General features: G+C 39.2%; 3 protein-coding genes across 4 annotated transcripts; 1 reads left to right on the top strand and 2 right to left on the bottom strand.

Moving 5' to 3' along the window:
- Nucleotides 1-11,859: 11,859 nt before the first annotated feature.
- On the top strand, nt 11,860-32,741 carry CLOCK (clock circadian regulator; the record flags this gene model as incomplete). 2 transcript variants are annotated; one of them, XM_079534629.1, is made up of 21 exons in its annotated part: nt 11,860-11,906; nt 13,592-13,651; nt 14,018-14,166; nt 16,371-16,462; nt 17,377-17,466; nt 17,922-18,042; nt 18,605-18,718; nt 20,413-20,531; nt 21,069-21,151; nt 21,378-21,484; nt 22,098-22,245; nt 22,468-22,543; nt 23,479-23,620; nt 24,041-24,141; nt 25,050-25,139; nt 25,595-25,753; nt 25,860-25,916; nt 27,593-27,799; nt 29,048-29,256; nt 29,534-29,813; nt 32,568-32,741. In XM_079534629.1, 21 exons carry the CDS (start codon nt 11,860-11,862, stop codon nt 32,739-32,741), a joined length of 2,625 nt encoding a protein of 874 aa, XP_079390755.1. The 2 variants fall into 2 exon arrangements, with proteins under 2 accessions (XP_079390755.1, XP_079390756.1); XM_079534630.1 differs by lacking the exon at nt 25,860-25,916 and having other exon boundaries at nt 25,607-25,753.
- Nucleotides 32,742-43,505: 10,764 nt separating this feature from the next.
- TMEM165 (transmembrane protein 165) lies at nt 43,506-53,413 on the bottom strand (the record flags this gene model as incomplete). The annotated part of the gene is made up of 6 exons (XM_079534133.1): nt 43,506-43,582; nt 44,437-44,542; nt 47,321-47,503; nt 48,198-48,373; nt 50,506-50,731; nt 53,213-53,413. The coding sequence occupies 6 exons, from the start codon at nt 53,411-53,413 to the stop codon at nt 43,506-43,508; spliced, it is 969 nt and encodes a 322-aa protein (XP_079390259.1).
- Nucleotides 53,414-54,730: 1,317 nt separating this feature from the next.
- On the bottom strand, nt 54,731-59,945 carry SRD5A3 (steroid 5 alpha-reductase 3; the record flags this gene model as incomplete). The annotated part of the gene is made up of 5 exons (XM_079534515.1): nt 54,731-54,990; nt 55,502-55,624; nt 56,833-57,027; nt 57,456-57,607; nt 59,743-59,945. The coding sequence occupies 5 exons, from the start codon at nt 59,943-59,945 to the stop codon at nt 54,731-54,733; spliced, it is 933 nt and encodes a 310-aa protein (XP_079390641.1).
- Between the last annotated feature and the right edge of the window lie 12,144 nt (nt 59,946-72,089).

Below are 72,089 nucleotides of genomic sequence, written 5' to 3' on the forward strand. Positions count from 1 at the left end.
TCAATAGGAGCCTAGCAAGATCCTAGGAATCTCTAAGGCTTTTATAAATACTTTCTTCATGTTACTTCTCAGGTCTTCAATACTCAGTCTGAATCAGATTCTGTTAAAAAGTGGAAAAAGAGCCTAAATGGAATGTTCTACCTCATTTGCTACGATTTCAGCTATTAGCTGTAGGACACATCTAGTGCAACTTGATTTTTAACTAGATCCTCCTTGCTATTTGAGATGGCAGTCTTTTAAGCATTGCTAATTTTAGTATCCTCAGGAATGACCTGGAAGGAAAGGTTGTAAGTGTTTGTGAGTAAATCACAGTGATGCTAATTTGGGAGCTGTTGAGAACTTGAGAGAGCAGAGAAGACTTTGAGGGGGCAAGAAGTAAGCAAGCTGAATTGGGTTTAGGTAAATAGTAGTTCACCTTATTGTTCTGTAAAATAAAAGCTGGAAAAGTTGCAAAAGAAAAAAAGCTAATGGAAGCCTAAAAAGGGCTTAAAGAATCATGCTGAGATAGTGTGTGTGGTACCAAATAGCTGATATCATTTCATGTTGAATATTATAGGCAGTGCAAAAGAGTAATGGTTCTAATGTAAATAACTTGGAGCACTCATACAAAGCTCTTAAAAGCGTATAGAGAAGTATCAGGATAGAATCTGAATTTCTGAAAATACAAAAGGAGTTTAATTTGAAAAATTACTTTTTTCCCCAAACCGTTTTGAAAGTTCTTATTTGAGCAGCAAAGTTTAAAAACACTAGCCTTAAAAAAAATCTATGGTTGTATTATATTTTATGACTTTCAGTAAGTATTAACGATTTTAAAAATATTTTTGAAAGTGCTTGCAGAGTGGAAAATGGTTGCGTCTAGTTCTGCTGCAAGTGCTGAATTACTCTGCAAGCTCCAGAAAATGTTCATTAAAAAAATAACTGATGTTTGAAGAGGAATTCTGTCGTCATAATCAAACTAATTTGCAATTAAGTAGACCAGGCTCAAGGCTTTGGTTGTAATTGTAGTTAATGGGAACAAGGAATTTGTTGGTGTGCTTTGTTGAGCCCCTGAAGGTGAGAGAGTGGAATTTTTGAACTCCACTTACTGAACACAAGTTCTGAAGGTTTCTGTTTATGTCAGTAGTCATAGAGCCATAAAGAAGGAGTGCGTGCTGCTGCTACTCAGAAGCATGAAGAGAGAAGTTGAACAAACATGACATTTGCATAAACTGATAGGATATCAGAAGATAAATGGCTAAAGACAGTTGTTTAGAAGTTGCAGTGCTTCTTCAAATTACAGTGGTATTCCTTTTAATAGCATTAATTGAACATTCAGAAATTCAGTTGTGCTCATTACTCTAATATTTGAATATTTAAGCAGAGACTTATTACCATGTATGTAAGGAATGATTGCAGTAAAATTACGTTACATTTAGAGTTTATACACTGTTGCTGTATTGTGTTTCTGCATGCTTTGTGCAGTACCATCCTTTAAAATACACCATTCTTCCTGCCTGAGCAAGTCATGCTACTTGCTGAATGTTGTGATGTTCCATTTCCTTTTGGTCTTTGTTTATAGCATTTGAAGTGGCTAAAGGATACCTCAAACTTTATCCCCAGTGTGGCTACAGATTGTTCTGCAGGGGTTTCTAGGAAATATCTTTCGTCTTGGATTTGTCCATTTTTTTATCTAAGACAACAGTTAGGATATTTCATCTGAGCAGCGATTGTAAAGCTTTTTTTAATTTATTTTGCCTTTTTATTTTCCCCTATCCAGTTAAGGTATTTCTTGCTATTGTAATGAAGCATGTGTCCTGTGTCTCAGGTTTTGCAATCACTGTAATTCCAGTTGAGCCTGGATCGTTGTGCTGACAGTTCTGACAAATGACAAACTCTAATGTTTTGTGTAATGAGATGAAGGAGAGCACAACAATGCAGGTGTTCAGAATTCTGTGACTGTAGTGTTGAGACTCTGTTCAATGCATAAACTTGCTCTTTCAGTAACAGGTAGTTGTACTGTGCAGAGGAAACACTGAAGGACTTAATGGCAGACGCCAGAGTTATAGAAAAGTCCTTGCTAAATCTCGTTAATCTTATGAATATAGCAGGAGCTGTGTGCTAATACAGATATGGGGGAAGAGAGGGAGCTGCAGGCAGGAGAAGCTCCTAGTTTGGTATTTTTGACTTGGACTTGAGTATTTGAACAAAAAGTGTTCCTTCTCTTTTTTTTTTATGGTAACATGAACATGAAGTTTTAGTTCCTCTTTCTTTTCCAAGACAGTTTCCAATGAAGTTTTCTGCCACTCCACAGGCAGTCGGTCTGCTCTTCCCAAATGCTTTACAGGATAATTTAGTTGTGCATGAGTCATGTGTGCTGGGAAATCTAAGCATCAGAAGCAGTTGCACAGCTGCACAGATTGAGGATTGTGCAATCAAATTAGGAAAAAAAGGCCCATCACTAAATATTTTTGAAGTGTTGTATTTATCCTTGCATTTCTGAATGAGATGAATAATTAAGGTTCAGATTAAATATTAGCTTTCTACAGCACCTGTCATTTATTTTTGAGTTGCTGTTTTCAACTATCCTTGTTTGTTTTTTATGTTTGTCCATTTGGTACTCTTGCACGACTTTAAGAATTGTGGTCTTAGTATAAGTCACTCTTTCACTTAAATTTCTGTAGCTACAGGTGAATAGAGTACGTAAGTATAATATATAGATACGTATGTGCTTTGCATTGTATGTGAGTTTCCTATTGAAAAAGCTGAGTTCTGGAATTCTTTCTATATCAAGAAACTAAGCTCTGCATTAGTCTGAAATAGTGCATGTATACAAACCTCATTTTGAAATTTAATTTGTTCCACATTGTCACATGCTGTACTGCAATTCATGAGAGAGTGCAAATGTTTGTTTCATCTAAAATATGGAGCAGACTTCTCAAATAGGAACTACAACACTGTCTTTTCTGAGCAGAAACTGAAATCTCATTCCTTCTAATTTTATTCTCTGGTTGTAATTTAACACATGGTGTAGATCATCATGAGCTGGCATTGTTGCCAGAATATGTCTAACCTGGTGATTGACTGCTTCCCCTTCCCCGGTGCCAACATCAGGCACGCTGTATGGTGAAGCGAATGTGGGTGATTTACCTGAATGAAACAATGTTTGGGTTGCCCTTAGGCTGGTCTGGCTTCAGGCTGTGTTGACTGTGTGATCACAGTTACTAATGCTAGCAGTAGAGAGGGAATTTAATACAGTTGTAGAAATGAGTGGCAAAAGTAATAATTTGTAAAAAGCTAACATTATCTTGGAAATGTTCAGCTTTACAAAGGAATTTGGTAAAAGTGATTAGAAATAGATACTTTCTCTGTGAAGTCACTTGTACCTGTAGCCATGTCCTTATCTTCAGCGCCTATGCGTACCCTGTCCCTGCTATCTTATGTGTGGTAATTTTCATGTATGCACTGATCTGAAGGAGTACTGAGTCTGTCTGTCCTTATTCTAGATGAGTGCCCTATGCAGGAATAAGTCTTTTGTCTCCTATAAAAAAAACCAAAAAACCAAACAAGCCAGCAACAACAAAATCCTTAAACTTTCACAGCATAAGTTCTTAGAGGCCTTCTTGGCCATCTTTTTGTCTGCAGTGATCTCTAAAGAGTTTTAGAATGCAGTAGTGGTAACAGAGCGAGAAATTTTGAACAAAGGTTTTTATTTGGGTGGTTTTTTTTTTTATTATTATTAGTTGGTCTGATTCTTCACATACAAACTATGGGAATTCTTTTGGATTATTTGAAGTATTAAATATTCTTCGGATTAAATTTCTTGATCTTGGATAGAATTTTGAGAAGGTTCATTTGTATGCATTTCATTAACTGCTTTAAACTACCTCTTTCATACTTACAGTACACACATGCACTGCTACTAAAAGTCTGGCAGGTAATGTGCTCACTTGACATGATTAATTGTAGTGCACTGACAAATGCTTTGTTTTTTGTTGCAGTAATAATAACTGTAAGGTCTCATTTTTTGCATTTAAACATGGGTTTCTATCAAAACAGAGCAGAATTGTTTTATGGAATGGAAGAAGAACCTAATCTACCCTACCTTGTTTTGAATGTGTAGTAATTACATCTGTTGAATTTGATAGTGGATGATTTCCAGGACAGTTTTTACTTGCTGTATCTAAACATTCTTCCCTGTTGTTTTTTGGGACAGAGAAAGAAGAATGCTTAACTTGTTGACTTGTCTCATTTCTCAGTGTAGTAACAGTGTTTTAATAAGTTTTGTCATTGCATTTTTATTAATCTTGAGAAATAAAGTGAAAAGAACATTTTTGTTTGTCTGGTAACTTTATTCTGTAGAAAATAATTATCTTGTACTAAACAGATAATTTTCTGCAGTAGGAATTTCAGTATTTGAGCACATTCATGGTACTGTTATGTCTTCGAGCTTCTGGAAAAAACACCTGACCTGTCAATTGCATGCATTCTCCTTTGTTTTTAAGAGAATAAAGGACTGAAGGTGGGATTTTCTTCTCTGTAAAGTAGACCCTTTAGTTTAGATCCCTCTTGTGAGAACAGCAGAATGTCAGGATTTTGCACAGTTTGCTGTACTTTCTGCTCAGCTAACTTCAGTTTCGAATCTGTTACTGAGCTGACTGTGGAAGCTATTTCTGCCCCAAGTCTCATTAAAGTAGAGATTTTCAGGGACATGAGGGTTTCTAGTGTTGAATTGTAGCATTAACGAGTTAGCTTGCCTTGATTAAAATTCATGCAGTGAAGTGCTCTTTTTAAATACTCAATAAGGACGTACTAGTTGTGTGTTTCAGATAGGCAAAGTTGGATTTCAAATGTGAGAAAACAGCACATACTCTGAAGACTTAACCCTTGGTTTCCTGTTAAAAACCCAGCAGCCACAGATTTACTTAATAGTTTCCTCCTTCTCAGCTATGCGAATTTTCAAAGGTACATAGAGCCACAGTTTTTAATAAGAACAAAATAATAAAGGTTGTATTTAAAACTGTGAGTGTGATTTGTGAGTTCTTTTTAAACACATTACTTCACAAATCTGCTTTCTGTGGCCAGAGCCAAAAGGATGCAAACCTCCAGTGAAAGTCCAATAAGAGTGGCGAGAGGTAGGGAGGAACCTTATAAAATAAAAACTGGTGCAAGAGGAATTGAAACCTGTAGCTGTAGCCTCCTCTTGTGCAAACTAGTTTCACAGGATTTACAGGCAGTGTTTGTGTCATGCTTGCATGGCTTTGTTATTGAGGGAAGAGAATCTCCCATAAGGAACTGTGAGTGCAAAGGAATGAGAAGATATTTTACATGAGAATATGGAAGAATATTGACCTGGTGGCCAAGTTGTTAAGCACTGCCCTTTGAATTTATTGTATAAATCTGCTTAGATTTATATTCTTTGATTATTGCCAGCAGGTTGAGGGATGTCCTTTCTCTCTCTACTCAGCATTGCTGAGATCATACCTGGATTGCTGGGTCTAGTTCTGGGCTCTCCAGTGCAAAAGAGACCTGGAACTGTTAGAGAGTCCGGCTAAAGGCTGTGAAGATGATGGGAAGGCATGGAGCAGCTCCTTTCTTATGAGAAGAGACAGCTGGGACTGTTCTGTCTGGAGAAGAGAAGGGTCAGGGAATTTCTGTAAAGAGTTGAAGGGAGAGTGCAAAAAGAGAAGGGAGTCAGTGGTGCCCAAGGACAGGTCAGTAGGCACAAACAAACATCAGGAAGCACTTCACTGTGAGGGTGACCCAGCACTGCCTGGAGGCTGTGGAGTTTCCTTTTTGGAGTTCTTCCAGAGCTGCATGGCCTTGGGTGCCCTGCTCTGGGTGTCACTGTTGGACCAGAGGCACCCAGAGACCCCTTCCAGCCTCAGCTATTTTGTGATCCTTTGACAAACTCTGAGAATCTGTATTGTAATTAGTTTATTCCAGTATCTTTGGTAATGATATGAAAGGGTGCATAAGCAACACATCAGATTATTTCTAGTTGTGGTTAATTTTAATTCATATCTGAGAAATTAAAGATAAAACAAGTAGCCTGGGGAGAGATGGAGGGGAGGAAAAGAAGACTGATATGCACTTGAATGCTAAAGAAGGCCTTCAGGTCTTCACTGCTGAAGATCAGCTGCGTATGAAGCTTTGCAGCTACTAGCTGAGTTCTTTCTAGCCACTGCAGGGAGCCAAAAGGACAGGCTGCTCATCAGAGCGTGTAATCAGGTTCAGGCAAGAGCCCAGATCATCAGGCTACTCTGTGATATGAAGTCAAGTCTAAGAACAAGCTGGGAAGTCTGACCTTGAGTCAGAGCCTGAACCCAGATGAGAAATCAGCATTGTGCTCCAGGCGAGTAATTTGATGCAGAACTCTTCAGAGGACAGGAATCTGTGTGCCAGGCTTCATGCTGAAGGTAGCAAAGGGGAAGTAGACTCCAGAGAAAAGTGGAAGATGATAGCAGATCAGCTGGTTGAGAAGAGATCAGTCCAACTGGTATGGAACAGGGAAGTGATGAACAGAAGTGCTTTCTGTATAACCGTGGAGAGATGGAAATCTGTTTAGAGAACAGGTCATGGCTCACCTATCTTAAGCTCTCTTGCCCTCTCCAGAAATCCATAGTTACTTAAAACTGAACAAAGCAAATTCTTTCTCTTCTTCTCTCTACTCCTTCCTCCAAAAAGATGAAGAGAAAAATGATTGGACTGAGGAAGGAAACAGGAAGGAAGGAATGAAGTGAAAGCATTGAGTGATAGTGGTGTAGTATTCTGGACATGAGATAACAGATGGATCTCTGTTGGCCTGTTGTGTTGGGATGTCTCTCTAGAGTAAAATCTGAAAAGTTTGTAGTGCAGACATAAGTGTTCCTTTGTTCTTGGAAAGTAGTATCAAGATGGTTTATAATTATCTTCAGGGTCTGTTTAATAAATAAGTTCTTGTTGCTCTGCTTGTGTTGGGAGTCAGGTATTGGTTTGACTGTTCACTCACAGTGTGACTTTTCTGCTCCTTGGCTTGCTTACTGTGCTCTGTAACCCAAGAGTATCCTGCTGTTCTGTGGCATCAGCTGCTGTGGAAGTGCAGACTGTTGTCCCGTGATTTTGATTCTTTAAACAAGATCTCTAAAGCTAATCCTCAGTGATTGTAATCACTAGTTTGTTCCCCTGGCAAAATAGGATTATGGCATAGAGATCAGGTTGTATTAACGATGCTAATCTGATTCAGTTTGCAGACACTGTATTGTTGGACAACTGAATTGTTTCCTGTATTTTTCATAAAATTTTTCCTGGTTGAAATTATTTGTATTACTAGTGCTTGTCATCTCCCAGTAATTCCATCTGAGAACTGCAATCTGGTGAAAGTGATGAAAACATTACTTATAAAATTAAGATGTATGTAGATACCTCTTTCTTATAGTACAAAGACCATATCGATTCTTTCTCAAAAATATTTAGCAGTGTTACTGTTGAAGTGTTGGAGGAGACATAAAAGCTTCAGTCACTGACTATATACAGAATTGGCTGTTGCCTCATCTGTCATACTTGTCATGAGCAAGATTGTGGTGTAATTTCCCAGTGTTCCCAGTTTTTGAACTTGTTTTTCTAAGATTTAATACTGTCAGTATGCAGACCAGTCAATGACAAAATCGGATTGAGGTTACTGAAATTCCTTCAGCCTGTAACATGGAACATTTTGTCAGATGGTGCAGATTTTTTTGTTGTTACCTGAGGTTGGATTGTGGCTTTTTACCCTAGGACTTATTCAGAACTGTGTTTCTTTGGCTGTGCACTAATTTGCTATCCAGTAACTGCATGTCACTCTCAGAATGATAAGTCAGCACAGCACAGAGGCTGCGGTATTGCTAGCTTTCCTGCTTTTGCTGCAGATTGAGCAATGTTGGGTATTAATAATTTGTACATCCATGGCAGCAGCTGAGGTTTTTGATTGAGGAACTTAGGTTTTCCTAAAAATAGTAAGTCGCTATTCTTCTTGATCAGACAGAAAAATTTGAAAGCATGCACTGAATGTGTACAGAAGATAGAAACAACAACAAAAGAATTGATCATATTAAAAATAATTTTCAGAAACAACAGCAAAAAAAACCCCAGCACTCATGATTTATAGAGACAGACTCCTGACCTTTGAACACTTGTGGCTGAAAGAGCTGGTGTGTAGGCGTCCAGACCTCTCTGCTTGCTTTCACATGCATGCCATTTCTACTGAGTTAGAGATCTGTGTGGTTTTGGTTACAAAAGCTTTTCCACTGTGATTAGCTTTCCTTTTGGTCTGGTTTAAGCTTGCCTATGTTCTTTTATAACATAAACATATTCTTGTCCTCTTCATCTTGAAATCCCATTTTGAAATATTCTTAAAAACTTTGGTTGTTTTTTTTTTTGCTTTGTTTTAGACATTGATGTGTATGGTTCTGTGCTTAAGCTCTGTATTGTTAATGGTGATCAAAAGCAAAAAACGCCCAAACTTCTGCATGTTGCAGAGATGAAGTCTAAAATTTTCCTCTGCTAGGAGCTGGGTGAGAGTTGGCAGAGTTCTTCAACTCCAAGCAGTTTAAAAACATGGGTTTCATGTTGCAGTCTCTGTAACGTAGCCTACATGGGACTCCTTGTCACTGTTAATGTTTGCACTTGTCAAAGGGAACAAAACAGGAGAGGAGAGGAGGCTGTAAGCACCTAAAAAAGTAGGTCAATGGGGCAGCAGGTTATTTGGCCAGAAAAGAGTGAGTGGCTTCATTGAATCATGCCGTAATTGTTTTTCCTCTTTTTGGCAGATTGTTCTACTGTGTTTTAACTTCCTATGTTAATATCTGTGTCTGGTTTTTAACTACTTAAGAGCCTCTGCTAGGTGCAAGGGAAGGAGAAATTTAATTTTTCTAATCGAAAAAAGTGCAGAAATAATTCTGATGTTTTCAGTAGCATTGATGAATCTGAGAGTAGCATAAGCTTTGTTTTTAGATCACGACGTCCATTTTAGAATTTAATGCTTTTTATAATAAGATTTGTAGAAAGTTTTATGAACACGTTGTTCAGTGAATTCATTTTATTTTAAGAACAGAAAGCAAGGCAGAGAGAAATGAGATAAAGGCAGGAGGAAAAAAACAATTTCAAGTAACTTAGAAACGTAGGAAGTAGCATGGTGTGAGGGAAAGACTATAAAATGCATTCCAATGAAAAATAGTAGTATAGAGGAATCAGAAATTGAGGATCACTTAGACTGATTTTCTTAATGCAAATACTGCATTTGTGGGGTTAGTTTGGAATATGTTTTTGGAATGGATTTTGAACTGGGTATTGAAAGAAGAATTTAATGTCTGTCTGAGGCAGCAGCAGTAATGCAGCTGGATGACTTTTCTAGTCACTAGCGGCGTTCTATACATTCTGCAGTCCTGAGAGTAGCAATTCTGAGAGTTTGAAGAAGAAAACGCGTCAGTGAGAAAGACAGTGGAGGGCCAAGTAAGAGTTTTAGCAGAAGGGACGCTTAAATCATGGTGTGGAGAGCTGCTTTGCAGGTAGCAAATGAAAGCGAAGATGTAGGTGGTTGATACCACATTTAAAAGTAAAAATGATGTCAAGGTTAAAGATAGACATAAAGTGACAGCAGCTTGAAGCAGAGAAGAAATAGTTTTAGTATACACTGTTTAACAAGGAACAGAGCTTTTAAGCAAGGTGAATTCTGACAGTGAAAGCAGGCAGAATATGGCATTAATAAATCACATGAATACTTTTTTATTTAGAAAATATTAATTCTGTAATTAATTGACTTAAAAACTCTCCTTGTGATTTTTTTACAGTTCATAATTTAATGCTTTTCTGTAAAAGAGGATACTCCACATTGTTCTTGAGAAGAACCAGCGTTTCATCCCTAAACCATACACTTTAACAAGTCCCAAAGTATAAAAGGTAAAATAAAAGGTATTGTTTTAATTAATAAAATTCCTCTGGCTTTCTGTCATCAACACTAAAGGCAGTGGCAAAGTAGTGTTTTTTTTGCTGTAGAACATGACTGAATTTGATTTTTAGAAATAGACATAGTCCTTGATTTCTGTGCTGTTTGCATTAAAGTTGCCTGATTTCACTGTATGTGTCTCTGCAGTCTTTTCCACTGACACGTATCACTGATAGTTACAGTTTCTTGCTACTTAGGATGCAAAGGGTCAGACCTTGAAAAGAGAGAAAAAAAATTCACTACGTACGCATTTTAGATAGTTTTGAAGTTCCTTTAATTGTTCTGGATGCCAAATTGAATCGCCAGTTCTGATGGAAGATCTGTGTACTGTAGTAAGGGAAACTAGAGACTGAGCACTTTGTTGAAGTGAAAAATATTGACTCTTGAGCTCTGATTCTGCATGAAGAAGATGTCAGCTATGTCACAAGTTGTATTTAGTGACATATGCTTAGCTGTATATTTTTCTTTTGCATATTAATGGAACAGTGTATCATTTAGCCAATGGAATTACATGTTACTCTTGATCCCCATGAATTCCCAAATTGTTTAAAAACTGATGCAAGGTTAAAATTGTAACTACTGCATTCCTCTATCAGTATTGTATAATCTAAATGAATTCCAATCATCTTTAATTCTGTGCTAGTGATGGTAGATTGCTTTTACAGCTGAGCAGTGTAACCTCTGTGCTGTTGCTTACTTCTCACAAAAATTTGAGCAAAAACTTTCAAAATTTATTTTTCTCTTGCCATTTCTGCCTTGTTTTCAAATAATACAGCTTTGTTACTTTATAAACCTTGGTCAACAAATGTAGGGAATTAAGTTTGTAGGAACGGCCAATACAATTGCTATTTTGAAGTATTTGAATAGTAGAATGGTTTACTTCAAGTGCCTCTACAGGGCACTGGACTTTGGAGAATAAATGCAACACAAAGCTGAACCTTTTTACTTGAAGAAGTGGTTAAGAGGGCTCTTAGGCAAAATTGCATGCGCACTCTGTTATGTACCTTGAAGGAGACTGTGCTGCAGCCCAGCTTTCTCATTTATTTTTCCCATTGTGCTCAGTTCTGAAGTTTGGTTTGAACATAAGCTTTCTTCCTCAGTTTCCCTTTCTGTCAAAAAACTGAGATTAGCTCTTCCTGGAACATTTTGTTGACTGATTGGATCATGAAGTAGCAGCTGCCATATTTCTTGAGGCATTACCACTGTTCTGCTGGATTTGGCACTTTCAGAAACAAGTAAATCCTTCCTTCTCAGAAACTGTGAGTTACTGAAGTGACTAAAATGAGCTCCTTTGAAATAGATGTAATTCCTGTTTAATGTTAAGTTCATAGCATTTAAAAAACACCTGAAAATCTGCAACTGTAGCTCTTATATAAAACTTTTTGTTTCACACGGTTGTTCCTTAATCTCTTAAATTCCAGTCCTGCTGCTCCATAAGCAGCTTTTGACTACTCACTTTTTTTATGTCAAAGAGAGATTTTACTGCACTGTTTTATCTTTGGCATTCAATCTTTCTGTACACCTTTGTAGTTCTGTAATGTTTGGGTACCAGCAAGTAGATATTTGTTGAAATAAATACTTTAATTTTAAATCCCCAAATTTGGAGCCAGGGAAAGGCTTATATTGGCTTTGTCCAAATTTACTGATTATGACATTTAATGAAGCAGTGTTCTTTTAAACTCTGTCATGTAAAATAAAATATTAAAGTCCAGGTTATAATGGTAATGGAGACTAGATTAGAGAAGATGTCAGTACAGAGCAGGAGACTGAGAGGAGATTAAAAGCAGTTTAAAGAAAAAATAAAGACAAGTATTCTCTAGTGAAGTATGTGGTTATTCCTCCAGAATTACATTTTGGTTTTTTTTTCTTTTCCTACAGGCAAACGTACAAATGTCTACCACAAGACTAAAGTGTGCTATGTTATGTGTTTTACCATAAGCACCCATAAAATGAGCTCCATTGCAGACAGGTATGCTTATAGAAACTGAGTTTTAAGGGAATTACTGTTAAATATTTTCTTTACTGACTTTATTCTTACAGTTAATATACAGAGAATGATAATTTAAGCAAAAAAAAATAAGAGGGGTGAGGTTTTGGCAACTTTTGGCCACTATTTTGATTGTCCTTAAATGTATTGTGTTGTAATAATTGGAAATAGTTTATTTTGTTGCTTGAGATGAATCTTAAAATGTACGACTATTTTCAGACACGGAACAGCATCTGTGCAAGTTGAGTTGATTTTTAGTGCTTACTTGATTTTTTTTTTTTTTAAATACTTCACTATTTGATTAAGGAAAACAAATACATTTAAATGATTAGTGGTGCTACATGACAGTAAACTGACCTGGTAACCTATTTCAAAGGAAAAGTAATAGCTGGGGCATGGTTTCTACTTGAATCCTTGCCCTAGACTTTCTTAGCAGCTTGGGTGAACATCTGACCCTAATATACTGCTTGGTACCATTTTTCAGATTTCAGGAAATGAGACTTGCATAAAATTTACAGAAAGTTAAGCCCATTCTGAATAAAACCCAATAAATGTAAAGGATAAATGTTTTAAAGTACTTATGACTTTTTATTTTTTTAGTGAAGTTTTGCTGAATCTCTCTGAAACTTCAGCATTTTGAATATGTGAATTCTTTCTGAAAGTTTCATGCTAATGTAGTGACAGAAGATAATTATTTCCTAACATCTCTGATTATCATCATGTATGATTACTTGATGATTTATCGCTGTAAATCAGAGGGATGAAGTAAGCTTTTTGAATGGATAGTTACTTGCCTCAAGGCAAGGAAACAGGAGGTTAAAAAATTAAGGTTGGACATGCAGTAGCCAGTGGGTGGACAACACTAAATAAACTGAATACAGACAGAAGAAATGGGAGAAATAAAATATGAGTCAATTATACAGCAGTTCTGGAAAACAGAAGAGCAATTTCATCTTGACTTTTAAAAGGAAATCAAATAAAGTATTGTATAAAGTATACTGAGGCTTCTTAAAAGTAAAATGTTTTCATGTTAATATCTTAAAACCTCTTTAGCAATACATGCACAATTTTCAAGTTGAGTAAAAATTGTGATACTTGTTTAGGAACCAAATATAATGAATAATTAGTGCTACTGTTTAGAGTTAACAATATATGCATATATTTATATGCATAAAATTACTTGCATGGATGAAGTATAGCATGTTCCCGAGCTCTCTTCCATTACTGATGTATTTAAGGCAAAACAAGTACTTTCTTACTGGAAGTATTTCCAATATTGTAATAGATCCTATGAAAAAGTTGAAGCAACAAATTTCTTCTGTAACATTTTCAAAAGGATGGGGTAAATTCATTATTTAATTAAGAAGATGGAAAAATGAAATTAAATAATTCTTAACTAAATGTTTGTGTAGAATTTTGAGTTTGCATTGGAAATATCCTAAAACTAGTTTGGGCTGTGTCAGAAATGTAAGTCTTTATGCTCTCTGTTTACTAAACAGTCTACAAAAAGTTAGAGCAGTTTGTCTTTGGGTTATTGATGGTGGTCCTTGTGAGATGTTACAGTAACAAAACAGTGCTTCAGTTTCTTGATTTAAGGGAAATGATGTATAATGAGCTCTCTCTTTTGTGTGTTGTTTTTTTTTCCTCATTATTTTTGGTTCTTTCAGAAATGATGGAAGCATTTTTGATGGTCTGGTGGAAGAAGATGACAAAGATAAAGCAAAAAGGTAATTTTTCAGTTCACCTAATTCTAAGAATATCCTGTGCTTGTACCTTTGGACCAAGATTTCTCAGTGGAATAAAAAACATGAGTAAGTTGTAAGTTAAACATTGTAAGTAACCGCATTTTACAACATTATTCAAGCATTTCTGTTGCTGTTATTCTCTAGATTTGTGGTGTGTTTGTATTTTTGTCCAACCGGGGTCTACTGCGAAGACCCAAGTGCATCCTTCCTTGAGAAGGATGCCATTCTTTCAAAATGTTGCCTGTGGTTTGGAGTAAGTGTGACAGTTCTTCCAGCGGGGGTTTGTAGTGTGTATCTTATTGTAAGTTCTCATAATTGCTATAAAACATTTTCTGTTTTATTTGTCAGAGTGTCTAGAAACAAGTCTGAAAAGAAACGTCGAGATCAGTTTAATGTTCTTATCAAAGAGCTGGGTTCCATGCTTCCAGGTAATGCTCGGAAGATGGATAAATCCACTGTACTACAGAAGAGCATTGACTTTTTACGGAAGCACAAAGGTAACTAACAACAAAAATTATGTTTGTAAGTTACGATAGTATTTATGATATGCACTAAGTACATAAAACATTAACAGTTGTGCAGCTCCTTTAAGGGTATTGTCAAAAATCTGAAGAGCCTCTGAAGAAAGATATTCATGTGATCATAGTTTAGGTACCAGACATATTGCTATATTTTTGACAGTATTTTTCAAAATCAGTATATATATATATATATATATATATATTTTAATCCCATAGCTGTTGAACAAGTCTCATAAAGAGAAGCATTTATTTTCTAAATAACCTTGAAGTTGTTTGAGCTGGGCCAATGGAGACCTCTGTCATACAGTTGCTTCATAAGGTGCAAACTGTTAAAGTTATGCTTGTCAAGAGAGCTCTGCTGATCCATTTTAGTTAATGTATTTGTTGGAAGAACTTATTTTGATACTTAGATTCTGCTTTGAACAGTTGGTTTGTCTCTCCTGCTTCCATATGAAGCAAGATGAATTATTGAAAAAGCTAATCCAAGTGAATCTAAGCCCTCTCTCTGCTATATGACATATACATGGCTGTCAGCTTTAACTGGAATGACAGAGCGTTGTGTTCTACAGCAGGCTATTGGGCTAGTTTGTTTGATGAGAGAGAGTGGCGTGCCTTGAGAATTTAGGAATGCAGATCTGGAACCCAGGCATTTTCTTTTTACCTTCTAGCTGTAGCACAGAGGGGAAAAAAAGGCAGGAAATCTATAAATGCTTTCAGCTGAACTTTTTCATTTTCGAGACATATCCACTTATATATAAGCCAATGAGTGTATGTTTTGTGAACTTGAATGTGAAATGTCAAAACTAGAAATATCTTTGGACATCTTTGCTGTGCTTTTGTTTCTCTGTTTGCATCAGCTGATGGGGGGGGGAGTACATTAAGATGAACTATGTTGAAATTCATTACCGATTGTTTTCTTTTAGCCAAAAAAAAAAAAACAACCATCTTCTACCAAGCCTACACTATTTATGGCTGATATTTCTGTAAATGGCAAATCCCTATATGTGCTTGTACACTTGTTCTTAATATGGCACCTTGTGGTTCACACTGCCAAAAACAAGATTAAAATTGAAGAAACAAGCTCTTTCCCTAGTTAAGCCGTTTCCTTGAGTAGTTTCTTAGCTTGTATGCTAATTAGCAAGCTGTAGCAACAAAGGAAGCAGCTATTAGTTAGCTATAAAATAAAATAAGTAGGCTGTTAAGTGTGTGAATAAGTATTTGTTTATCCCACAGTGTATAAGTTCAAGGTATGTTAAGATATGGTAAATATTCCCTTAGAATTATTAACACAGTTCAAGCATCACCAGATGTGTTTTGCATAGTGCCATATAGAATAATGCCACATAGAATAAACTTAAACTTACTTTTTTTCCTGTTGCTGTTTTCATTCTATTGTTGTTTTTTTGTTTTTTTTTGAGTGTGTGTTTTTGGTTGTTTTTGGTTTTGAGAATAAAAGAAAAAATGTAGCTGTAGGAGTGGGTATGTTTTAAGGTCTTGGGCGTTTGTCCTTGACCTAATGGGACAGAATATTTGTGTGACTGCAGTTATCATATTAAGGTACCTAAAGCTCTGGCAGCCAGTGCCTACCAACATTGTTCTGCACAGGTTTACATTACAATATTTTGCACAAAATGTTGGCTAAGGTCAGACGCTTGCTTTGCCTCCTGAGGTCCTTGGATCTGTTCATTATATTACTCTAGCAGTGAATAAATTGTTCAGCAAAGATTGTCTGCTTTTCTGTTGAAAATCCTACTGTGTTCAGCCACCAGATTTAGATTAAGTATGTTGCTACTGGCTCTTTCTGGACCACTTCCACTTTGACTAATCTTGGTACTCTGGGAACAGGTCCAGATGAACTATCTGATTTGTTTATTGGCAAGAGTGGATTCTGCTTCTTATTGTAAACAAACAAACAAACAAAAAACTAGCAGGCTGAGCATACTGGAATTACTCTACTGAGAGCTTGTCACTTTGTAATGCTACTTTGAATGCCTTGAATTTGTAAACAAAAAAAATTTGAAAATGCTAGAATAGTGAAGAATTGATAAATGAGCAACATCCACATATAGAGGAGACTGGAGAAGCTTTTGTTATTTCCTGCTGATAATGTGTGACTTAGTGAAAAAGAAAGCGGCTTCTAGGAGTGTGAATCCTTATATTGTATTTTTGTTTTATTGTAGAAATTACTGCACAATCAGATGCCAGTGAGATTCGACAGGACTGGAAACCAACATTCCTTAGTAATGAAGAGTTCACACAGTTAATGTTAGAGGTACGTTATGTCTACTTTTCTGGAAGTAGAATACTACCTCCTAGGGAGCTGTGAGTCCATGGTGACATTTTTTTGTTTGGTGGCTTATCTTTCATGTGCATATTTTAATTCCATCTGTATGTTTTCTTGAAGGTAAACAGCTGAATTTTCTATGTACATTAAATGCATATGGTAGTGAAATAGTTGCTTCTGTTTTAAAAGATTTTGCTAGCTGTTTCTAGTATTTCTCAAGTGTTCTTACAAAGTATGTGTCCACAACTAGTGACTTACAGTTAGAAGAAAATGATGTAAGATTTTTGAATATATGACATTTAAAATTTCCTATTTAGAAATGCAATTCTGTTTGGTAATTTTCTACCAAAACTCAGTCATGTTTTTTCATCAGGAACATGTTTGAGTTAAGTAGAAGATAAAGCAATCAGAAGTGTGTTTCACAGTATTTAAGCTTAAGTAAGATCTTGCTACAAGTTTCTCTTATTGAAATTGGAGATATTGAGACTTTAAATATTGAAATGTGTTGATTTCAGCTCCTCTTTCATTTGTTCTTTTTATCGTTTCTCCTCGTTTTCTTTCTTTTGCTGCCGGCTCATTTTCCTGAGCTTTCTGGTGTTTAAAATGATGCTGCAATTAAAAATAACGAGCAGACAAGATGGCATGCCACAGAGCCAACTTAACAACGGCTAGATGCGTCAGGACCAAAATCTTGCCTGTGAAGTCATAGATTATTTGAGAACAAAGCAATATGGAAATTGCAGTGCTCACAGTGTAAAAGCAAGACCGAGAAGTTTTAATACAGAATTCTCACTGCAAATTCAGTTAAAATTAGTCTAAATTCTTTTCAATGTTGCATATAGCTTAGCATTTTTAATTATGCAGTTTCTTTTTATTTAACTGCCTATTATGTTTAATTTCAGGCTCTTGATGGTTTTTTTTTAGCAATTATGACAGATGGAAATATAATATATGTGTCTGAAAGTGTAACTCCTTTACTTGAACATTTGCCAGTAAGTATGAGTTGCTTTCAGTAATGTGCTGGTTTGTCTGTGGATAATATTTTACTATCAGTACTAATAATTTTTGTTCTTTTGGGCATTATAGTGCAGACCTGTACAGTATTCTCATACTTTTTCACAAATCCTTGCTCCTGGTTTGTGTCCTATATTAAACATCTCCTTTGAATATGCAGAATGCAGTCAGTGGTCTCTTATGCAAGATTAAGAAGTACCAAGCTAGCATCAGTTTGTGTTCCACATGGCTATAACAACAGATGTGACTGAAAATGGTGGATTGTTTTACTTGTAAAGTGTTTGCATGTAATCCAGCAAGTGACGTTAATGAGTTACTAATATTTTAGTGATATTTTTCTGATCTGTGGAATTGTTTTGCACTATAATAGTAACGTTTGTGATTTTCTATGTCTTGCATTATTTTAAAATGTATTAAATGTTTTTTCTTTCAGTCTGATCTTGTGGATCAGAGCGTATTTAATTTTATCCCAGAGGGGGAACATTCAGAAATTTATAAAATTCTGTCTTCTCATCTGCTGGAAAGTGATTCATTGACACCGGAATACTTAAAATGTAAGTAGTTGCATTAAGAACAATCCACTTCATATTGTATGTGATTAGTTCTTTTTTCCAGTGCTGTATAAGTGGAAATGTGTGGATGAGGCATGCAGAATGAAACATGCAACTTGAATGGAAGCACTTTCATGCTGCGCTGTTCCTCTTTTCCCTGAAGAGTAATTTTGTGTTGCATGGCATTTCACTCTATGACTTTGTTTACATGGCTTCTATTTAGACCATTCTAGCAGCTGACAAGAATGAAAACAGGCCATGGGTGTTGGAAGGACATAAAGTTATGTTTTGGGTAGATGCTTGTTTAAAATAGTTCTATTTTTTTCAAGGGATCTGTATGTCCCTGGCATTCAGTCCTTTCATACACACATGCCAAATGAGTTCTCCTTTTCTTTAGCTTAGCTAATATCACACTGGTTAAAAACAAAGGCTGTAGCTATTTGTAATCACCATATTTACAGTATCTTAGTAAAGTACGCAACTTAATTATTCCTGCTTTCCATTTCTAGTTGCCCATGTGTTTAATCAACCATGCAATCTTTTAATTTGTTTGTTCTTTTCTCAGCAAAAAATCAGCTAGAATTCTGTTGCCATATGCTGCGAGGAACAATAGACCCAAAAGAGCAACCTACATATGAATATGTAAAATTTATAGGAAATTTCAAGTGTTTGAATAATGGTAAGTAATTTCAGTCACATTAGAGTGGAATACTTTGGGACCTTCATACCTGAACAAGCTCAGGATCATTATGCAAAACATAAGGAAAAACTAAAATCAGTCTTTGAGAAGAAGAATGTGAAACAGAGTTACGTCAATTTTTTGTAATGAAAACAAAGACTGGCCATCATATATTATGTGTATTTGAAGGCAAAATATGAAGTCTTTCAGTTAAAGAAAGCTGCAAAACATATTTAAATAGTGTAAGAGAAATTTGACACTTTAAAGTAAGAGCCTGAATTAATTTAAGTATAATCCAAATTTAAGTGGGTGACTGAGTAACTTGAGGATACTAAGTATCCGCTGTTCTCATTATTCTTGCAGTGAGCTGACTAGTAAAAATGCATATTCTGCACTTCCCCCCCCATTTCTACTTTCAGTTGCAGGAGTTGCTGTTCAGATCAGTGGATGGACCGTTATAGAATTTCACTTTTCTGCACTGAATGACTTCTCTCATCCAATAAAGTTATTTTTATTCATTATTTCCACTTTGGTATACAGTATCTTAAGTTTGTTTGGGCAGCCTGTGCTGAGTAGCTGCTTGAGAGTCACATCTGTTTGGTTAGTCAGACAGGGGGATTGTGGGCTGTGCTCAGTAGATCACTTCTCAAAAAAAAAATATCAAAAGTTATCAAAAACTGTGTCTTGCAAATCAACTGACTTTTTTCATAGGATGAGGAGAGATTGAGTGTTAGAGCCGAAAGCAAGTATCTAATGCTGTAAAAAAGCTAGAAAAACAGGTCTGTAGAGATGAAATAAGGTGTTAGTCTCAGAAAGAGGAGCTGGAGAACTGTGGGCTTATAAGTTGCAGTTCAAGATTGGGAAATCATAGAATCATAGAGTCAAATACTCCCAAACAAATAGCTGAACTGACTGGGAGCTCAGGAAGCTAACAAGGAGTGGAATAGCAGCCATTATGGGTTTTTCAGATACAAACAGCATTCACATCCGTTCAGTTTTCTCTACCAGAGTAACACACTGTGTGGATAAGAAAAATAAACTGTATGCTTTAAGACAGCTTTTGACCATGATCATAGTATATATCCATGAACATGTAAGGGAGCACATGTTAATTGAAATTGTTCGGAGTAGCTGCAGGAACAGGTTGAAAAAGTTACCACAATTCACTGTCAAATGGAAGTTTTGATTTTTTTTCTGGGTTTCGTCAGTATTTTCATTTATATTATGAATAAGGAAACATAGTTTGCAGTCATACAGTGAAGCAAGAATGCTAAAAACATTCAAAATGCTGCAAGGATAGAAAATTAATTGGTTTTGGGGAGAAAAACAGGCACATTTGTTAAGAACAAATGCAAAATGCTGCATTCAGGGATAACCAAGTATATAGTGGAAAAAGGATTATAGACAGTTAAATAATAGTCCTTTAGAAAAAGTGCTTACTGTGGAAGGTAAATTGAACATGGCCAAAGTGCTGCGACCAGTCATCAGATTATGAAATTTTAGTGGTGAAAATTTCTCTATGGTTGTGTTCCTATTAATTCCTTTGTATATATGTGTATGTATTCTGTGTAGCAGTTTTCACACTGGTGACAAATTCAGAAGAAACTACATTAGATAAATACTGATCCATTTGTCTTGTGACGTGACATGCCTGTGTTGTAACCTCTGTTGAGCTCTTCTCTGTCTTCCCTCAGTTCCCAATTCAGCACACAATGGTTTTGAAGGAACCATTCAGCGATCGCACCGGCCTTCATATGAAGACAAAGTTTGCTTTATAGCCACAGTTAGATTAGCTACACCTCAATTTATCAAGGTATGCACATTTCTATCATATCACCTTTATATTATTTTAACCGTACTCTGAACAGGAAAACTTTAGAGAAAATGCATGTAGCACTTCAGATATTATTGATGAAAGTCATGAGGGATTCTGTCATATGAAACTGAAAATATCTGTGTTTCTTACTATGGGGTACTGTTGCAAGCTCCTGCAGTAGCTGAAGTAGAGATTTAGAGTACTCTATCCTGTTTGTAGAGCTGCAGTAAGGTGACCATCTTCCTAGTGGTACTTCTTACCCATTATAAACACGTACGGCTTGTATTACTGTGCTTGTAGATGCTGAGCATGAGTGTACTAGCTGCATTTAAATCAGCTGAGTTTCAGCCTACCATAGCTGACATTAGATTCTACCACAGTGCTGTGCATCTAGCCAAAAATCTCGGTGAAATTTACAAATCTTATACCTGTTGTGAAGTTATCCACTAACTCCAGGTAAGCCTGATTTTAAGGAGAGCTTGTGAATTAGAATAGAGCAGTTTTGAAAGAGATGATTTTTTTTTCACTTTTTAGGAAATGTGCACTGTTGAAGAACCCAATGAAGAGTTCACATCTAGACATAGCTTAGAATGGAAGTTCCTATTCTTGGATCACAGGTGCTGCAATTCTTTCTATATATAGCAGCAATAGTAGCTGAATCACTTTTAATGGCTATAATATGTAGAGTTCACTAATCAGTATTAATTAATCATAGCTTATGTTGGGTTTAATTTTTTTTTCTGAGAAAAATGAAAAATGCAAATGAAAAAAAATGCAAAAAATGTATATAATGATTTTTTTTCTTGTGAAAAGAAAATGACTGTAAATTTTGTATTAAATTAGGGCACCTCCAATAATAGGCTATCTTCCATTTGAAGTTTTGGGAACGTCAGGCTATGATTATTATCATGTGGATGATCTAGATAATCTGGCAAAATGTCATGAGCATTGTGAGTATGACCAAGTTGCTAAATTGAGTTAATTTGCTTTCTAGATGTTCAGTTTAAAGTTTGTTAAGTGAAGGTTTGAGTGAAGTTTTTTTGTATTTACGAGTGCAGTTTCCCTACTCCTATTCATTTGATGATATCATACTACTGATATTGATATTTTTCTTTTGGTACTGAACTGGAAAACAGATTCAACTTTTAATTTAGATTTTTTGTTGTGGTGAATGGGAGTGCACAGCACTCTGATTAATACTTCTCCCATTCTTCTAATAGCATTTAAAAGTCTCTGTGACATTTAATAAAAACAAAAACTGTCTAGGCATGTGATAGAATAAATTTTCTGTTTAGCTATGATTTTCTTCAATTTTTTGCACATGAGTATTTCACTGTATATAAAAGCTCTACAAAAATGGTAAATTGAATTTTGCATTTCTCAGACAAGTGCAGATTCTTTCTGGTAGAAAACTACAATTTTGATTCTCTTCTTAGCCTTAGTATCAGATTGAACATGAGCTCAGTTGGGAGTTGGGAAGAAGAGTTGGGAAATAATGCTCATTATATAATTTAAGTATTTATAGACTGGAAAGACAGTAAAATTTATTCCTCACTTTTACAGTAATGCAATATGGGAAAGGGAAGTCATGTTATTACAGATTCCTTACAAAGGGACAGCAATGGATTTGGCTGCAGACACATTACTATATCACATATCACCAGTGGAATTCCAGGCCAGAGTTTATTGTATGTACGCACACAGTTGTAAGGTAAGTTTTCCTTGCTAAATCCATGTTAGAGACATTTAGATTACATGGAAGCTGTGTTGCTAGTTAGTACTTTTTGAGATAGAAAACAATAAATAGTAAAGAATTACCAGAGAACTTCCTGTGGTACTTTGTAAGGAAGATACTTTGGAGGAGTTTGTTTTCTGAGATGTGTTTTTAAAATCATCTATGGATTGAGCAGTCGTATTTGGTTTGTTCTTCTAGTTATGCAGAAGTCAGAGCAGAAAGGCGGCGAGAGCTTGGTATTGAGGAGTCTCTTCCAGAGATAAAAGCAGATAAAGTGAGTAACAAACATTTTGTTTCACTTCATTTCATAGCAATAATAACATATAGTAAATACTTAGCAGCAAGAGTTATTTGTCCTTTTAAAGTAATTATTTCAATCGTTAAATAGTATGTCTATTTGAAGTTCATAATTTATAATAGTATGTATTATATAATAGTATAATGTTCATAGTTTATAATAGTATGTCTATTTGAAGTCATTAAGGAAGTTTAGGAAGGATATTTAACTGTTATTCCACTCCTCCTCTTCTCAGCAGTTTATATACCTGTAATTATAGCATGTCAGTTTCCCTAAGTCCCTACTACGATCTGATTTCTGCAGTTAGGTTCATACATAAATATTCTTCCTTCCTGGAAGGATCCGTAACTTAGAAGAACAAGGTCAGCACACAAAGGTGACATAAAGGAATTCACAAGAAAGTAGGAATTGTTTCCTTATGTGACTTTATTCTACTTCTTAGATGTATGCAGGATTCATTTTAATTGAACATCCCTGGAAGCTCAGCAAGTCTTAGTTGAGCCAGCTTGTACAGATACTCCGTGGTGTTTTTCCCTTGGCAGTTTAGAAAGTTTCATCTGGCAGTGCACCTTCTAGTGGAATTAACTTTTCTTTCTTCAAAAGAATAAGCAGTTCACTCCTAACACAGATGTTCAGTCTTAACTGAATTGCTAGAGAAGCAGGTCAGCTCAGCAGTCAATTTGTGACATGTCTGCATGCATTTTGTTTTCTAGACTTCTATGGCTTTGTTTTGTTATAAAAATTGTTATGAGAGAGTAGAAGTTACAGATGCAAAGCAGGACGCTACTTCTGTGCAGTTAGCGATGAAAGGGGTTGATGAGCTGCTGTGTGGCCTCAGATACTTTCTTCCTGAAATGTACAATGTGGGCTGAATCTGATAAAATAGCTGTTGTTTCTGTGTGTCTCTTCAGAGTCAAGACTCTGGATCTGATAATCACATAAACACAGTGAGCCTCAAAGAAGCTCTGGAAAGATTTGATACCAGCCCCACACCTTCCGCTTCCTCCAGGAGTTCAAGAAAATCTTCACATACTGCAGTATCAGATCATTCGTGTAAGCATCAACTATTGAATATATAATTTTCTTCTTAACGAAGACTTTCTCTGCTTTACTTAATGAAATCCATCTCTAGCAGTTAATCATCATTTTATTAAGAGTGTGCAGATGAGAATGTCCTTTATGATGGGTCACAGATATTCTAAGATTTCCCACTAAGATTTTCAGACACTGTGTAATGGTTTCTGCTTCTACAACTGCAGTAGCAGCCCCTATACTGCCCTGTTTCAGTCCATCAGATTGTATTATTGTTGGATGTGCAAGGAAAGAAAAAAAAAAAAAAAAAAAAAAAAAAAGAGTCCAAGTCCAAGCCTTAAGCTTTTTCTATTCTGGAAGATCTTCCTATGATTTGAATATTGCATTGCAGAATTGAGATTACTATTAATATGTTTCATCTTCTTGTAACAACTTTGTCAGCGACACCAACTAAAATGACAGTGGACACTAGCACTCCCCCGAGACAAAGCTTATCTGCTCATGAAAAGTCTACACAAAGAAGATCATCTCTGAGTAGTCAGGTAATTCTTTGAAGAAACATTTTTATACTTAAATCAGTGCATTTTTCCTTTAAAATGTGTTATTAAATTCATGTGACCTTCATTCTATTTCCTCTGAAAACACAACATTTAAACTGTAAGACTTTTACTTGGGATATTTGGCTGTCATTTCTATGCACCTTCAGTGCATAGAATACTGCATTTTAAGGGAATGCAATAATTGAGCATGTAGGTATTTATGTTTTGGGCTTCAGAATTCATAGGAATTGTATCTGAGTCTGTGCTTTCACTCACACATAACTTCTTTATGTGATTCTACATTTTATTTTTATCTGTGTGTGTATAAAACTATATAATAATTGCCAACATAATGCTGTGTGTCCCTATAGCCTATTCATATAGGCTTATACCTCTGAGAATATCAGCAAATTCTGTAATACGGTTTCTGAAATCTTAATAACATGACAAAATACAATGCTTCGTGTGCTTAGTGCTCATATTGCACTATATATATATGAACTAACACATTTACTACAAAAATAGAATGGTGTATCAAATTATGTATTCTGCTAATATGCCGAGTATTAGTTTAAGAACAGAAGTGTCAACTTCCAAACTTGTTGAAAAGTTTTTGCCCTTATTGTGAAAAAGAATTTTACAGCAGCCTTGTTTTTCCTGTTTTATACCTGCTGCTGCTTATATATTTTTATCAGGGAAGCAATTATATAGAGATTATGTATATTATAATATTTTTGTGTGTGTTCTTAATTCTTTAATATTTAGGCTTAGGCATTTCAAGAAATACACTTGTTTTTTTCATATATTCCCGTGATGCCATTTTGGAATTGAATTTGTGTAAGGAAATATTTCATGTCAAGGATGAAGTCCATTCTCTTCTAGTTATGGAACAATTTTTTTTTAAATCCTAGTCTTTAAGCTCCCAGTCTCTTGGACAACCAGTAACACAGCCAGCGATGTCTCAGCCTGCTACTTTACAGCTCCAGTCCAGCATGTCCCAGGTATGGATTAAGTTGGTTTGCTAAGTTGTTTTATTATTTCTTTAACAGTCTTGATCTGACTATAAAGTTAATTTCTCTTTCAAAAACTGAGTTCTTAGATGTCAAAGTTGCCTTCAGTGTTTTTCTCAAAATGAGCCCATTTCTGTTTGACAGAACAGTACCATGTGAATTACTAAAGTTTTTATAGGGTCTTAGTGATTTGAGTGCCAATCAATTTCTTTTGCTGTGGTTTGTTTTGTTTTGTTCTAAGCAGACTAATTCTGATGCGTCAGTTAAACGTGCAGACATGAAGTCTGTGACATCTTTGTACTGATGATTTTGTCCTTGGTTGATGACTACTAGCAGTTTAAAAATCAGTGCCTGATTTCTTCGCTAGTCTGGAGGAGTGTATTTACTACTTGTGAATTAAATGTGATTATTTTTGCTCAGCTTATAATTTATACATGGCACTACAGCCTGTCTTTCAGTTTTCAGCTCAATTAGGAGCTATGCAGCACCTAAAGGACCAGCTGGAGCAGAGAACACGCATGATAGAGGCAAATATTCATCGGCAGCAAGAAGAGTTGCGGAAAATTCAAGAACAGCTTCAGATTGTCCACGGTCAAGGACTTCAGGTGAGTAAGTGTAACTCATGCACATTTGATCTGTGGAGAATTTAGAGATCTAAAATGAGATTTAGACACTTCATTCCAAAATGGGATTCTCTGTACCCCTTGTCATCTGTCTTCTGGATTCTGTGTGCCTGAAATTCGTAGAACTAATGTTACTGTTCCTGAGGTATTTATAATTTTGCTTCTGAATGTATCTAGTTGTGCCCCTATGTATTCATTCAATGTTGAGTGACTTGTGCTACCTAAATGTAAATGAATGTGTTGTAGTGTTTATTACTTCTTGAATAGCTCTGCAGCCATTAGAATATTCATTCTAAATGTGGAAAATGAATATTTATTTCCCCTTTTAGCTCAGGGGTGTAAAAATCATGCCTCTTGGATGAATACATACCTCTTAGAAGATTGTCCCAACTATCAGGCTTACAGCCTCTAACAAACTCTTCTTGTGAGGTGGTTATACACTGTGTGGCATTCTGAAGTAGTTATTCAGCCACAAAGACAGGAAGTCTAGAGGACTGGAGGGAATGGCCTCAAATTGTGCCGGGGAAGATTCAGTCTGAAGGTTACACAATTTACACAATGCTACTTTTCTGAAAGAGTGGTCAGGCAGTGGAATGGGCTCTCCAGGGAGGTGGTGCAGTCACCAACCCCAGAGGTGTTCAAAGAATGCTTAGACATTGTCTTGAGGGACGTGGTTTAGTGAGAGCTGTTGGCGATAGGTGGGCAGTTGGACTGGATGATCTTGTAGGTCTTTTCCAGCCTCGGTGATTCCATGATTCTATGCATTACCCAGTCTAGCAGCTGAGAGTAACAAAGACCTCACTGCCTGACTTCTGTATTTTAACCAATATATGTATCTGATGGATTTTTAAATTTGTCATTCTGTTTTCAGCATCTATATTGGGAAGAAAAGAATGATTTGATATGATAAGAATGATATTGATTGGTCTTTTCTAGCTTAATTAAAAAGTGCCAAAGCAAACAAACAAAAAAACTAAACATCATAAGAAAGAATCTTAATATTTTCAGCGTGCACTGTGAATAAAGAGTAAAAAAATCTTTACTTCCTGGAAGTATTGAGTACGTTGCTTAAATTCTGTTGTGGAATAAGAATTTCTGGCACGTGCTTTTTTGTGTTTCACTGTGATCTCACGTAAGCCTTCCAGCGGTAGATTGCTTGGGAGGTGCTTGGAAGGAGAGATTCACAGCTATCATCCCATGCACTGCAAAGGGACCTTATTTAGGACTATGGAAAGTAGAATACAAAATTGAAGTGCTGCACATTCTACATTATTACACTGAATCATTGTAGTTTTTAGTCTAACATTTTGTAAAGACTCAAAATCCTTTCATGGTAAATTCAGTTTATTGAAATGAGGTAATATTGGAAAATGCAGTATAACCAGTATGGTTTTGTAATTGCCAAGGAAGCACTTTCTTGGTGCTATGTCTGTATCAACTGATACTGAGATTTTTAATTAGTTTCACTTCTGGAGGCTCGACAAGTGGAAGCAAGATCTCTAAAGAGTTTAATCTTTAGATATAGCCTACATTGTAAGTAATATTTACAAATATTGCTTCTAATTTAAAACCAGATACTAAGTGTCAGTGTTAAGGGCTTTAAAATTCAGGATTCTCATTCTTAGCTGTTAGAGTCTCTGAATACAGATCCTGCATGGGACTTAGCCCTTCGCTCTTGGTAATTGCAGTGCTGTTTGGACATCTAATAGCTGGAATGAAGCTTTATCTTGTATTAATATCATAAGAAATTAATTTTAGTTTTTGTATAAGATATTGAATAATAGAGTTTTCATAAGAACTAATTTTAGGATTTTTTTTAAGATGTTCTTGCAGCAGTCAGCTTCTGGACTAAACTTCAGTTCTGTGCAACTTACATCTGGAAATTCTTCAAGTGTTCAGCAACTTGCACCAGCAAACATGCAAGGTCAGGTTGTTCAAACTAATCAGACTCAAAGTGGGATGAACACAGGACATACAAGTACACCACATATGATCCAGCAACAGCCTTTGCAGAGCTCTGCATCACAGGTAAAATTCTCACTAGTGAGAAATGCAATAATAGCTTTCCTGACGTCTCCCCCTCCAAATTTTTTGTGACTGTCCTTCAAATCAAGTTTATTTCTTGTTCAAAGTTTTACAATTGAAATGTACTTATATTCTTGCTAATGCAATTTCACACCTTGCTTTAGTTTTAAAACTTAGAAATGTGAATAATTACAAGTATAAATAATTACAATTTACAAATGGAAATAATTCCAAATGCTTTTTGGAAAAACCAATATACAGAAAACAGCTTGCCTTTTTGTGCATTTTTATGAATTTTCTACTGACAGAACGTACAGCATGAGAACATTTGTACTAATTGAGGTTGAAATCCAGACACTGATCTCTACAGTAAATGCCTAGAAGAACGTAAGAACAGGAAAAGTATATATTGATGATTCTGAAGTTGACTTTTTTGCTCCTCAGCAATTTCAGTCAGATGCCATAACTGATACCTTTTGCATTTTAAATGCCTTTGATGGATTTTTCTTCTATGAGATTATCCAGTTTGTTTTGACTGCATCTAAACTTCTGAAATACAGAGTATCTTGCAGTGAGTTCTACAGCTTTAGCTGCTGTGAAATTTGTTGTTTGTTTTTTAAACCTGCCACCTAGCTTTTATACTGGGAAATACACTGAATAGTTACTTTTCATCTTCACCATGCATAATTTTGGAGTCTTCTGTTGTATGCATGTAAGTCTTTTTCTCAAGCTGAGGAGTTTTAATGTGCTTGACAGTTTTATACAGAGGCTGCTTATAATTGTGATCTCTGTGGTCATCCGCTTCTTTCCTTTTTTCCAAATCCCATACTACTTTTTAAAATCTGTGATGAGACAGAGTAATGGTGGACAGTTTGTCACTTTAGCATTAAGTTAGTTCCAGACTTTGAAGTATGAAATTGATTGAGGTAATGTGCGTGTTTTAATGTGGCACAGAGTTGCTAAAGGAATGGAAGACAGGATCTTGAACAAACAGTATGCAAGCAGATGAAATATTAAGGAAAAAGATATTCTGAAGAGGAGAAGAGATTAAGAGATTTTCAGATGCCCTAGAGCCAGTCACACCTCCAAATCCTCAATTGATAGGAAATACCTGTCTGCTTTAAAGTAAGAATTCATTTGTAATAGAAAAACATTAGCAGTTGTAAAGCATGGGTAATTACATTGAGGAAGATGACTGTAGTAGCTGGCTATTTTCAAGTGACTGATTCATTACCTATTCTTCCTTTACAGCATAATCAACAAAACGTACTTAGTGGGCACGGTCAACAATCTTCTCTTGCCAGTCAGTCACAGAACACAGTCTCAACACCTCTGTATAACACTATGGTGATTTCTCAGCCAACAACCGGCAATGTGGTTCAGGTTCCTTCTAGCTTACCGCACAACAATAACCAGAATGCTGCTGCAGTAACTACTTTTACACAAGATAGACAAATCAGGTAAGTTTTCAAGACCACATTGGGATGACTTGTAGCTATGTAACCACAGCATTTATGATATCATGTATGGAAAAGTAGCATAAAACCCATATTATTTGTTACTGTAATCACACAGCTGTTTAGGTAAACTTTACCCAAGACAGTGCATTCATAGGCTTATCATAATCAGTAGTGTTACAACAGGGTATGAGCCTGACAAAAGCTGCATTTGTCAAGAGCACCTAAGGCTTGATGCATCTTTCCTAAAGTGATGCCAAATGTCTTCTTCTGTTGACAGATTTTCTCAAGGTCAGCAGCTTGTAACAAAACTTGTCACAGCCCCAGTAGCATGTGGAGCGGTAATGGTACCAAGTACTATGTTTATGGGACAGGTGGTGACAGCTTATCCCACTTTTGCTGCCCAACAGCAGCAGCCACAGACTTTGCCAGTAACACAGCAACAGCAGCAGCAGCAGCAGCAGCAAAGTCAGCAAGACCAGCAGCAGCAGCAGCAGCTCACTGCAGTTCAACAACCAGCTCAGCCGCAGCTGACCCAGCACCCGCAACAGTTCCTACAGGTAGTGTAGCATTCTCTAAAAATTTGTCAGTCCTTTCAGCATGCTTATTTTAGGATTATCTTAAAATACTTAGGCTGCCATGAAAGTAATGTCTTGTATTTATTTCCATGGAAACTACAACTGATACAGAGAACAACACAATAACACTATTTGATTGAGCAAGCTGTCAGCTACAAAACAGTTTTTCGACATAGTCTGTACCATTAGCTATGCATTTTCACCAGCAATGGACAAGAGCCTGAATGCTATGATTGTAAAAGTCCGTACTGACAGAGATGACCCGCTGTTTCATAGCTGCTATAATGATATTGTTGCTAGAAAGATGTTGCCCACGCAGTCTATCTTTCATTGGTCCAAATAGATGGAAGTCAGAAGGTTGCAATCCAGACTATATGATGGTTGTGGTAGAACAGTCCAGTTAAGGCTGGCTGTGTGTTCCATGGTCTTTGAGCTGATGTGGGACCAGAGATTACTGTGTTGCAAGAGAAAGATTGTCTTCTTCTCTAGCCTTACTCTGCTGGTTTGGGTCTTCAGCTTAGTCAGCATTGTGTTACATCACTCAGAGTTGATGGTTTGTCCAACTTCCAGGAAATCCAGGATTGCACTGTTCTTATCCTAAAAGTTAGTGCACATCACTTTACCTGCTGAGGGCTGTGTCTGGAACTTCTTCTTCAGTGGGAAATTCATGCATCACCATTCTGTGGACTGTCATTTTAACTCCAGCTCATAGCAGTGACACCACGTCTTGTCACCACTTAATGGTGCAATCCAGTAAACTGTCACCTGCAGCATCATATTGGTTCAGTAGGTCCTGACAAGCTTGCATAAGATGCTCTTTCTGTTCCTATGTGAGCATCTGTGGGACACATCTGGTGCAAACCTTGCAATATTCTAGCATTGCCACCATCATTTCCAACGCAATGAAGCTGAACTTCAGCTCTGCACACAGTTCCCTGGTCATAATCTGCTGATTCTCGTGGTGAGCTGATCAAGATGCTCTTCATTTCATGGTGTGACAGCTAGTGGCCATCTAGAATGACCACTAAGGTCATTTAGTCTAGTGCCAAACCATCATCCCATACCCACTCTAACCATGCCCCTCATTGCCACATGGACATATTTCTTGAACACCCCTAGGGATAGTGACTCCACCACCTCCCTGAGCAGCTTGTTGAACAAACTTTTGTACTATGTGCAGTCTCCCTTTTTCAATAAAAGAGGTTTCTTGGATAAAGGTGGAATTTCTACAATGGAGTAAGTAGCTGGAAACTCAATCTAAGTTTATATGGACAAGGAATAGTTAAGATTCCATTTATGGATGAGTAAAATTTTCTTTACCTGGGCCAGTGGCAGAAAATAGTAGCTTGTTAAAAAGAAGGAAATGGAATTTCCATAAGAAATGGAATTTTCCATAAGAAAATGGAATTTCAGCCATTCATCAGCAAAGGCTTTTTAACTGCAAGCTGAAATCTCTGATCAAAAAGAGAACCGAAGAATACCTAGTTATTTGAATTTCAGCACTCATTCATGCTGTTTAGCAGGTAGGTAGTGCCTGTCCCTGCTTTTATGCAGTTTTGCCTTCATTCTTTTGAAAACAAGGTTTGTGAAAGATTAAAATCTTCAATGGTCTGTTCCTGTCCTGGCATTTCTTTCTAGGCAACAGTTTATGGTTTTTAATATAAACTGGTCAGCCCTCTCTCTCTGTTGAAGTGCTAGAATTTGAAGAAAAGCATGTGGTTTGTTGTTGTTTGCTTTTTTTTCCCTCTCTTTAAAGAAGAGAGAAAAGGAGGCTTTTCCTGCTTGTGTTCATAGAATAGAATAGAATAGAACAGAATAGAACAGTTTGGATTGGAAAGGACCTCAAAGATCATCAAGTTCCAAATCCCCTGCCACAGGCAGGACCACCAAACTTCCAGATCTGGTACTAGATCAGGGTGCCTAGAGCCTGATCCAGCCTGGTGTTAAACACCTCCAGGGACGGAGCATCCACAGCCTCTCTGGGCAGCCTCTTCCAGCAACTCACCACCCTCTCAGTAAAAAACTTCCCCAGTATCTAATCCAAATCTTCCCTCCTTTAGTTTAAAACTAGTCCCCTGTGTCCCGTCACTTCCTACCCATGTAAAAAGTTGATTTCCCTCATGTTTGTGATCTCTTTCTCACAGTCTGATTCTGCAGGTGAAACAGTGATGTAGTTGTTCTGGATTGAGATGTCCAATTCCTTTTGTACCCGTCCTTCACTGCTTTTTCTTCAGCACCATCATCTTTTGTTTCTAAGAAGAGCGACATTAAAAATAAGTGTTACTTGCAGTAATGATTAATCCCCTTCAAAGGAGATGGTTGGGTTTGCAAAAGCGGCAGCTTCCTTGGTTTTCTTCCTTAGATTTTTATCCAGGGATAAATTTGATCTGTGCCAAGTCATGCTTTGGTATGCCAAGACACTGCTTTGTATGTGACTGCAGTAACAGATGTGTATGGTTAAAATAGATTCCTTAAGCCCCATTATGCTCTTGTGTTCTGAAATGGGGACAAATTGCCATGTGCTGTACCCACTGTCACAGGAAATCGCGAAGACCAGCTGCTTTATCAAATGCTCTAAGTATCTCCACTAATGCCAACTAATCTTTGTGGTGTTGGTTCAGCTTCAGTGACCAAATCAGAAGTTTATTTTGACTGAATTCTTCCACAAAGTCAAAAAGCAGCCAGGCCTGCTCAGAGCAGCAGAAAACATGATTTTCTTCTGTTTGCATGTTTTAGACATCCAGGTTACTTCACGGGAATCAGTCAGCTCAGCTTATCCTCTCTGCTGCTTTCCCACTACAGCAAAGCACTTTTACTCAGTCCCACCACCAGCAGCACCAATCGCAGCAGCAGCTCTCACGGCACAGAACTGACAAGATGACGGATCCTTCCAAAGCGCAGCCGCAGTAGCTGGGGGCTCTGCCTCTCCTGGAAGTCAGCTACCAGGAGGGGGCTGCTCCATAACCACTCGCACTGAAGTTGCAGAGGTAGCAGTACAAAGCCTTTCTAACGCTGCGGTGTTGAGACCTACAGCTAACTTCTGGAATCTGTTGAGGAAAACCACCAGGTGATGGCAGGGACGTGGCCAACTTTGATCGTTGTCCCGGTTTCTGTGCTCTAAAAGGTTTGCTGCCATGTGTCTATTTGTCCAGGTGAAATCAAAAAATGTGACTGAAATGAGAGGGATGCTGAAAATATTGGTATTTTTTATCAGTTCTGTACATTTTTAAAGTATTAAAATGGACACAGAGCAATTGTTTGATTTAGCAGAAAAAATGCCAGGAATATAGTCCGACAAACATCTAATTTTTTCAGATGATTATGGGACAGTAAATATTTTGAAAATGTTGTGTGAAATCCAGTTCTCTGTTGTACAGATGCTGTAAAATATTGTGTATATGTCTGCATAAAAGGAGAAAGAGCAAAATATTTTATATGATGCATGAAATGTAATCTGTTATTTGTAGGTTTGAATATGTTCCCCTAAATTTTCACGCCATACTCAGACTGACGTTTTCCTTTGTTCTGCCCCTTTGTTTACAACATGCTGCATCATTACTTTCACCCTCAGTGTGGGCACAAGTCTCTCGTTTGTGCTTTGTGATGTCACAGTCTGCTCTGTGAGGTATGGTGTGTTGGTTCGTTGACTTCTCGAGGTTAAATTATTGATGAAGCCGTTTGAACTGGTGGTCGTGCATCAGGGTTCAGGGTGTTCAGATTCATGAGTATCATCCATCGTTTCATACCTAATTCATTTTATTTGAAAAAAAAAAAAAAACAAAATAGGAATTTGCACTGCTTCCTTGCGGATGGTTTGGAATTTTATTCCCCAAAGCTATCTTTTGATATAGTTCATAGTTGGAAATATTTATGTAAAATGTTAAAAAAAAAAAAAAGAAAAAAAAGAAAAAAAAAAAAAAGACGGTAATTTTCAAGAATGTTTCAGTTATAGGAGTAATTTGCACAAAAAATATATTTACATTTAATAACCTTTTGGGCACTTTTTAACCACTTTCTCTGTGGTGAGAATTGTAACTTGTTAAAATATGTTGGAATCTTTTTATTCTCATTCAAAAATTAGATCTTTCTTTAGTCAGAACTAATTCAGGGTCATTTTAACAACGACAGAAAAACCCATAGTGCCTTGATTTTAATTCAGGTGATAATGTTGAACATCTTGACTTGCAGTGTCTCGAATCTGTAACCATTCTCGATTTTGAAGTCTTAGTACATTGTCAGCCAAACTCGTGTATCTACTTCATAGCTGTTTCTGCATCGTGATCATCTCAATAACGATCTGAGTTGAGAACGTGAGCGTTTTTGAGTGCTGCTCCCCCTCAAACACTAAGTCAGAAACTGAGGAGTCTCTGCAATCTCAGACCTTTAAGGTATTGTTCTTGAAAATGTAAAAACAGAGAGTGCTCCTTCAGTGGGAGCAGGGAGGGTAACCTGATCTGAAATAAGAAGAGTCAGAAATCATTTTTGTAGTGTTTAGAGTATGTCTTGGGGGAGACCACGGTCGATTGAGGAGATATCACTGAACTAAGACTTCAGAAGGCAACTTCACTTTATAAAGAAAATAAAAAGTTCCAACAGATATGATGTGCTATTTTAGGTAGGGTTTTATGGTACTAGTTTGTGAAAACCACAACTTTAGAGGAAAATAAATAAACACAGATAGATCTGAGAATTAAAATAAAACAGCAAAAGCAGTTAAAATTAGTAGTAGGGAGAGAAAGCTGGATTAATCTTGAATACTGAGGAGGAGTTGAATGAATGTAACCAAATGGTGACGGACTGTTTTGTTCTCTGGAACAGTTTGATTGTATTACTGGGTGAGCCAAACCCACAGGAGGGTGGCACCAGTTCAGCGAGCGCCCCATGCCATCGATGGCATTTTGGGGCTGGCCTTTGCCTCTCCAGGTGTCCCACCATTGCATCTTTGTTGTTCCCCACTTACAAAGCAAGAGTTTGGTACCAAAAAGCACAGTTGTGAACAAGAAAGGAGTGTGAGAAATAGTTACCAAAGAGAGTTAGATTGCGCTCTGCTCCAGGAGGCCTCTCGCAGCAAGGAGCAGGTGCCAGTGCCAGACATTGCAAGGACAAATTCCACTTCTCTAAAAGGATTTCTGCCATTCTCTGAGCTGGGATAAGGGTCAGAAGCCCACTGCTGTAGAGCTCTGTGTAACAAAGTTTGCCTTGCTCTGCTCTGCTGCTGCATCATCCACCTGTTTCTAAAATAAGCTGTGTTACCAGAGGTCTGTGCTAGCAGCACTGCTGCTTAATGGAAGTAGGTTAGAGAAAAAATGTTACCCGTTTACGGTGATAACAGCACTAAAAAAGAAACCTGGGAGAGCTTTAATAGTGCTGTTAGAACTACGGAATAGTGGTAAAATAGGTTTATTAAGCTATTATACTGAGAATTACAAAAAATAGAGATAACAGTCAGCCAGTTAATGATGCAGCTTTTTATATGAAGCTCCATTTAAACTTCTCTTCCCATTCCCCCCCTCCCCGATACTCTCTTGTGCTGCTATAGGTCTGTTGGTAAAACGCTGAACTAGGTGAGAGAAAATAGATGACAGTGATAGCAGGGCTGCTGAAAGAGAATAAAGAAATGTACGCTTTGATGAAGAAGCTTTTTGTAACCTCGGAGAGAGCTCATTCAATTGTGGAGCTACCAGCCAGTAGACAAAGCATGGAAGGTGGGGAGATTCACAGAAACTGGAAAAACACAGCATCCATTGAAATATACTTACTGTGAATCAGGCAAACTTTATACAGAAGTACGTAGAACTCGTTCCGTGTTCTGTGCAAGGACGCAAATGCTTTGTTTCACAGCTGCTGACTCAAAGGTGTGTATTTCAGGTGTCTGCGGCTTCCCCCTTGCTGAATCAGTTGCTGAGCTGCTCTTGATTTTAGTGGGAAGAGGACCAGGCTGTCGCCTCTTTCTTAATCAGCCTTTTGCTTCTGACTGACTTATTTACTACAGTCATAGATTTTTTGCAACATCCTAATCAATAGCATGATGATGCTGCAGAGTCTGGGGTGCAGACGTCACAGAATGACTCTGACAGAAGGGAAGGAATCTGTTAAGGAGAGGGTTGTATTTGTGAAGGCGCAGTCTGGTGGTATGGAACGGCGTGAAACAGAGTTGCATGGAGTTTAGAAGACAGACATTGTTTGCCAGCGATGGGTGAGGATTGGAAGAAAAGCTTCTAGGAAAATTACAGAGAAAAAGAATATATAGCTATTTTTATATTATATTTAATATATATTTGTATATAAATATGAAAAGATTCTAGTAGGAGCTCTCCATATGCCTTCCATTTCATCTAGAAGATTTACCTTCTGCACTATGGTTCCGGTGTGTCGCCACTTGTGTGGGCATCCTGCCTGCTGCCAAACACCAAAATCAGTAACCCAGTATCCTTACAACAGGTAGGTTTCATTTCAGCTTTATGTAAAAAATTAATTAAAAGAAAGCTATATCAGACAGTTTTTCATGGAAAAAGAAATTCTCTTTAAGATTCAAATAGCACTTTCTATCTTTTATTTTATTTTTATTTTTTGGAGTAATAAGAAGCACTTTACTGAAAAGACTATTTGAAAACCAGTTTATTTCTTTAGTCAGTGAAACTGTTAAGGGGGGGGCATCAAGGAATGATGTGTAAAACTGTCAGAAACATTTCTGGAAAATGTTTCTTTAATACAGTGATCCTTTGAGGCTCAAAGTGCAAGATGAAAAAGGCTTCTAGAACTGATTGGCTTCATTGGTTTTACATGGCGTGGGGAAAGGTTGAACGATTATGGCTTCCTAGGGAGGAGACCTTTTACGTTGCACAATTGCCTATGAGAGACTCATGTTGGGGCCCACCTACCTGCTCAGTAATTCTAAGTGTCCCTTAGGATTATAACGTGTGTGACAGTGTACCGCAGGGTTAAAGATGTGGCCTTTGGCAGATGTTGAAATCAATTCAGAAACCACGCATACGTTCACAGAATTTAACCCGGGTATTGTGATGGGTTGTAGATGTCACGGCGTCAGGAGACGTCGGACGTCGCAGTCATGAATTTCTCTATTTGAAATCATTAAAATTAGATGTGCAGTCAGAGGACTGGAAAAAAATGGTTATTTTGATTAAAAGGAGAGAGACTAGTTTTAATAATTTTTATTTTTTTACTTATCCCTGGTGGAAAAAGTTGAAGAGTTAAATGAATTTGGATTTAAAAAGACGTATTTAAGCCAATTAGAGTAGGTGAGACAACTGTGAGCGAACATTTGAAATTGTGGTTGTCCTGAGACTGGATGGTTGCTTTTTCAATATCACGATTTGTAACACTACATTCCTTGTCTTTTTTTTTTTTAGCCAGGTGATTTAAGCTCTGTTATACTTCATGCTGCGTCATCTGCATGAATTGTGCCAGCATGATATGCTCTACTCAAAGAAATTGTACCTAAATAAAAAGGAGGGAAAAAAAAACAAAAACACAAAACAAAACACTGTGTCTGAACAAAATACTGTGTGGCCTATACAGAGACCCTAGCTATGACTGAGAGATGCTGCATTAACAGACAATCAATGGGTAAATTATTTATGAAACACTTTCGGGAATGGTCTTAAAGGTGTTACTGCTTTGAAAGCAGCTGGTGAGTCGTGTTTTCAAAGAAGGAAGGTAAAAACTATTTATTTTCAAATACATCGGATTGAATGTTGAGTTTTTAAGCAGTGTTGATTTCACAGTGTCTCGGGTTCCAGTTTTGTTCTGTATTTTTTGAACTGGCATTAGCTTTGTATTTGTTCACCAACAACCCCTAATGCCGCTCATATTGATGTCAGGAAATGTAGATACAGTTCCCTGGTGTTCGTGTGACCATTACTAACTGTCAATTTTTTTTTTTAATTGAATAAATGTAACGTTTAAAATTTTGCTTTTTGTAGCTTCTAAGGTTCTAGAATTATTTTTTTTTCCCGAGCTCCTTAATGTCACTTCGATAAGAGTTTCACAGTGAAGTGCTCTCATACCCGTTCCACAGATGTAACAAAGGCACTCTCTACCCCCCAACAATTGACGTGTGAGAAGTTGCTTGATGTCGATTTTACCTTCTCTCCCTCCCAAGAGAAATGACTTGTGAGACTTCAGTAAAAATGCATACTGTACTCCTTTCTTGTCTGCTCTCTGTATCTCTTCATAAACTGCTGGCCCATGCTGATGGCCGGAGACCTTCAGCTTGTGTGGTTACACTGCCGCTCTTATAGGCTGCTCTAATCCTGTCACTGAGCAAAGTGGGAATGCCAAGGGCAGAAATTTAATAATTTGAAGTTAACCAAATGTTTAAGGGAAGGTGAGAGAGAAGGAAATCCCACAGCTGAAGCTGAATAACTGGAGGAATTGATAAATGCTCTTTACAGTCTGCTGTTCTCTCTCTGTATCATCATCACAGCAGATGCTCATGGTAAAACTACTCATCCTTTGCCTTGGGGAATTAAAGCATCCTTGTGCAAGTTGTGTCCCATCTCCAGCCCCTGAGCAACTCCACATACCACAGGAAACAAAACAAGTTGCAGAAGCACCAGTTAAAAACTGCCAACACCCACCAATATTAAGGCTGATAGCATGCAGCACAAATTAGCACTTTTCTTAGATCTGAACTTTAGAAATATCAATATGTTTTTCCATAAACTTATCAAGAAGAGCTATAACTATAAATAACTACTGCGGCACCTGATCAATGCTGCTCAATGACACTTCACTGTTGCGCAAAGCTCTGCTTGCAGGAAAATGTTAGGTAACTGGGAAGATTAGCAATCCAAAGGTTAGCTACCTCAGCACCCCGGGCTCAGTGTCAGCGATACAAATTCCAGACCTCAGCAGTCAGAGGACAGTGGGTAGCAACCAAGAATTCCAGTCTTAAGCAGTCACGGTACCACACAGTCTCTTTCAAACACCTTTGGCAACTCTGTTTTTACATAGCAAGTATGTGTAAATCAGCCTGAGGGTACACCTGTGTAGCACATCACACAGATGGGTGCAGCCATTGCTTTGCACCTCAGCAGTAACATCAGCACAAGGTTGTAGTAGCAACCTGCCATGAGCGCTGGCTTCTGGGACACAGCAAGGTGAGCTGCAAGAAAATGCCATGTCAGCATAGCCTCCTACACAGCATCCAGTATCACAGAAATACTTCAGGATAACTGGGTAAATTTGGATGAAACTGCACAATCCATTCAAGAGCCCAGTTTGTTTGATGCAAAGGAAAGCTGTACAGCAGCAGGCAGCCTTTTGGAGAGCTCTGAGTACAGCCACTTATTAACCAGCAGATGTCCACAAGCAGCATCTGCCTATCGCACCTCCAAGCAGCAGCTCACGGGACCCAGGCCTTCCTGCAGTGCTCTGAGCACAGGCTGGTTTGTGAGCCGGACCTGTACTTTGGCGCACTGAATTTCTTCTGAAAAACTCTGTACTGAAGATTACAAGTTTACCTTAATCTCTGCTTAGCGCACTTTGCCACATGCAGTGTAATGAGGGCTGTGAATCAGTGAGGAACCTTGAAAAGAACAAGCACCAGTTTCCTCATTTCAAACAACTTGGACTGGCGGGAGGTTTTTCTTCCATCCCTGTAGAACTGACCGTACCATCTAATTCTGTTTCCAGTGTTCAAGCCTGGAAATGAGTAGTTGTAGGTGGTTTGCACTTTCAAGTTTCCACTGCGTTCACAGCCTGAGTTGCAAATTCTTGCTTTGGAAGCTGATGTGGAAATTCCCCTGGAACCAGCAGGGAAGTCTGCTGGAACTGAGAATGCATCCCACTTCAGTAGGGTTGGAAAGTCTGTGCTGGGTCATTGCTTATGTTCATATTGCTGGTATGGCGATTTGCAGAGCCTTATCTTCGCTGCTTAAGTATCCACTCATCACATTTAACATCCTCCAGCCACAAAAGGAAACAAAATAGCAGATAACCATCAAAAGTTCCAGCTAGTTTAGTCTGTTTCTCATTCTACTCTGCAAGGCAAAGTATTTAAAAGGAAGAGTACTATTTACATTGTATACGTCTCATTTCTGGAAAGCAGGGCCTTGACTGGCCAATGCAATAAGCAGCTCCTTCCCCCAGAATACCCTTTTCTTCTAAGCAGCAGTTACACCCCAGGACATAAGCATGTGTAAGCCCAGGCAGGCATGTCCCAGCAGCACGGCATCAAGCCCGCTCTGCCGCCTTGCAGCCAAGGTTTACAAGATTTTGTAATTCCCGATCCTGAAAACGGCTCCTTCTCCCCACCTGAGAGTTGCTGCAGAACTGAACTAGGCAAGCATTGCATTTCATCCTTGTGAGCAAGCTGACATGTCCAAAACCATTAAATCAGACCCATACCTGGCTCTTCTGGCTATTCTTCACGTTTTTATTCCCTGCTAATCGGCATTCTTGTTTACAAGGCAAAAGCAAATCATTCTGGACAACTTTAGAACTGATCATTAGTTACTGACTGCTTCCACGCAACTGAGAGAAAGCCAACTGGGATGCTGTCATAGTACTGTCAGGTGATTCATTACCCTACTTTTTCACCAACACTCCTCAAGTGCTTAGCTAGTTTCACAGCTTGTGCATCTCTTTCAACATTATATTTCAGGTCAGCCCCATCTGGTTACCCACCCCTCTGCTCTTCTCAGTGCTGTAACTTGCAGCCTGAACACTCCTACAAGTTGGTGAACAACTTCCTACATCTGCATGTCCAAAGAGCAATAGCGAGTTAGCTGCTGAAAAGACATCATTTTCCATTCTCCTATGCTCAACTCCACTGCTAAACACATTAAAACTCACTGAGTATGATGGAGGAAATTGGACCAAGGTGCAGTGAATGAACCACTCATTCAGACAGACCACCACACCGTTCTCCATCTCTTGGCTGAGGGAGAAGCAGAGAGGCAGTGGTTTATTTTTCTAATTAGAGATCAGTCACTTCTTCCAAATCTGAGGGCAGAGGGGAGGATGTGGAAATAGCCATGGGGAGCAGAAGGAATTACTGCTCACTCTCCCAGCACTGCAAGTATTAGCTTAGGATGCAGACTGCCCATAAGGGTAGGCCACCTTAGGTGTGATATCTATTCATCTATACACACATGGCAGTAACCTGCACCTCAAGTCTACAGGGATTTCAAGACTGAACAGTGCCACACCTCTCCGAAGGCAACGCATCAGTAGTATGAGAATGCAGTAAGGAAAGCTGCTAAAATCCCAGCCACTGAACCAGCCCATGTGCAGTTGTCTGAGCCAACAAAGCAGACAGCTAGAGGCTGGGCACTACAAGGATTTATGGGAGGACACTGTTTCTGCTAGAGGCAGGGCAGCATACAGTGCTGCTAAAAATACACTGGGAGTCTCCAACCACCTTGAGCAGGCTTCAGTTATACAATGACTGGACTACACCAGTCTTGGATCGGTGAAAAATTCCAACAGGCAACTCACAACATTAAATCTCTCCAGTTAGTACTATCTGCTATAGTGCCTTCTAAAACTTTTGCTAAAATCCGAGAACCCGCCTCATTTTATAATAGATTTCCAAGCGTAAGTTAACATTGGCTCTAAACAACCAAAAATAGTAGGAGCATTTTCTAACTCAATGAATATCTGCCTATGTATTGCCTATTTTTGACCAGGCAGTGGTCAAAAGCAGTAGTTTGCATCACATGAGTTTGCGACAGCAGAATGTAAATGTGAAAGTTGCATGGATTTGATCTGCAACTTCATATTTACCTCTTAAAAACAAAAAAAACAAAAAAAAAATATTAATGTCTTCATTTTTTTCTGTTGATCACAATTGTTTTAACACCAGAACAGTTTCAAGCAGTGCATAGGAAGTTCAGAAAGTTTCTACCCTAGGACACAGCCAACTGATTTGGCTTTTGATCAAGAATTTTCAGCAGGATGAAGGACAGGCAGCCTGCAGCACTGTGATTGCCCAGCACTACCTAGCACGTGTAAAACACTGTGCTGTAGCACCACACAACAAGCAGTTTCCCAGTGAGCAGTTAAAGTTCACTCTTCCCTGCTTTGGGTTCCCTGTTCTTTCTTTTTTAATGTGATCCAGGTAATGCATCTCCTGAGGATAAAAGGTTAAACAGACTACAGAGAGGGCATTTACAGGGTGTGGAAAGAAGAGGCTGCAGCAATTGGTTACAATGCTTGCTTCAAAACTGAACAAATCAGTGCATTACCCAGCAATTAACAACAGCACTGCCAGCAGCTCCTTCCTTCAGATCAGGACTTGAACATCTAGGCCTGGAGCTGTAATCTGTTTTCATACCACTCTGCATAAAAGGAATCAAGCGGCTGCAATCTTCGGGGTTTGAGAACCTCAGCATTAAGGGGTTTCTACTGGCAGCAAAATCCAAGAGGAGGCTTCCTACCCTCTGTTCTCAAGCAACAATTTGGACAATCTAATTTGTAGCACTTGATCTTACTTTAGCTTTAGGCTAAAGCAGTAGATAGATGCTATTAGAAACTCTATCTCCTGCTTTACAGAAGTTCTTAACATCTTATTTAAGCTATTAGCTCAGAATCTACTAGCTACCAAGCAGCAGAGAAAACCACGTGTTTCAGTATCCCATATCTTAAGCGACCAACATTTTCAAAGTTTTTATAACTGGTACTTATAACAAATATATGTCCAAAATAAATTGGACATATAAAAAATGTCCAAAATAAATTTAGTAAAGTTTAAATAAATCATCACTTTAACCTCTGTGGCAGGAATTATGGAACTGCCAAAAAACAATACTGAAAATGACTCAAATTGAGACACTATGTTTTATTAATACTCTTCCAGATTACATTTCTATTCCTAAAAAGAAAAATATGAACATATCTAAATCTAAAGATTCCATTATTGTTCAGTCCTGGGAATGAAACACCGTTAAGTTGGACCACTTTATTACTTTCCACGTACTTTATAAAGTTTAGAAAGTCAAAAAAGAAAAAAAAAAAAAAAAGGAAAAAAAAAAAATCAAATACTACTAGCTCCAGATTGCACATTGAACTTGGTAGGCTGTTAATCAGCACACAATTTCCTGATAAAAATCCCTGATTAAGAAGTTTGCCCTCTACATGAAATTCATAATATTTTCTGTTGGTGGCTCAGCAACTAAATGGTATAGGAACGGCTCCCCAGCTTTTTGTTGCTTACATTATCCAGCCTCAGGCACGTCCTGGAACCAAAGTCTTTGGAAATGGGAGTCAACTGTTATCTCTTTAATATTTTGTTCAACATTATGAAACAAAACACTCTGGTCTGCTTCAGAGAAGGCGTAAGAATTAGCTCTTGAAGCAACAGGAAAGGGAGCCATGTGTAACAGTGGGGGGAAAAAAAAAGAAAGCTCTAACATTTATGGACATAGATTCTCAAAACTCAGCTGAGCCAGGTTCAGCAAACAGGAAAATCACGCAAATCCTACCACAGTAGCAGGTGCCACAGAACATACAAACCAGACAGCAAACAGATTTCCACCGCAGAAGCTGTCTATAAATGTCTCAATCCCACCAATCGTTTGCTATAAAAAGTTCAGTGTCTCATCTTCGGTGCTTGTTTAAACTGTAATTCTGTACATTTATATACAAAACCACACAAGGATAGCTGCTAGATGCTTCCAATCCTTGTCCTTTCGTAGTGATGAAAAATATTTAAAAACCAGAGTCTGGACTTATAAATAGTGCAGAAAATGCAAAAGCTAAGAAGACAATGCCTCCTATGATTGTCACTGGAAAGGAAAAACAAACAAAAAATGAATTAGACATTGAGAAAGTTAAGTAAATTCATAATGTGTCATGGAAGATATTTATTTATTTGTTAAGAAGTCTGATTACTGAAAAATCTTTTTAAAACTTAATGCTGCAAACAGTGAAGCAGTAGATGCTATTTCTAGCTCAGTGTCAGGATGCCCATACACCATCCCATTGTTTAATCTTATCTACAAAGACATATTCTGGACCTTAGGAAGGACCATGTGTATTACTTCTATTACTTCAGCTAGCGCGAAGCTGAGGCTGATGCCTACTCTTGTGTGTTTGGCTACATGGAAAAAAAATAAGATACAATATTATCAGGCTAGAGCAAGTCATCAGTTAGGAGTGACACTGCAGATCAGCAATTCTAGCACAGTTCAGGTAACCATACTGAATGAGCCAGTATTAAAACCATTAACTGCTTGCAATGGCCAGCAGCTGCTAGAAGTTGGGGCAGTATCACTGCATGTGGCCCATCCTTCTCTAAACCAGCTAACAGGTTAGATGGATCTTTGACCTAACCTAAGGTTATTGCTATTGCCAGACATCCATGCTGGGCTTGTTGATAGCACATTAAATTATTGCTAGATTAGCAACTCATCATCTATGGCCTTAACAAACAAACAAGACAGAATACACATTTCACCTTTCCCATTGAAATTTACCCCTTCACCTCCTTTTCTGAAGCTGCAGAAAACACACACAGACCCAAACACTGAACTGATCTTAAAGAAGTCTCAAGAAACATTCTTCCTGAACACGCAACCACTGACATCACAGACATTACCAGCATTAACACATTTTTCAGTTGGAGTGAGTTTTCACTTACCAGTCCTAACAGAAATTTTTTGTGCTATCATTCTCCCTCCAATAACTGCTAAACCAGTGCATAGACAATGTCCCACCGTTCCTCCTACTGCCACACCATAAGGATCCTGAGGAGAAAACACAGAAGGAAAAGGAAACATCAGCACAATGGAAAGCCTGCTAGTTCTGGAACAACCTCCTACCATGATGGAACCATAGCCTGGCTCTTTGGTTACACAGAATCAAGCACGTGAACACTATCTAGTGTTTACTCTGCACCACCACCTATCACTGAAAGAACAGTAACAGAGCCTTCAGCTAGTAAGACAGCCTTAATGTAAATCTGATCAATACAGGAGTATTTGGGATGTTTCAACCAAAAAGCATTTTCAGGTGGTTAAATGTAGATGCAGAGATCACTCTGCTGCACTTAAACAATTAAGTAACACTTAATGGGAAGATGGCTGCTCTTGATGCACACCAGCAGGAAGAACATCAACTTAACTATAAAGGAAGAAAAAACATGTAAATAAACCTAAGAACTGCAAGTGAAAGCTTTCAGTAGCTAAAACATTCCAACTTTTTCATCCAGCTCAAGTTTATCAGCAAGTTTGTGCTTTATACTTTGGTGTCCCAATAGAAAAATTAGCCAAAGAGGGGACTATCGTAGAATTTAAGTCTAGAGGATAATAAACTACTTTCAAAATGTATTCTTACAAATACATTTGTAAGCTGTCAACAACAGCTTTCAACACTGCGTAATGTGCATCACCTCACTACAGTAACAAATCCACAACAAAAAGAAGTTCCCAAGACCCTGTCACAAATTACAGCATATGTATTAAGCACCTCATAAAACAGAACAGTTTAGCATTAGAAACAGAAAAAAAACACCTTTTAATGACAGATGAAGAAGGCAAGGTAAGAGCCTGATTTTCCACTGCACTAGGATGAACTAGGGAAGGTAGAGTTAAGTCCTGCAAACCTCTCTTTTAGGAAACAAAGACTTCCAGCTCATAGGAGAAAAAGCTACTGCCTTGCTTCATGAGGAATGCATGAAATCTCTAACATGAAACAAAAGAAACTGTCCAGGAAATGATTTGATATAAGGAAAACACAACACTGCCTGATCAAGACAACCAGTAGCACAAGCTACTGAGAGAAGCTAAAAGCAGTGGACAAAGAACAGACAGAAAACTACTAAGAAGGCCAGGAGGGAGGCAGAGCTGTGCAAGCAGAACACATTTGCTTCCACAATTGGGAACAGAATCCGGTATTCCTGGAACTCCTCATTTCCATGCTGACAGCAGCCCACTGGCAAAGGGTGGATCCTGCCCTCTGCTCCATTGGCAACTGCTGCCCCTTGGAGAGAATAATTTACAACTTCTTCCATGAGTTCAGTATCTTCAGCAGAAGTGCTCAGATACAGCCAAGAAAATCAGTCTAACATGATGTGATAGAATTTCAGCTCCCTTTCCAAATATTTAGGCAGATGAGTGTTTCTTACACACAGAAAACCGCTATGGTGTTAATTCTAGTTCTTAAGAATTGCTGTCAGGATTAGGTTCATTAAGACAGACCTAAATCTTTCTCCTGGTGTATGCTCTGAGACAGTGTACATTATACTTTTTTTTCCTCCACAGAAACCATGTTTCATTCATTGTGACAGGATGGATACTATTCACTTAATGAGCAGTCAGAGTACTTTCTTTTCACTCAAGTTCACAGTTGACTTAGCACACTACTGGCAATCTCTCACTATGTAAATTATTCTTTGTTAAATACTTATTTAGTAAGGTATCTGAATGTAAGTAGTATAAAATAATTCCACAGATAGAATGAGAAAAGATTATTTTTTGTAGTACTTTTGTAGCACTTATACGTTTCATATGTTAAAAGCTTAACATCCACAGTCTTCTTTTACAATCCTCAGTACTTCATGGACCGCACCGCAGAGTCTGATGGACATTTCTTAATGGGACACTCAGAAAAATGCAAAAGAGAAGTCAACCTGTGATAGGATGGGCATAAGCAACTTATCCAGCACCATACAAAATCTTTGGTGGAGGCAGTAGTAATAATTTCCAGTTTGCCAAGATGGCACGTCGCTAACTGAACAATGAGATCCTCCTCTCTAACCTGCTCCCTGCCTCTCTAGCTCTCAGTGCCTTCCCTACTCTGTAATAAAGGCAAAAGGTTCCTACAGATTATAGCCTCCTTCATTATGCAGCCTTGATTTATCCCTGGGGAAGGTCTGAGAGTGCACTGAAGGAAGCACGAGTCCCAGGAAAAAGATGTAAATGATCTCAATGAATGGAAACAACACAGGGCAACTACTGAAGGCTTATAGTCAGCCTTTTAATAAGCCTGATCTTCCTGTAAATGTGTAACAGTTACGTACGCTCTGATCATCATGCTGAGTATCATTTCATTTATGGTACTGCTTACTGCACAGCGGTTCAGAATTTTAGTTCCACATACTTTAACAAATTCTTCTAGATTTTTTAAAAAGCAGTATCTTATCAACAGTTTCAAATTTGCTAGGATTAAGGTCTCCTTTTAAAGCTGCTGTGTTAAAGCTGCATTATGTCACAGATCAAAGAAAAAGTAGTTCTGTAACATCCTTATCTTTACACCTTATCAAATAATTGTATTCAGCTACATGATGTCAAACAACTCTTTTCAGAAAGGCCCATGCAGTTCTAATCATGTGACAGTAGTTAAAACAACACACAGAGCCTCCGTGCATTGATTTTCACATCTCTGCACAGCTGTGACATTAAGTAAAGCACTATAAAGCAGCAGGCGTGAATGTGACACCTTACACAAGGGTATTTTGTCTCTTTCACCTAGCTGCAGACAACCCAAGGAGAGCAAAAGAAGAAGGGGCATTCTGCAGCACTCACCTCTCTGGCTGCCAGGACGATGGTTGTTAACTGGGAACGATCACCCCACTCTGCCAAAAATGTTAAAGTGAACGCTTGTACAAAGATGGGAGAAATAAAATGGAGCCATTTCTTTTGAGGTATAGTGGCAGTTGATCCCGTTTCCACATCCCCTGGCCCATTTAACAGTTTAGTTCTCTGAAGCTGTAGAAGACAAAGGGAATTAAAAAAAATATAAGATTAGAAATGTCAACCAAACAATCCAAATGAAATACTTAAACTGTAAAGCTGTTAATTTAACATCTGGAATGCTATTAGCCACTGATTGTGCATACTAACATGTTATTTATATTAGATGGTATTTTTTAAAGCCTACTACATATATATGTTTAATATAATATATAAATATCACCTCTGATTTCCAATTGCCGGTAGTCTCAAATCTTGCAATCACAAAGCAGTTACAACAGGAACAATATTTAGTTTCAAATGACAGATTGCTTCCCATCTATTCTAAAGCAGAAGTCTCTCTTAAAAAGGGGTGGCTCTCAAATCAAAAGTGGATAAAATTGTCCCAAAGAAACAAGATTACTATTCCTTAGAAATGGACTTGAACATTTATAGAGTCTGTTAGTACACACCATTAAAAAAAAAAAGAAATTCTACAGGGAAAACTCCTTTTCTCCAGAGAAGTAGGATATGCCACAGGTCTGGGATCATCTGTTGAAATAGCATCCACATGGCCACTTCTGTCCAGCTGACCACATGTTTGTTGTGTTAGACTTATTAATTGCAGCCATGGCTGAACATCCCAAACATGAAACGTAGCACTGCTCTGCAACTTCAAAGCCATAACTGTTTCATTAGCCGTAATTCACAGAGAGAGTTTATGACTTACTTCCTCATCTTTTTTTTTAATTTCTGCCTGAACTTCCTCCAGCTCTTCCTGGCCCTCATCTGGACTCATTTTCAAGCCTTCTCGAAGCATTCTAATGCCAAAAATGGCAAACAGTGCAGTCGACACATAGTATGTATACACACGAGGAATAACTGTTGTGGCATAGCCAAACAAAACTGAAAAGAAAACAAATGCATAATTTCAAAAATAAGAATGAATATAATTATTTTTCCTCTATCAGTCCAAGCAAATTTATTTTTCCACTCAAGGTCAACACAAATTCTGCTCTTTCCCAAGCACACCAAAAGATTTCATCTATAATCACATTAGATTTGTTATGACATATAATATCAACTCACTCTATTTATTTACATGGCTGTATGTTGGATGACATCTTCTTCCAACCATTTTTTACATTTATTTCAAATCTGTCTTCTTCATCAGATAAAGGCAAAATGAGATTTTCTACAAGATAAATTTTCTAGACGCACCCACAGCCAATTGTCTGAATTCATGCCTTTCTTCTTTGTCTGAGTGCAAATACCTGAAAGCCACCATTCCTCACTCTCTCTCCTACACTCCACCAACTTCATCCTTTCTTAATCCCACTCAAAGACTAAAAACTACTTCCACAGTACACCTACTTTTACAGGTGTTGAAGGTGATCAGACTCAGCCAAAACTACCTCTCAAATAGAAGAAATACGTACCCAAGACTGACTACTCCACAAAGATCACAGTTACAGACCCAAAAGGCCTGTGTAAATACAAAGAAATTAAAACTTCACACCTAATGTTCTCAGCTGTTTGGACCACACTGTCGTACTGCACGTGCAATGAGCCAAGTGGAAACATGCTAACATATGCATACATCCTTCCTTACTTGCATCCACACTGCCACTACCAAAGTAAGATTATCAGATCAAAATAAAATTAGGCTGCAGCACACACACAGAATAACTATATCATTGCATAGCCAAATAAAACAGAAGAATATAAAATTTGTTTGAAAGATTGAAAATACTGCATTATACAGAATGCATACAGCATTACTTGCCACGTACAAAGCACAAAAGCAGTGAAATAATCAGAATGACAACGCAGCTTGTTATATCACAAGGGCAAAAATGTTTCTGGGCACAGCTTGAAAATAAACAACACCAAAAACCAAACATCTACATACTGATTATTTGGATATAGAGAATTTAAATGAGCAGAAATTCATGAAATCACGGCTGGAAAACAACAAAAACAAAAACTCCAGGAAGTTCTAACCACAGGAAACAAGGACAAAGAAAGGGAAAATCCCAGCTCCCTTCCTAGGGAATACATTGACTTTACATAGAAAAAGGGAGAGCTGTAATGGGCAGACAGATGTAGAAAAGAGACCACAGGGTGCACTCCCACCTATGATCCTAAATAAAGGAAGCACACAGTGCAAAAGTGAAACAAGTCTCACAGACTAATGTTATTAAGCAAGTAATGGAAGAAACTTTTACAATGCTATCTGAACAGCACTAAGGGAAACTGCTGTAAGACTGCAACAATAATTGTAACAATGCATTCATAAAGCTATCATCTCCATCTGAAGATGCTCAGATCAACACTGAGACCCAATACCAGTTAGGAGGCTGTTTGCAGCACATATAAAACACTGAACATTATTTCAAGTATTTCTGTCAAGGGCATGTGAAGAACCGAGCACACACACACAACCAAATACATGCTGCATCCGATGTACCTAAAGGCTGCTTCATTCTATGGTATGTGTGTAAGCACCCACAGCTACAGCTCCCCAGGTGCCATCTGACACCTTGCTCCCCTTCCAGCTCTTTGCTCTGTACTGTGCACCACAAAGGTTCATGACTGAATGTAATCCCCCACTTTTACAGCCAGATATATATACAAAGACACAAGTCAGTCAAGAGGAATGTGACATCCTGTTAAGCATTTTTCACTTTGGGAAGATAAAGACCTCAGCCCTACACTCTCTTTAGGTATACTAATTTAACAGGAGCTAAAAATAAAAAGGAATAAAGAAATCTAAAAGCCAAGGGATTGCTTGGGCACTCCAAATTCCTTTTCCTTAAAAGCATACAGATGTCTAGGGAGTGTGAACACCTAACTGGAGTTTAGAGTCTAATGCCACAGCCCCCAGAAAAAACCTTCAAAGTTTACACAAAATAGAAGACTGCACACACCTGCTGTCTTCACACTACCTTCCATTTGACTTCAGTTAGGGTTTACTAATAAATACAGACTTATCCAGCACATTTAAACATACAAAACAAAACAACATGAGGGCTAACCTGATAAGCACGTCATCAGTCCTAAGGCAAGCATAGCACCAGCCAGTACAGTCAAACGGTTGTATCGCATTGCCATGATGGCTGCAATGAAGAAGGTCTTATCTCCAAGTTCTGATACAATGATGACTGATATAGCAGCCACAAATGCGTGAATAAAGCCCAAATTAGTCTTGTCAGTTGAGTCTTCATTGACAAGATGAACTGGAGCAACTGGCGAGGGCCCCTTCTGTAGGCACAGGAGGAGACAAAACAAAACAAACACCAATTAATTAGGCTTGAACATGTAATTCCTGGAAGTACTGAGCTCTCTGTTTCTCCTGCCTGTCACATCGCATTGCCTAGCGTGGCATTTTAACTATTCACCCTCCATGTGGTATTAGCTATGATTAACTAGTTACTGGCTGCTACCTACCTCAAATTAATAGGTGGTCACTTCACCAGAAGCACCTGCTCTGATTATTAAAGCAGTACTTCACCATGCATGCTACTACTGGAACATGAGAACCACTACCACAGTCAGACAGGGGAGAAGCAACTTTATATTGCTATTGGCACAGCTGTTGTCTGCTTACATTATGACGCTCAAGCAAGCAAGCAATTTTATGATAGAAATAGTAAGAACTAAACTCTTCAAATCTTCAAGCAAAAATTGAGCGATTATGAGCACTCAGGAGAAAAGGGAATCCTTTAAAAATCTGTCAGGATCTCCTCGCAGAATCTTTGCATCTCAGCTCCATTAAAGTTTTATGCAACTTTTCATGAACTGTTTGTTTTGTACACACTGTTGAACACCAGCACTAAGACTCCCCAGTGCTCAAACCAGCTCAGCACATTCCAGATTTCCCTCAACAATCAGTGTTTACTCTCATGAAGATTAAGACACCTATAATCAAAAGCAGACCCAAAACAACAAAGCTGCTGTTCACGTGCTTGACCAGAGATGGCCAAGAAAGTTAATACCTCCATGAACAGAGACAGATTGCAACTTGTTTCATCAGGAGACTTGCCAGAACTCCCTCAATAGTGCTGGGAAGTCTGAGGTTTGATGTTTGAAATTTTCTTGCTCCCTATTGTCTTGCATCAAGCAGTATGCTGACAACTTTTTTTTCCTATATGTGATCATTTGGCAATGGAACCCCTAATCAAGAATGAAATTTTAGAAGTTTGAATACAAACAAACTAATCCTAAATACTGATACAAGCTGAAGAGTCCTGAGCTGCAACAAGATAGGCTTTCTTCTGCTTACACGCAGAAGACTTTCCCCCCATCAGCTTGTAAGCAATGGGATCTTAGTACAAAAATATTTATCTGTTGAAAAACATTAGCTCATTTGGCCAAGCTCTGTTGTCCAGCACAGCATCAGGTACCACCTCCCCAGTGTAGTTTACTGAGAGCGAACACACAAGGTGCTAAAACAAGCTCTTTTCTTACAATAATTGAGTTTGTCAATTACAGCTTCTCAGATAATGAATCAAAACCATTTTTTTTTTTTTTTGTAACACACCCTTCAATCCCTTTCTTTTAGCATTAAAAAACAGATAATCACAACTTTTCTATCTTCAGCTTGCCAAAAAGCTGACTTTTGTTTGGCATGTATAACCAAAGCAGAAGACATTAAACTACTGAAGAAAAATCTCCTCTCTGCTCCAGCTTTATCAATATAATGCCTACTGACATTAAAAACAAAACAAAAACAAAAAAACAAAAAACAAAAACCAAAATTCATTGCCAGCTTTAACCTCAGTAACTTACAATCACTTCATTACAGCCAGTGGAGCTCTTCAACTAAGCAGTGAACAGAAAAGGATGATGAAAAATAACACTTTCACAAACTTTCTTCATCCTTTAAAAATCACCAAAGCTCAGCCACTGGTGGCCAACCAGAACACAGATGACAATAGGGATGCTTGCTCAACTACAGCAAGAGCAGCCATAGGAACAGAATCACACAGAACATCCTCAGCTGGGAGAGCCATGACGATGGAGTCACAGACTGGTCTGGGTTGGGAGGGACTTTAAAGCCTTCCCCGTTTCACCCTCATGGGCAGGGCTACCCTCCCATCAGCTTAGGCTGCCCAGGGCCCCATCGAACCCGGCCTTCAGCGTCTCCAAGGATGTGGCGCCCACAGCTCCCACCTGGCAGCTGTGCCAGCACCTCACCGCCCACAATTCAAACTCCACGTCAGACAACGCGATGCAAGCTCTTACCGAGTCGCGCTCCGGAAGGCGGGCAGCCCCCAGCAGGCTGCTCGGAGCCGCCAGGTGAGGGCCGGGCGGCCACATGGAGCCACACGGAGCCCTGTCCACGCTCCGTTCCCACCGCCCTCCTCGCAGCGCTGCGCTCAGGCCGGGATACGCGCTGCCGGGAGCGCTCGTGTTACCTGCAGCGCTACAACTGACGCTTCACTTCCCCGGAGGCTCCAGAAGCAACACTCCGGCGAACGTTACACGCTATCTGCTCGAACGTTACTTTTGCACTTCCTGTTTTTCTGCCCTCGCGCTCCCCGTTCTGGAGCAGCCTCCTTCAGTCGCAGCCTTCGCGCGCACACGCGGTCACTCCGTGCGGTTCACCTTGACAATGTGAGCGCGGAGCCGCGTTCCCATCCCCGCCCCTCCCTCCCTCCCTCGCTCCGGCCCCCGCTCTGCCCCGGGGCCTCGAGGGAAGCGCTCCCTCCCGCAGGCCGGCTCTGCGCGGCCCCGCCTCACCTCGGCCCGCGGCTCGGCTCCCTGCCCCGCTCCCTGCGGCGCGGCCGCCGGCACCTTGTTCCTGCCGGGCTCTTCCTCCGGCGCGGCGAGCAGCCCGGCCGGCGCCGCCAGCAGCACGAGCATCGCCAGCGCGGCGGCCCCGGACAGCGGGGCCGGGCCGCGGCGGCCGCGCTCCGGCGGGGAGAGCGGCGGGGAGCCCATGGCGGCCCGCGCGGCGCTGAGGGCCTCTCACAGGCGCCGCGTCATCGCCCCTCGCCGGGGAGCTGCCGCCGCGCGCCGCCCGTCCCAGCCGCTTCCTGCCACGGCCCGAGCGCGAGGGGCGGCGCCGCAGCTCGCCCACCCGGCCCGCCCGCCGTGACGGCAGCGGCACGGCCCGCCCCCGGGACAATGAGCGGAGCGGGTCGTTTCGCGGCGCGACCGGAGGAAGCGCCTGAGCGCTGCCTCGGAAAGAAGGCGGCGAGGTTCGGTGCCGGGAGGGGGCGGCGGCTCCGCGTCCACAGCTGGGGCTACGGGTCCAAGGGGAGCGGGCACTGAGGTTTCGGGGATGTATTTATCGCGATTTTGAGAAATCAGACGAAATGGGATCGGAAGGTATCAAACATCCTTCAATTAAATATTGTGCGTCATAAGATATACCGAAGTACATAAAAACTCTTCTCATATACAAAATATTGTTAAGTATACAGAAAGAAGCAAGAACGCGCTGGAACACCAGCGGCCCTCTGCTCACACAGATCTCAGCCCCTCCCGGACCACGAGGAGGACACACCGTCCAGCTGCTGAGTGCAAAACCCACCTCACCCAGTGCTGAGCGGCAGCACCTCCGAACTGCAGGCCCCTAAGGAGCAGGGCAGGCTGCTGTCACCCCACGAAACACAAAGGATGTCAAGGACCTGACCTTAGGATGTAATCTGCAAATTCTTTAGACAGAGAACCTTCCACGATTTTCCCAGATTAAGGATAAACAAGGGGTGTTTTGTGCTTCGCTTATCGCTGCTGCTGAGTGAGTCACCGCTCCAGCACAGCTTCCTCCACCACTCCTCTGTGCTCACAATTGCAAGGCACTGCCTGGTTTTCATTACCACCAGGGAAACACAAAAAGCCAATGTATCATTTGCCTCCCTCCGAAGAGTTACAAAGAGAATGCATATAAATATGCTTAAGTATTAGGCAAGGCATGAAATACAGCACTTCAAATGATTCCCTGCACTATCGTTTCTCTTCAGTTCTCATGTATATATATTGTGGCTTGCTGCACAACAGTGAATGCTTTCTGCATAAAACAGGACTCTAAACATGGAAAAGACCCTGTTAGCATCTCATCAGTTCATTAAGAGCTTCATTAAACTTTTTCTTTGCTCATATGATACACAGAGACCTTACGTTTCCCCACATAAATTAGCAACTCTTATGAGATAAAGTTTTTAACCTCTATAGCATAGAGAAAGTGTGCAATTTTGCCTTGACTTTAGTAAAACATTTCCCAGTTTGCACTAAATATGCTTTAGAAGGCATATTCTAAAAAATAAACGGTATAAATGCTTTTCGATGCTTTGGGTAGGAGGTAAATTTTTCCTGATAGAACTCATGACACAAAACAGCAGCCAGTGTCTGGTTAAAAAAGACATACATCACTACAAACCACCATGTCACATTGTGAAATCCAAATGTGATGGCCATAGATATATAGATGAGTAGTTCTGCAAAATAATGAGGGCAAGAAACTCTTTCAAACCAGTCTCCAAAAGGTATACTGTGTTTCAGACTTAAAACTTCTCCTGCAAGCAAACAGAAAGAAATTAATTGAGAACAATGCATTAAATGAGCTTTTCTAACTCAGAATTACATAATAACACTCATTAAAATGATCACATCGTTCACTCCATCTGATCTGGCAGCTTTGCATGTCTTAATGAAGTAAGACATCACTCTGGCTGTTTGTGAAAATACAGAGAAGGAAATGTATTTTTACATTTTTTCTTTCTCCATTTGTATGGAGAAGGAAGAGATGGTTCAGAGGAGTGGTACAAGTCCTAAGCATTATTATTCGCCTGTTCTTAGGATGACAGAAGCTAGACCCTTCAGTGTAACTTCTGAAAAAATATACATACGTATGTAACGTTCAGCTGTCTGATCCCAAATGGTTTCATTTAACCTACTGAAAATCTGAAGAGTGCCACACTATGAAAAAATACTGGTGTTTTAAGGTGGTAGAAGCTACAGAAGCCTACTGAAACAACCAACAAATATTTACATAAGTAAATTGTTCACAGAAATAAAACACCTTACCTGATTTACTTTTTCTAAGATTAGCTAGAATCACAAGACATCTGTGCTGGTGAAGAGAGGCCCAAATATACATCGCAATGCCTATGATGTGATACCAGTAGATCTGCACAGAAAGTCCTTTTCCTGAATAAAATACATTTCATTAAAATATGTTTTATCTTTTTCTGAGCATTGTCCCAAAACAGCACATACACATGTTGTACGTGTCTTACAAAATTTGAGTAGCGAGATGCTACTTTGTTTTTTCATCCAGTATCTTTAGGTACACTATTACATACAACTGATACATAATTCAGTCTCAGATCTCAGTCCTGAACTCTGTTCATAATTCTTACTATCCTAATGAAAGACACTGCTATGTCTCAAGTCAACACACAAGTACAGTTTGTCCTGTTCACAGTGAGCTGTATATATACACACACTGTAAGCCTCTTACCCCAGCAAAAACTCTGTATTGAGGATGGTCTCCCCTATGTACAAGTGGATATATCATCTCTGAGTATCCAGCAGATAAGTAGAAAACAGGTCCAGATTAAAAAGGCTTTACCAACTCATACACAGTCTGAAGGCTGTTTTAAACATAACTTGATTAAAGTAGACCTGATGTGGTTCAAAGTGGTTAAAAGCTTTGCTAACGTCACATACTGGGTAATGACCATACTTTTATGCCATAATGACCATTGGCATAAAGCAGTCACGGGAGAAATGCTACAGTCAGCTCAAGTGTTGCAGAGAAACAAGCAGCAGTTCAGTGGAATGTACTGGCAGAAACAGGTCATAAAATTCAAATTTCTGCTTTATTACATTACAGTACCAAAAGAAAGAAGGGGCTGACTGATAAAAGACAGAGAAGTGGGGAGTTCTCAATGGAAGGCAAAGGAACTGACCAAGACTGTCCTGCAGGCTCACCTGAAAGGAAAGCCTATGGCAAAAAAACAATCTCCAATTTGACAACTGGAGTTATCTAGTGATATTTGAAACTGGCAACAATTATTTTTCTTCACAAAGCATATATATCTCAATGGCAACTGATCCAAAATAATTGTAAGAGTATTTACAGTGAGATGGAGTAATGGTGAATTTCACGGAATAACAGTGGTGATTTAAGATAAAAATTATTGAACAAGCAAGAGCGTGTCTGTAATACTGCTTGATAAAGCAACATGCTGAAATGTTACTTTGGAATATAGCAGCAAGTTATTATTACTTCTCATTAATTAACACACTTGTCACACAAGTCCTCCATGAAATCAAGTGAGCCACTTGCCTTGATGGAAAGAAATGGGAGGAAAAAAAAATGCATCTTTGGTAACAATGAAGCAGGTACTCACCATTCCTAACACTCGTAGGCACTTGACACAGCACAGTTGAGCCAACAGCAACGTAATAACCAAGTCCAAAGCAATACTGCACAATGTGGATGACGCCATCGGAAAACACGCTGGTATAGAGGCATTCTGCAAGTCTCTGAAAGCTATGCAGCCAAAGGAGCAGGAGAACCAAGAGTGCAGAGAAGTGTTCACTGCCTGCTTACAAATGAAAAATAGCGACTTAGGGAGAGATAGGACCAATTTAACCCCAACAGTACTTCAAAAGAGCTAATTTTCCCCTCCCCAAAGCAAGATCCTTACCCTCTTTCTAAACTAACCTAGCACTGGCAAAAGTATTTGTACATTTGATGCACTGCTGACTGCAGAGACTGAGCATGACTACACCTAAAAGGAGCTAATAGCTGTTCCTGCTAAAAGAACTGCTGAAAGCTACTAAATGCATAGCATAGAATGATTTCCACCTTGAATAATGCCAAAGGGAACTGGTATTCCAGCAAAGTCACTTGGAGCCTAGTTTAAGAGCAGCTTACAAGGTAGCATATGAAGAATACATATTAAGCCAAGGATGGTAACACAGTTTTGTCATATTTATGTGGCTGCTTCATAACAGCAGGAATACCTACCCGTATTCTGGTTCTGCAAATCTCTGCCAAAAGCACTATGGAAGATTTGAATCCATGGGGGTAATGACGCTCCAAGGAACTCAGCTTGAAAAAGCCTCATCAGTAGAAAGCCATTCCAGAGTATAGAAACTACATAAAAATGAATAAACCACCTGTGGGAACAAAAAACGCCTTCATTAAACTTAATGTTCTCCTCATTTTTCAGATGGAAATGTAGCTGAAGGACATGCTTGTCTCATGGTGAGTACATGCCTTTTTGGCTCATTTATCAACAAGATTACATTTTCTTAGAACACTCATACCTTCTCTTTTGGAGAACTAGGGGGTGAGAAGACAACTTCATTAGTTAGTGAAGCAAAATAAAATAACACTCTCCAAGAACAGCTCACGTACATCTCAACAGCAATAAAGAGGCCAAGCAAGAAACTCAAATGCACGTTCCACCACAGCTTGCCCATTAGCAGTTAGTAACCCCTCTGGGTGTTCACTCCTCAGTTCTGTCACCTACCAAGCAGAGGCAGTGATGTTTGCTCTGCAAATTTGCAACAGCAAAAAGAAAAAAAAAAAGCTTCCTCCATTTTCTGCTTAAAAGACAAACCAAATTTATATATAGACAAAACCATATCTCTCCCTTGAAGCTTCAAGCTCTTTCTCTCCCAAACTATTACTTGGTAGACTTATGTGTCATCAGAAAGTTTAACAGCTGGAGAACTTTCCTCACAAGCAGCAGTTTTTGTCACAACAACAAAAATAAATAAATAAATAAACAAGCCCTGCCAGCTTAGCTGAGAAATACCCTGTGAGATTTCAACAATCTCAGTTATGCATGGTAACGTACAGAGCAATCCAGCACTACAGTAACTGCACATGTCTTTCAAGGAAAGAGGAATGCTGTGTTTGCCAAACCAACCCGAAATTATTCATAACATTTGACAAAATAGAAGAACAGAGTTAAAAACCAGTCTGGGCTGGTGAAAATACAATGTTTGTTCAAAAACAAGATGCAGATGAACTGGACAGAAAATGTCCCAACAGCTACCTTCAGGATATTCTCACCTAGCAGGATTACAGGTTCAACACTGCAGTAACAGAATTGTTTCATACATTCTGAGAGCTTGATATCAATTCATTGAGAAAGCTGTATTCTTTAGTTAGCATATTCCCTAAGAAGTGGTGGGAAACTCCTGATGGAGAAAGGTTGATTCAGATGAAACCCTACCACAATAACACCATACTTTGCAATGCACTGCAACTAAAGCCAACGCTTATATGAACCCTTCTTCTTGCTGTGGCTACTGCAGAGCTTAGGTGCATCCCTGGGAAACTGGAGCCAGAAGCTTGATAACAAAGACAATACATGATAACATCTCTTTTAATGTGTGTTGCAATTATTATTATTATTAAAACATTTTCTTTGGAAGCAACTTACGTAAACTGTATTGTTGACAACTGTGATAGTGATATGTTGCCTCATTAGGGATGACTGAATCTTTGGGTTACATAGCACCCTAATCATGTCACACCTATGTTCAAATCAAAGGACAGTTCTAGCCAAAAGTCTCAGCTGAACAATACAATGAGGTCACGGTAACATATAAAAAGCTGTAAACTTTTAATTCCCTCTTTTATTCTATTGAACACAACCCATTAAGAAGAGGTCTTCAGGCAATTTGGTTGCTGCAGTAACTATTTCAGACAAAAAGTTGTGCTTGGGTAGCAGGACAGTTCTTTCGCTTTCTTAGACTGTTCACACAGTATCCAGATATTTGTATTAACATGCTATTATCAGCACCCTGTGGCGTGTTTTATAAAGGAACTCAGAAGGAAGAAGACAATGACAGAACCAATGATCCACGCGGATCCCTTCAAACTCAGGATACTCTGTTTTACGATGGAGAATTGATTTAAGAAAGCAACCCTGCAGCAAATTTGCACAGTCACACTCACGCGCACAAGTCCATCCTTCCAGTCCCAGATCCAGTCTTGCTTTAAGGTTTGTTACACAGATACTGTATGGGACTGGGATTCAGGAGTAAAGAACATCGGAGCCTCACAATCAGCACCTCATGCGAATCATATCCTTAGCCATATCGTAGTTCTAGAGCATGCAGCGGCGCTGAAAAGCACACAAATCAGCTAGTAATGTACTGAGTATTAATATTCCAGAGCAACGCAACCCTCCTGGTAGCCGAACACATCTGCAGGCACCGAACGGGCACCAAAACGACACCTGAGGGCCTTCGACGCCCCCAGCTCGCAGTCGCGGCCGCCGCTCGGCCTCCCTCACCTCTTCGGCACCTGTAAGCGGCGCAGCCAGGCAGCCTGCTGCCCGCCTCTCTTGGTCTTCCCGTAGCGGATGAGGTCCTGGAAGAAAGCGGAAGCGATGTCGGTGCCTCCCCCGGGCCGCCGCGCCTGGGCCCGGTGTAGCAGCAGCAACACCAGGAAGCCGGCGGCCAGCAGAGCCCAGGCGGCGCCCAGAACCGCCGGCATGGCCCCGACGCGGCGCCTGCGGAGCACCGCCCGCCACAAGCCCGCCCCGCTCCGCCCACCGGCGCGGCGCGGCGCGTGGGGGGCCGGCCGGCCTCGCAGTGCGCCGGCGCCGCTGTCTGCAGAGCGAGAGGTTTTCACAGCCGTCGCTGCTTTGCTTTCTTATTTCTGCGGAGCTAACATAGCTAGGGATAAATAAAGTGTGTATTTAGAGTGTTATCTAGTGCCTTTCTCTGTGTGCAAACGGGCACGTTCGCTGTTTCTCGCATGTTTTCGTTTGGAGCTGCCACTGCCTTGGGCACTGCGGCACATTGAAAAGCGCTGGGGAACCTGCCAGTTGCACCGTGATGTCTGGGGCAACCCGTGAACTGCACTGCTGCAGCCTGGGACACCTACTTTTCATTTTTTTCCTAATATTACCCTCCTCTACGCATGCCGGAGTCCTGTCCTTCACTTATTATGGTCTAGAGTAAAACTACATCTAAAGTCAGGAGAAAATAGCTGAACAATATTTCAAAGTATTTATAGAATCACAAAAAAGACCGCTCAGATTGAGACTAGCATGACATCATGCCCACTAACCGTGTCTCTCAGTGACACATCTACACATTTCTTGAACACCTCCAGGGAGGGACAGTGACTCCACCACCTCCCTGGGCAGCCCGTTCCAATGACTTTTAATGGGGAGAAATGTTCTTAACATCCAACCTGAACCTCCCCCGTGCAACTTAAGGCTATTGCCTCTTGTCACATCACAGTTATCTGGAAGAAGAGGTCAACCTCCACTTCCCCACAACCTCCTTTCAGGTCATCATAGAGATCTCAAGCCTCCCCCGAGCCTCCTCTTCTCCAGACTGAACAATCCCAGTTCCCTCTGCTGCTCCTCATAAGACTTGTGCTCCAGACCCCTTACAGCTTCCTTGCCCTTCCCTGGACACACTCCAGGTCTTGGTGACTTTCTTGTAGTGAGGGACCCAAAACTGAACACAGTAAGTGAGGTGAGGCCTTAATAGAACTGAATATAGAGGGTTGATCACCTCCTTGCTCCTGCTGGCTCCTTTAAATACAGAGCAACCTGATTTTGTTAGTTTTTAGTGCTACTTCAAGCTGTCCTAAAGTCAGGAGATTTTAAGAGCTTAAAGGAGTGGCAACTGTCTTGTAGCTCACTGAGACTGAGGTCTGTAGTACACATGGGTATTTTCAGAGGAATTTTTATCAATACAGCTGTACCTCCACAGCACTTAGGTGAGAGTAGGACAGTACTTCATTTCCTGTATTGGATTGAATTATGTCATTACAAGCACCGTATTTGCATTCCAACCAAATCCTAAATACATATAATATGTGTGGGTTTTGTTGTTGCTGTTGTTGTTTGTTTGTTTTTTTCTTTTTTCTGTAGGTCAAGCTTGATTCAAACATATTCTTGAATTCTACCCAGGACATTTCCTAAACAGAGGCATAAACCTTGCCTAAATGATTTTGAGGATGCATTTATGATTGTGTCAGTCCATCTTAACAGTAGATCCTGCAAGGCAGCACACTCAGCTGAAGCATTCATGGCATCAATAATATTGCTTTGTGAAGAAATAACAAATACTCTTATGTCAATGTTTTTTGCCAAATTTCAGGACTGAGTCTAATGTTCTTGCGAATTCAGTAAAACTGTACCATAAATCTGTTTCAGGGATTTCACGACCAAGCCACTCCCGTGGTGTATGGTGCACCAGCAGCACAGGAAACCAGGATCTGATCTCAAAATGTGGTCATGTTTCTGGCAGTTTCCTCGAGGCTTAGGTAACTGGAGGAAGAAAGGGAAGGAATACAGCTGTGAGGCTGGGAAATGCATTGGAGGAAAGAGGAACTGATGGTTGGCTGTTTTAAGTACACGTTCTATATATTTGCAAGTTATGCTGAGGAATATGATACCTTTTCAGTATAACTTGAACTCTGCTACTTCTTTCAATTGTGTATACCTCTTGCACAGTGGTAAGGACTGCTCTTTTTAGGATTTTTCCTTAGCACTTGGCATCTAAGGCACGTTATTGCACCCTGTGCAGTGACTCTTTTTATGCGATGGTTCCTCTAGGTGGCACCAGCACTCTGTGGTTCCTCGAGCGCCAGAGTAAGCAGCCCACTGGCCCTCGTCCTGCTGCCCGCAGAAGCTCATGGTCCTCCTTGGTGGATATCTTCCCAATGGAAATAGAATCCTGAAGGATTCAAAATAAAAATGTCTGTCAAACTTCATGCTCCTGGAACCAGAGTTGTTTCAGTGAATTTCATGCAAAAAGATTTGCAGCGACATCAGAAGAACGCAACACATTTTCAGCAAGGTGTGGAGAATGCAGGAGAGTTATCTTGAGATGTTACAGCAGTGAGACATCAGTTACAGCAAACTGTTTGCCAGACTCTGAAGACATGCTGTGCAAAAGTTGGGCAGGTGTTTCAATCACTGACTGAACTGTGCTGATGATGCCTGAGAGCTGATGTCCTTTATGTTCCACTGCACTGGACTCATGTGACCACAGCAAGACTACGTATGAGAATGCTTTGTCAAATGCCTGTGGGGTGGGAGGGTGGAGATTTGCTTCAGAGCTTTTCAGCTCGGGCCATTGTATTACTCAAAAGAATTTGTCTGCTGAGAGACAAAAATCAGTAACATTGACTGGCCAGCCCAAAACAGATTTCACAGCAACTCTGGACTTGATAGACCTATGAATTTATTTTATGTGATGATTTGAATTGATTTTATAATTTATTAAGAATAAATAGGGAAATTATGAAATTACTCAGATAGTTTTTTTTGCCGGTTGGTTTGTTCAGATCTTTTCCCAAGGTAGATTTTAACTTGCTAACAAAGCCTGGAAAGCTTTGTGAGTAATATAGCTATAGGTGGTATCCCAGTGGTCTGTATGGGAGACAATTGATTAGAATTTAGGACAAGAGCAACCTTGAAAGTAGCAACTGAGGCCATGTTCCTTCAGACGGTTATGAACATGCTTGAAGGCAGTGTGAGTGGGGACCCTAAAATCTAGATACTTAATTATAGGACATAACAACCTCTGTTAATTAAGTTGGCTGGTACCAGAGGGTCTGAGGATCTTAATTAGTAAGAATGTTCTTTGATTCATTTAATTAGCATCAATTCTGGGATTTGTGGGAAAATAAACCAGAAAAGCTAACAGATGTCAGCATTTTGAAGCTTAAAATACTAGCCTGTGCTCTACTGGTTTTAATCATTGGAAGATAATACTTAGATAGTGGGACCAAGAAAACATAAATCACAGAGCACAAAAAAAGGGTGCTTGGAGATGTGGGAAACTTGCTTCAAAATGCACTTCCCATAATTCAAGGATGACTGCATGTCCTTGACTTTCCAATTAGAAAGTAGCTGATGGAAAGCAGGAATTGCTCTCTGATAAGACAAGAGGTCCCATGCTTGTTGGTGCTGGGCTTACTGGAGGGCAGGAAGCCATACCCACATCACACAGTATTGGCAGCATGCTGTGCAAGCAGCACCATGAAGAGGTGGAAAAACCTGCCACTTCCACATCATCTACAGTCTTCTCTAAATCAAAGTTAGTCAGTCCTGAGCAAGGAAATAGCTGTAGTGTTATGTTTACATGACTCTCAATACATAATTAATATGCACAAATTAACAGAATTCAGGGTGTGACTTCTACAACTTTCAGAGCTGTGGTACTAAAATACAGGATTTGCTCTCTGTTCTGCTATTTGCTGAGCTTTCACTGATCACAGCTAGTAAGTTTCTAGCCAACATAGCAGACTTGGAAACTGAGAGGTACTTTGGAGTTTCAACTTGGAGAATAAAATCAGCTTTATTCCTGTTCTGAAGATGTGTGATATGGTATTGGTCATGGGCTAGTTTTATGCTGTGAGGGCTAAATCTGGAAAAGCTGTTATTTGACGTAGAAACCTGTATTTGAGGTTTCATAACATCATTAAAACTCTTTGCCAAAGGGCATCTGTCCATGATAGGGACAACAGGAGCAGAATTCAGGCCCTGAATAGTAGCAAGGGTTCAAATGATTGTTTTATTGCACAAAAATCCTCAAGAAATAGATGGAAGACATACTCACCTGCCTCTACCTTCTGCATATTGCTTTACATTATTTTAGAAAAATGATAGAATGTATGTACTTGCAAAATGATAAGGGTTTTTGAAGAATAGACAGACTGCATTCAGACACAGGTTTAAAATTAAAGATTTTCTCTTGACATTCCTGCTGAAATTTTTAGATTCATGTACGAAAGTTCAGGGATACTGTTTACCAAAGGAGAAAGATAACTGTTGATAAAAGGGAGGGCAGTTAGCTTTAACAGGACTGTCAGCTGATAAGGGAAAGCTGCAAGTAAATCTGGCAGGCAAAGAGAAATGTACTATCAACATTAATAACTTACAATTGAGGAGGGTCAAAATTTCCTCAAGGAAAGAAAGATCTTCTACATTCTGCTTTATGAACTCTGTGGAAACAACTGTCCTTAGTGGCCTTTTCCTACTCCCTCCAGGACTTTGAATCAAAAGTGATTTAATACTAGTGCCCATTTGATAAGAATTAGCTGAGAAACAGAAAGGGATACTAGAAGTTGTTCTAGAAGGATGAAAGTTGATTCAGTAAAATTTGCAGAGAATGAACTTGTCTGCATCACATCTTGAGGACCACTCCTCAGTGTGAGTGAGACCCTTTCAGTTTTGATGCTGCTTTTCATTCAGGAGGTGAGCCTGAAAGCTCAGCCTACATGCAGCCACCCTCTGGAGCACCAACCTGTAATGTGCTTACACATGACTGACAGCTTATCTACTCACACAGCTTCAAGAAGCTCTGCAAAGGCTGTCTTAAGGGGCCTGCAAGATGGTCCACAGAGGTCTTGAAGAGCATAGTTCTGGAAGCAGCTCTCCCACCACTCACTAGCTAAAGGGAGTTATTCACAGCAACAAGGAAAGAAAACTACTTTTTTTTTTCTTTTTTATCTTTTTTTTTCTCATTTTGTAGAATAATCTTGGTTATATATTGGTTCTTTATTACGTAGGACCTGCATTCAAGCTTTGAGATGTCATCTCCCATGGAAAAAAAGGTAATAAGAAGTCCTGATGCTGTGCGCCTAGACAGAGGCCAAGGAACTGGCTGCATTTCAGATACCCATATGGCTTCGTTTGGAATACATTTTGTATTGTAATGTTGTGAACACAGAGACCTGGGAATTAACTGAGTTCATTTTTAGGTGTCCGATCTGTACATGAAATCCTGTACTAAGACATTTGGATAACATCACCCACATTTACTATGGGCTGTGGGAATGCTATTACTGAGTAGCAGAAGCAGTTTCTTTAATGACCACCATTCAGAGTGGGTACTTATCCCATAGTACGGGAGCTAAAGAAAGTGCCTGCATTCCAGAAAAATACTACCTGCCTCAACACAGTAAACTGCTAGGTTTGAAAGTGGACTGATTTCCTATTCTGGAATGCATATATATATATACATATATTCATATGCTGTCAGTCTTTTGCTGCATTGTGCCATAACATGAAGACATAGGTTTCAGTCATACATCTACTCATTCTTACCGGTGTCCTGCCTTGGGAAAGATAGAGAGGCTCGATGAACACTTGCTGCCCATGACTTGTGACTAGAAAGAAATTCAGGTCTTAGACTATTAAGTACAATTAACAGCTGTAGAAACAGATGTTGAAAATCATTTGTGTTCCTAAAATTATGTAGTTCAAATATGATTTTTTTTTTGTAACAAACCCTTAAAAGAATTTCTTTTCTAGTGTGCTTCCTGATAAAACATCTGTAGCAAATATTTATCAGAAAAAGTATTATGTCAATCATTTTCTCAATAAGTATTTGTTAGAGACTTACCACTACAAACCTGCATAGAAGTGTGATAAATATATCCTGCTACGGCAGAAATGGTGTCTGCATACTGCAAGCATGTTCAGAAGCATTTTATCACTGATAAATTTCTCTGTGATGGTTTGTAGTTAGGGGTGCTGAGGTTGATAGTTCAGGGTTAACTCCTGAGCTGGGGCACAGAATTAAGAGGCAATCTTAAGAAACTGGGACACTACTGCATGTAGCCCTCCTACTCAAGTTTGCCTGTGATACATCTGGACACAGATGCCAGTGCCCATTCCATTCAGATCTAAGGGCGCTGTTGGGAAAATGATTAAAAAAGAAAAAATCTGGAGGGGGTAAAAGCAAATTAAAGGTCACGTGTGAGTTAATTACTTGTAGTGCTGTGTGTAAAGTTTTGCACTGGCTTAAACTACTCTGTTGCTCTCTAAACTAGAGGCTAGAAAAATAAACCAATATGAATGAGCAGATATGATTGAGGCGTGAGGGGTCTCCAACAATAAATAATCTCAGCCTTTGTGTTCTGATACTGCAAGCAGCTTTGGCTAATGTCACATCTTGCTTGCCAGATTCATTGTGTGCCGTTCAGCAGCCAGAGCACGCGAGACAGCAGTTAATAAATATTCACATTGTCTGGACTCAAAACAAAGTTAAGATCATGTGGGGCTGGCTCTACTACATAAGAGAAGATACAGGCTGTTCTCTCCACACCTTTGACTTCGCTGATAAAATGAAATCTGCTCAGGATGGGCTTCAAAACTCTTGGAATGAGAGTGACAAGAAGACTGTTGTAGCAGTAGGGACATGCTGTTTGTGCACGTTCCTTTGCCCTCCATGTTGAGAGCTCAGAGCCACTCATAACTTTGCATCCCCTTGCTCCTAGGCATTGTAGAATGGTGTCGGAAACAACTGTATGTGGTGGATGAGGGACAGAGCTCCACCCTCAGCATCTAGTCTCCTAAATTCAGTCTGTTTATTATGTCATAGTGCTTATCTGCATTGCATAAAAAGCAGCAGCATTTTATTATACACACAGAGTACTATTCGTACTGAAATAACTCTCAGTTCTGAAATAGTTAAAGGAAGGAAAAAAAAGAAAGATGAAAAGGCAGCAGTTTGTACCAGTGCGTTAACCATTTAGTTTTTCCTATCATGGATGTGAGAAAAAATGGCCAATATAGGATCCCTAAACTTTCTCCACTGGCTGATCTGAACCAGTGTTCAGAGCACAGGGCAACAAGTGTTCTACTTGGTGCTGGTACAGTTTGCATGACAAAATATAAGGTCATAAAATATAAGGTCATAAAACTGTTAGAGTGTGTTCAAAGGAGGGCTACAAAAGTGGTGACGGGCCTACAGATCAAGAGGTATGAGGAAAGAGGCTGAGTTTGTTCAGCCCAGAGAAGGGGAGGGTGAGGAGAAGCCTCATGGCAGCCTATGGCTTCCTCATGAGGGGAGTGGAGGGGCAGGTACTGGTCACAAAAGTGGTCACGGCCCCAAGCTGCCAGAGCTCAAGATGCATTTGGACAGTGCTCTCAGACACAGTTTTAATTTTGAGTGATTCCATGTGGAGCCACATTTGGACTCAGTGGTTCTTGCTGGTTTCCTTCCAACCTGCGATATTCTCTGATTCTGCAATTCTAAGTGATAAAGAGCTCCACTGCACTGCCAGCCTTTTACACCACTGTGGCAGGTGCATGGAGCAGTCCTGTCTCCTGCTCCCCTGTCTGAGCTGTAGGGGAGAGGACATGACTATACTTGGTAACTCTGTGCCTGGGCAAGGTGCATGGGCACTCCTGGACAGAGCATGTCATGTCACAGCTCCAAATAGCAGCGAATGCAACCTTCTTTCCTCTGCAAATCAGGCTTAGCAGCATCTCCACTGCCTGCTGGTACTTGGGAAGCCAGATGGAAGTCTTCAGATCATGGATTTTTAACCTTCTTTTAAATTCAGCCCTCCATCTGCTTGAAGGACTGCTCTGAAATTCCTGCTTGGAAATTTTACCTCCTGAACTGGAGGGGCTGCTGTAGAGTTTGTCACAGCTAAAGATGCAGTGCTGCTGGATGCTTTTCTCTACTCACTTCCTTCCTGTTATCTGCATGTGGGATTTGTTCTCACTTACATCTAAAGAGCCTTGGAAACTGATCTGATGAGTTAAAAGAGGCTACTTAGGAGGAAATGAAAACTCCGCAAAGTTTTCTGTTGTTTCCTCAAGTCTCTTGGTGGCTAGTGCTAAGCTGTTATGATACAGGATTGCTGAGATGCCAGAGAGGAAGAACAAAGGGGTTTCTGTGTAGCATTCATTTTGGAGTTGGATGTTGGATCCCTGCTTGTGGGACCAACACAGAGCCACCCTGCTGCTGCTGCTCACCAACAGTGCAGAGATAAAAAGGTGGTGGTGGATCCTGCTACCATCCTGTGGCTTCACTGGGGATGGCGTGAACACACATTTACTGGGGATCTGATGAATTCTGCTACTAAATCCTTTTTTTCTTTTTTTTTTTTAAATTGAACTATAATTTATTTCTTTTCCGTGCAAAACATTCCTCCCTCTTCCTCCGCCCCCCTCCCCCCCCCCCCCCTTCCCCTTTTCTCTCCTTTTTCTCTCTCTTTTCTCTCTCTTTTTTTTTTTCTTTTTTTTGTTTAAATGAGCAGGAAATGTTTTGGAAGGGAGAGTCAAGAGACTTAAGTCTGGAATTTTTATGTACACCAGAAACTTAAATGTGTGGTTCAAGCTGATAAACTTACCACACCTCTTTCTGTTTTCTTTATAGACTTATTACAAATATCTGGCTTGGAACTTAGATTTATGGTGTGAACAAAAGAAATATAGACCATTGGGACGTGAACAGATAAATCTCAGGAGGAGACATAAAAGGATTTGTTCAACTTTTAAACTGCTTCTTAATGAAACAAAATAACAGAAAAGATCAGAACACTCATTTTTTAAAACTGTTCATGTTTAGAGAAGCTGTTAAACATCAGTAATGCTGCATATAAATATCCCCTCTATTGTTTCATGCTTGAGTCGAAGTGGATGCAGAGAGTCCAGCCCTGAGTTTTTGGTTGCATCACAGTTTGAATGACCCTCAACTGTACAAACTTATTTTTGTACAGAAAAATGAACACTGAGCACAGTGCTCAAAATATTTTTTTGAAACTAGAGCTAGAAAAAGTTCCCAGTGATTCATTTTTAGGAACACTTGCTTAGATTCATTGAATGTGCAGTGTATAGTGAAAATATGTACACTTTCATGATGTTGGAGGAAAGAACAAATAGATAATTTCTGTGGATTTCTTTTTCCCTTATATAGTATTTATTTTAGAATAGCTCTGATTGGGTGGGTTTATATTTCAATACAGCAAAAATTTCTTATCATTTTGAAACAAAATTTAATGAAGAATTTAAAAAAAAAATAATCTTCCACTTTGGAAAGGAGAACTTTTAAAATCAATCTTTTTTCCTGTGAGGCAGAGAAACTAACAGTGAAAGCTCTGATTTGTGCCTACAAACAGGAGTGTGCAAGGTGATTTCAAAATGACTTCAGTTGTTACCTCTGTTCTGCAGAGTCATGAACTCTGAAACCCTGTGATCATTCAGGCAACTTCTTCTCCAGCAAAAATTCTAGTTCCTTGAAAGTTTGAACTAGAACATCTTTTAGGTAATAAAAAAGGAGATTTAGTCTTGACTTGTTAATTGTCAGTGATGGAGATTTCTCAAAACTTCTTGTTGTTCCAGAGATTGGTTACCCTCACAGATGAAAAGCTTGCACTATCTAGATTGAATGTATGTAGCTTCAGCTTCTCCCTCTCTGGAATTACTTATATATTGGTCTCCCACTGTGGGGAACTTTTTACTCAAGAACTAGAAGGTCTTGGAGGAGGAACTTGATTGCAGGTTTACTCCTTCACGGTATCACTGATGAGGTCAGTGACCATTTAATGGTTACGTGATGTCTTCTGTGAAATGAGTTCTTTAAGCTTCACGCTGCAGGTGTCCACACCACAATTCTGCCACCTCAGCTGTTCCTAGAAAGCAGCTTTCCCAAAAGTTAGGCAAGTGTTCCAAGTCCAAAATGAGTATAGAGACAGATCTGTCTACCTACTCCCATTAGAATGACCCTCAGGAAACAGGCACCTCAGTAGGAACAGACGGGGAACTTATCCTGCTCCTACCTGAGCTGTCATTTCTCTGTGGCTAAATAACGTATCTGCTCCTGACTCTGTGGAGCTGATCCTTTTCTAGAACACTAAATTAACTTAAAAGAGAATCAAGTCTGAGTCCAAATGTAAACAGATTAACTATGGGCCCTAAAAAATGAGATTGTTGTGAAGAATTATATAATTCTCAAATTTGACCTCCACTCACAGTAAAAAGTCTAGGAGCAGACACATCTTTATGGGGATATGCTCAGAGCTTTAAAACATCTAAGGCTCTGTGGTTTTGTCATGTGCACATAGTAAAAGTGTCTAAACATTGCTACTGCGATTGTCTGGAGGTTACCAGCTAAGACACTAATTGAATACAGCACCAGCAGGCTCAATAAATGTGCACTGATTCTAATGTTATGTGAAAGATTTAATATTCAAGTGAATACATTACTATTAATTTCATTGCTTATTCTAAAAAATGCAAAAGATAAACAATTACTAAAATTTATGTTAAGTCAGCTCAAGCAAAATGATTTAAAGTAGAATGAAAGAAAATGAAAATGAAGCATTACCAAATTCATTTACTTAATCTGTTTGTTAAGAAAGATCTTTCTGTGATTCAACTGCTGACTAAAACAGAACAGAGATCATTTTAATTTATTACAAGCCGACTAAGTATTTTTCATTTGAACAATGATTTTCACTTAGCACATTAATGTTGACAGAAGAAGACCAAAGACACCCTTGTGACTTTACTGGCATGTCATAACAAAATGAAGGCTTAACCTGTTTCTGAAGGATTGGCTTTCAAGCAGGAAACTGGGCTATTTTGGAAACTTAGCTAATGACACTGTTATTTTTTCTCCTGAATGATAAGGTTGATGGATACATACCATTTGTATTTTGCTTAATCCTTTTTCTCCCATGCTCAGAACTATCACTTACACCATACCCTTGATCAATCAATGTGTATTAGTATCTAGCTCTGCTGAGAAATGCTCTTGATGTGTCATTTGCAGCTGTGAACTTATTTCAGCAGAATTATCTAACACATAGTATGCTTGTTTTTCTTGGGAGCACTGTAGAGATCAACATTTTTAAGTGACCAAGGAGAACTCCATGAGTGCTGAGCAACGGGTTGCCAGGTCAGAGTCCTGGAAAACTCACCCATAGGCTGAGTCAGTCGCAGTAATCTAACATCTACAGATGTAAAAAGTAATAAATATACAGACTTTGCAGGCTTAGAAAGGTAGCAGTAACAGTAGCTACCACAGGTGTTCAAGTGGCCAGGTTTTTCCAAGCCAGCTCCCTAAAGTAAACTCGTACATTGAGCACACAGTAAAAGATACAATTAGATTATAGATATCTACAGCATCAATCCCTGGCTTCCTTATAGAATTTAAAATCTATTTTAACTGCCGATGGAAAGTATTCAGTTAAAGAGAAGAGATGCTCTATAAAAACATGATTTTAACATCGCCCAACACTTCTGAAAGGTCATGAGGGCAGATAAACAACTTCCTGCAGCTGTGGCAACATCTGGCACACGACCGAGGCAGAGAGCGTGCTTCACGAAGATAAACATATCAGGTTGTATCTCCATAGTCTCCTACTCTTCTGGATAAAGCTTAGGGAACTGAACTTGGCCCTGCAGTGCCTGCAGTAATTAATGTCTGAAACTGCTTTGCTGCTAATAAAACTTGGATAGCTTAAATTTGGCTGCTTTTTTTCTTTTTTTGAGTGGGGGGGGTGGGGGAGGAGGAGGGGGGTATATTTGAACACAGGTTGATGAACTTTTTCTTCCAACAAAGGCTGTTACATTACTTACATTACTTTTTGATGTGCAGAGGGGCACTTTTGTCTTCTAACTGAACAAACTGGAATTAGTAAATGATTTTTTACTAACGCTAGTCTGAAACTTTTGGCATATACAATGAAGCCAGACAACTTACTTTTAAACTAGATGGGAGAACCAAAAAGGAATCAATTACATGCTCTGACATTTTCATATTTGGACTGAAGACTAGCATCACACAGCTGGTGTGATGGCATTTTAAGGCATTTCCCTTGTAGTCCCTTTGGTACATTACACCTCTGGAGGAAAATTGAGGTCCA

This window comes from Tetrao urogallus (assembly GCF_951394365.1).
Source record: "Tetrao urogallus genome assembly, chromosome: 4".
In the NCBI taxonomy this organism is placed as follows: domain Eukaryota; kingdom Metazoa; phylum Chordata; class Aves; order Galliformes; family Phasianidae; genus Tetrao; species Tetrao urogallus.